Here is a 70,369-nt window from a genome sequence, read left to right as displayed (position 1 = left end):
TAATAGACGGAATATTGGAAATGCTGCTATTCCTGATGGGGAACGAACCACAGCATCCACCATCTTCAATATACTTTTTAAAATAAATATTTTTTTATTGATTTTAGAGAGACAGGAAGGGAGGGAGAGAGAGAAAAAACATCCATGAGAAAGAAACATTGATCGGCTGCCTCCTGCACGGCCCCTATTGGGGATCAACCTGGAAACCTGGGCATGTGCTCTGACCAGGAATCGGGGCTTGATATACTCTTGAGCTGGCCTTACCCTTTGAGTTTAAATGTGTCAGGTGGGCGTTAAGTCCTTGAAGGAAGGATAGGGAAACTAACATTTCTAAGCAGCACCTGAGGGAACAAGACATTTACTTCTTTTTTTTTTTTTTTTTAAATATATTTTATTGATTTTTTACAGAGAGGAAGGGAGAGCGATAGAGAGTTAGAAACATCGATGAGAGAGAAACATCGATCAGCTGCTTCCTGCACATCTCCCACTGGGGATATGCCCACAACCCAGGTACATGCCCTTGACCGGAATCGAACCTGGGACCTTTCAGTCCGTAGGCCGACGCACTATCCACTGAGCCAAACCGGTTTCGGCGACATTTACTTCTGCTGCTGGTGCTGGGTGGGAAGTGGGAGGGAGTGGGGGAGGAGAACCCAAGAAGAGCTGGAGAGAACCTTAAGAGGTCTTAGTCATTTACCCAACTCGCCATATTTTTAAGTAACATCACCAGTAAGTGATCCAAAAGACTCAAGAACTAGTCCTTCAAGACTAAAGGTTCTCACACTCTACCAACCAGGCTGTTTATTTTAAAGCCTATTTGCAATTTGATTTCATAAGAACCTCTTTTTCTTTCTTTTTTAAAATTATTATTGATTTCAGAGAGTAAGGGAGAGGAAGAGAGAGAGAGAGAAACATCAATGATGAGGAGAATCATTGATCGACTGCCTCCTGCACGCCCCCTACTGGGGGTTGAGCCTGAAACCCAAGCATGTGCCCTTGACCAGAATCAAACCTAGGACCCTTCAGTCCGCAGGCCGATGCTCTATCCACTGAGCCAAACCAGCTAGGACAAGTTCTATACTCTTATTGGAAGCTGAAGCACATTTCCCCAGTATATGCACAGAATGAATAATTGGTTACCATCTTGTAATAGGAATCTCAACATATAACACTATATACATAACTAGAGGCCCAGAGCATGAAATTCGCGGGGGGGGAGGGGGGGGTCCTCTCAGCCCAACCTGCACCCTCTCCAATCTGGGACCCCTTAGGGTATGTCCAACTGCCGGTTTAGGCCCAATCCTTGGCAGTTGGACATCCCTCTCACAATCCTGGACTGCTGGTTCCTAATAGTTCACCTGCCTGCCTGACTGGTCGCCCCTAACTGCCCCCCGTTCCTGGCCTGATCGCCCCTATTGCCTCCTGCTGCTGGCCAGGTTGCCCCCAACTGCCCCCTCCCTGTCTGCCTGATCGCCCCTAACTGCCCTCCCCACCGGCCTGGTCACCTCTTACTGCCCCCTCTGCCGGCCTGGTCGCCCCACGCAGCCTGCTTGTTCAGTCGTTTGGTCGTCCCTCACTAACCCCCTGTGCCAGCCTGGTTGTAGGCAGCCATCTTGTGAGGGCATGAGGGTTAATTTGCATACTACCTCTTTATTATATAGGATGCTTCTCTAAGCCTTCTTTCTCTTAGCACCCCTCTGGGCTAGGGACAGAATTCCAATAGACGACTGTACCCTTACAATCCTTAGGATTCTGAGAGAGCTGAATGTTCTTGATTTGAAAAGACTACTGACCAAGAAGAGGAGTTCTAGGTAGAATGATTCAGATTCTGCTCATGAGTACCTAGTTTATGCCAGGAGCTTAGAACCAACTCCATATGGCTTTAGGCAAGTCAGGCTCCCTCTGAGCCTCAGCTACTCAACTAAACTAGGTTCCTTTTGGCTCTGAGTTCTATGACAGGTGTGGATGTCACTCTGGAGGGGGGATTTTACATAGTCTGCTGGAAAGCCTTTGGAGTCAACAGCAGGGGCTGCATTACCTGCATAGTCTGGCCTTGAAGGTGCAGGCGATCTTTGCAGGCCACCTCATAGAAGTCATAATACTCCAGGAAGGACTTCTCCATCACTCCTCTGGAAAACAAGCAGAGAAATTTAAGTTAGGAACAAGGGGGCAAAGGGTCACCCTTCACTATCGAAGCTTAAGGCCAAATTAAACAGCTAGAGTTCCTAAGCCCATGGTTGATTTCTCTAAATCGTAAGGATTATAAAATGAGTAACTGTTAATACCAATCATTGGAATCCCAACTTCAACTCCTGTCTTGCTCAATCTCATTTGTTTTCCATAGGCCATCCTTAATTCCAATCCTTACTTAACATTCTCCAAGGAAGTTTGTTTCATTACTTTTGACTTTATTCTTCTTGTTTTAACACTTAGAAATAAAGTTGGGCATTAAGAAATACGTTTATTATGAAGTGCTCTACACCTCATTCGGCTGTAGAACAGTTATGTCTTTAATATGTCCAGATTCTTAAAATTGGGGGCTCCCTGAGGATATGGACTGTATCTTTCCTATCAGGCCTGATATTCTCCAAGAACAGACAATCTCTCTCTCTAAACTTCCCCTTGGGGAACCCTCATGAACCACGTTTTTAAACCACTTGCTTCTTCTCTGTCTCCCTCTGGTGCCCAACACTGGATTTTGCCTCAAAAGTTCTCAAAGGTATGAACCAGCTAAATCTCCAAAAGGAATACAAGTTCCACGTGGGATCTCGAGACACATACCGTAAGGGTTCAGGGCAGGGACACTTTCCTTCCATCATGTCACAGACCGCCACTCTGATGGTCTCATGCCGAATACACTCATTATAATTTTTGCTGTCTCCTGGATGTCTCTCCTATAACGTGACAGACACCATAGAATCCAAGTACACAGAGAAAAGCCAATGGGAAGACTTCAGAATTAGTATGGAGCATGTGACCCAAGCAATTGAACAAGGGAATATCTTTTCACTGTATGGCAAACCCATTAAAGAGCAACTAGGCCTTCCTTTTTGAGACTGTTTACCTCCTCCTCCCAATGCATACTAATACCCATCCTCTGTTACGAGTCATCTGATTTATAACCACCAAACTAGATCCATCAAATTTCCCAAAGCCTGAAATGAAAGGCCTCTTAGGGAAGGATTGGTGAGAAAGAACCAATTATGCATAAATGACGTTAGGAGTCTCAGCTAGAAAGTCTGTAAGATATTAGGATGCTTCCTGGTCAACTCCTTTGCACATCTGTACGGTTCTACCATTATTTTATTTTATTTTTTTTAAAATATATTTTATTGAGTTTCTACAGAGAGGAAAGGAGAGAGATAGAGAGTTAGAAACATCGATGAGAGAGAAACATTGACCAGCTGCCTCCTGCACACTCCCCACTGGGGATGTGCCCGCAACCCAGGTACATGCCCCTGACCGGAATCAAACCCGGGACCTTTCAGTCCGCAGGCCGACGCTCTATCCACTGAGCCAAACCGGTTTCGGCGGTTCTACCATTATTGATTATATGTGAATTTTCCCCCAGTAAACATAGTTAGCCCTTCTCATCTGCAGGTTCACATCCATGTATTCAACCAACAGCTGATCAAAAACAGTATCGTCACATCCCCAACCACGAATCAAAAATACCGTTTTCAATCCACAGTCGGTTGAATAGATGGATGCAAAGGGCCCATCATAGTCAAAGTTATATGAGAATTTTCTTCCTTTTTTTTTTAAAAAAAAAATATTTTCATTGATTTGAGAGAGGAAGGGAGAGGGAGAGATAGAAACATCAATGATGAGAGAATATCATTAATCGGCTGCCTCCTGCACGCTCCCATAACCCTTGACCAGAACCGAACCTGGGACCCTTCAGTCTGCAGGCCAACATGCTATCCACTGAGCCAAACCAGCTAGGGCTGTACATGAATTTTCAACTGTGGATTGTTCAAGGGTCAACTCTCATTTCATAACTCCCAAAGAATGTCTGGCTTGGCAGCAGTCATTAGAGAACACCTCAAGGGGACACTGGAGAATGGAGGCATGCAGAAGAACACACTGGATAGCACAGCCCCCAAAGCAGGCTCAGAATTAATTTCCAAATGATTCCACTGACCTCCACATGGTGGACTAATCCAAGTCAAATGGAAATAACTTGAGTGTTATTGTAACTTACAAGGGAAAAAATTCACTAATGAGGAGCACACATTCCAGCTTTTTTTTTTTCTTCTAAAGTGACAAGTTTAATACATAGGCTAAGCCAGGTTAAAAACAACAATCCCAAAACCCTTAAACAGACCTCTCAGATCTCTTTAAACCCAACATTCCACACCCCAGAGCTGGACCCACCTGGCCTTACCTGCTCAAAGCCAGGCTCATTGTGATAGGGGTTCTCAGTCATCAGGGATTGGATGGAGATAAGCACAGAAGAGATGCTCTGGGCTGGGCTCCAGGCAGGGCCAGTCCATGTGCTGCAAAATACATCAGAGGGAACGGAAGAGGGATGAGGCACAGAGAGAGGGGGAAAGACCAGTACACAAGTACCCTGGGGCCTAGCAGCAAAACCTTTCTCTTTCACTATTAATACTCTGGGATTTCCCAACCTCTGTCTCACCCTCATTCACAAGAAATCAGTCAACTGCCTAATCCTCTTATCAAGTGGGACAAAAGAAAAGAGGGTAAAGCAAGCAAGATAACTGTGAAGGGATTTTCTTTGGGTTAGGAAAGAAACAGTAGCTAGGGAAGGTTCTGTTAATCAGAATGAAAGAAATAAGGTGAGAAAAAGCTCCAAAGGGAGTCAAAATGTTAACTTCTGTGGATCTCAAAGAGCTTACGTATTTACTTATGGGTGTGATGGATCAGGAGAGAGAAGTTGAGCACAGAGGGACAGAGGGGACAAAGCCATCTGGTTAGAGGCCACATGGTGGGATTGATGATGGGGATCCAGTTTTCTATCAAGCCCCCAAGGAGTGTCAAATTCTTGGAGGATTACAGAACTCTGCCAAAGGACATGAAGATAGAAAAAGGGGCACTTCTAGATTGTGGAGGGTCTGAAAATATATGAAAAACAACTTGAATAGGAGAAAAACCACTCCTCTCTTTCATAAATCTGACCAAATATTCAGAGGAAGAGGGTGGGCTGGACATTAAAAATACTTATTTTTAGTAACTGATGAGAGGGCACCTGAGTCACAACTGCTTCTTCAAGTTAGCCGGTCAATTCTCTTTCCCCTTGGACTTGAGGAAAGCCCAAGTAAGCGATGTGAAACAGTAACTACATCAGAGCGTGCTCTTCAGTACCTCTCAGTCTGTTCTTCTCAGCTTTGCTCCCCCCAAAACTGTAAACTTTGTGCTAAGGTGTCACATATTCAGGGATTCAAGTCAACATGGTACTTTCATTAAATTTCCTTTGTCAGTAAGTCAGCCCAGCATTTTTTTCTAGGTGGGGAGGAAAGAAATGAGGCTAATAAAAGTGAATATAATCACCCAAGAACTCACGGGAAATTTCTACTTCAATTCTTTGTGGCAAACATTCAATTTCAGGGTAGCTTCTTCTTTTCCACCCAACATACTTCTGCCACTTTTACCCACCACCATCTTGCTTCCCCTGTTTCTACGGTGAGCCAGTGTTTGCTCAAAATAGTTTTATATTGGCCTAATGAAGGAGAATTTAATACAAAACACTTTCATGAACAAACTTCAAACAGAGGCAATAACTAAATTTCTTTACCACTGTGCGTTACACAGACCACTATCCTACCTGCAGACAATTATATACCATAGTGAGATGAAGGACTTTCTTTAAGGACAACCTCCTTTACAGGACTTCCTTACTGTCACAATTATAGAATATACCCCTAGGTCTGAGAGATTAGAAAATATATATATGTCTCCAGTTTGTGTCAGCTACCTTGTCCACACACAACCCTGGAAATTATTGGACAGAAAGAAAGAAAACAGTATCACCAGCACGGGTAACTTTCTCAACTGCAACCTGCACTTGCTCTCTGCCCCAGGGAAATTCACACCACACTAAAAGGACCAAATTCAGAATATACTAGAAGACATTTCCATTCTGAATTTTCAACCCCTTAACGCAATTAAAAGGAATGGATGAGAACTACATGAAGCAAAATCTCAGTTGCACCCAGAAATGAAATGTACTTAAAACTTCTGTGTTTTGTATGTGATGTGATTTTCAATCTCAGGCATTTTTCATTCAGTTGTTAAAATATCATAATTATCACCACCATCATCACCGCCTCCAAAGTCACTCAATGAGAGACTCAGAAATAAGACACCCACAGTTTTGAATGGCACAGATCTGCAGCCTTTCTCAACCTGTTTGGGAGAGAATTAAGCCCTGATGCCCTACGGGAGTGGTTCTCAAACAGGAGTGTGCACCAGAATCACCTGGAGGACTTACAAGACACAGACTGTTGGGCCCCAGTCCTAGAGTTTCTGATATAGTAAGTCTGGGGGGTGGGGGGAGGGGGGGCCCAGAATCTGTTAGGCTACAAGTTCCCAGATGCTGGTGCTGCTCAGGGAGAACCACTTCACTGAGGCATCCACTGTATGTAATGAATTAGCTTCTCTCTTTTGCATCTGGAACGATACTAGTTATGGACCATCCTGGGGAGAATCGAGGAAACAGTCACTCCAATTATTTTCTGTGTTCTGTAGTTCAGACGAGAAACTCCGGTTGATAAAGGCTGGCCTAGAGTAATTATTTGCTAACAACCAACTTGGCCACTTAGAAGTCTCCTCTTACCCTAGAATACTCAAGCAGACTTTCCCATTGCGGTAGAAGTTGGGGTTAAACCTCACTGTGTTATTGCCCGTTGTCATCAGTTTGACCCGAGGAGGGTGGATGGGATAGTCGGGCGGACACCGAAACACGAACAGGAAGAAACCCCCTTCATAAGGAGTGTCAAATGGGCCTGTGATCAATGCATGAATCTGCAAAATAAAACCCCATCTCAAAATTGTGAGGTGATGTCCCGTCCCAACCCCTCCTGGCTTCCACTTGCTACCCGTGCTGGAAGCAGGACCTTCATCTGGTATCCACAGTCCATATCCTCTCCATGCAGAATGAACAGCCTGTACTCACTCATATTAATAAACATGTTTGGCCCAGTGGAGTGGCATCTTACTCAGGGGTTACATTCTAAAGGTAGAGCCTAAAGTGAAAAGTCAATCTTATCAAAATCATCCTTGAGTATCCTTAAAACTCCCTTAAAGCCTATTTTTTTTGCTCGAACTTCTCTGAACAGTGTTATGTATAGCAAATGGATAGAACACCAATGTGCAAAATATAATATGCATCTGTAAAGTATTATCCTAACCTGTTTAATTTTAAGAAATATGTATTTTTTCCTGAATAGAGGTATGTTTGGGTTTGTCCAAGTTTAACATGCATATGATGCAACTCCACCCTCCATTTATGTGGCACAAAGGGGAAGTAAGATGAATGGAAAAGAGGAAAGGGATTGGAAGCCACAGCACCGGTGCCAGTAACAGTACAGAGCTGGGGGTTGTGATGGAGGCCCAGGGTGTCTACTTCCTCTACAGAGGATCAGACCTGCTGTAGAGGATGTGTCTCAGGGAGCGTCCAGCTGTGTCAAAGGTACTAAGAAAAATCGGGAAAACTTCATGGTCTACTCAGAGCCATCAGACCATCCTCAAAACTTTCCCCAGCACTGTAGGTTAATTTTCTTAAAAATTAAAAAAGAAAAAATGCAGTAGCACTTAAAACAGAACACTAAATTCTCTTCCTCCAGCCATGATGATTGAACAAGATTTCCCTCATCTGAACTGTTATATTTCTTCTTCTACAAGGTTCCTAGGCATGTAAGTCTACTCAGAATTCGAACAGCAAGAAGGACCTACAATCCAATGCTTCAGAGTGTAGCCCCTGCCTTGCTCTGGGGCACCCTAGATTTTCTTTCAGCCTCAGTCACTGGAATAGCAAGCTCAACTGGCATCAACGTGGCATCGATTCTGGGAATCGAGGGACTCGCATATTAATACTGATACTTGACCGGGGACAAGATGTCCCAGGAAAAACATTTCTAACCACAAAAAAATTTTTGATTGAAAGAGAAACCTATTCATAACAGATACCAACAATACAAAATCTGAATCTACTGTTAAGAAATTTGAAACTATGAGTTTTCATTAAACACAAGATTTAGGAAATCTGATTTCTTCCCAACATCAGCTTAAGTGCAAATTCACTTCTGAGGGTAGAACACTCGATGACAGAGAAGCCAGTGTATCTATGCCAGAGAAATTTGACATTACATACTAAGCTTTCTCTGTGTTTTGTGTGTGAAGGACAAGAGAAGAAAGGTATTTGGGTGGAAGGGATACTCAAAAGCAACCAGTAGGGATAGGAGCCTAAACAATGCCTTTTAACTACAAACACTGTTCACTTGAGCTTGCCCTATCCCCAACCCTCTCTGCACCTGATTTACAGCAGCACCCTTAAAGGTCGCGAGTGGTGGGATGGGAGAAGAGTTGGGTAGTACAATGGTAGGGTGACCACATAATTTATTATCCAAACTGAAGCACTTCTGAAATGAGAGTGCCCTATTAATAGCTAAGCTGGAACAATAGGTGTAAACTGGGATTTTCCAAGCCAAGCAGGACCTATTGGCACCCTACTAAGATACCTGTTCCAGGCTTTGTTCCACCTCACTGTGTAATCTTGGGCAAGCCATTTACTCTCTTGGGGGCTTGATTCCTTCTGTATGCAATCAGAGATGTGAGCTGGATAACCTTTTAGACTCTTCCAACTTTATGGGCCCACTTTCCCAATATATCCCGACTCCCAGCAAGTTACATACCTTAGTCATGTCAACAGTATCAGGTACAACGAACATTCCCGGAGGAGGCTCCTTATAAATGGACATGATATCCCTGTATAACACCAAGAGGAGGTGGGGGAGGGAGTGAGGGAGAGGAGAAAAAAGGGGAATCCCTTGAACAGGACAGTTGTTATCACCTCAATGAGGCCAGGGTTCGAGAAAGTGGTGCTTGGTACCACAAATGTTTGCACTGTCTTGTTGGCTGAGAAATCTCAGCTGAGTACTTGTCAGGCAGACAGAGAGCAAATTATTATCAAAGGGGCATTGTTTCCTCAGGGGAAGGATAAGGAGAGGGGGAAAAAAATCAGAGATCCCCATGGCATCAGATGTCACCCTGGAAAAGCCACATCCCATTCACTCTCACTTCCTCCCACATGGCAGTTCATTCACTCCCACCCCCGAGATTTCTCAGGTACTACAGCTGCATCCTAATTGAAAACTTTTTTTAGTTAACTGGGAAGGCACCATCAACCCCACTAAGCAATGAATTCCATAAACCATTGTGGACCTTTGTTGGCAAGTGAACTAGCGGGGAGCAAGGATCTTCTTGCCCAGGAGACTAATGGGGCTGAAATCGCTTCAGGCTGGGGAGGGGACCCTCCGAAATTGCTGAGAATCTCACATCTGGAAGATGACAAGTAGTGACTACTATAGAATTGAGAGGATTTCTAGGTCCTACCTCACAAACTAGAATGCATCAGTTGCAAGCAAGGGTCTCATGGGGAACATTTTGGAAAAGGGCTAGGGACTTACCAGGGGACATAGGGACATAAAAAAGTGCAAGTAGAGCAGAGAAAAAATAAGTATTGGCAGAATTCAAGGTATGTCAGGATTGGAAAACTGTCCTGTGTCACACACTGTGCCAGGTACTTTATTATACACAATGTACTCTTTAATTTCCACTAAAATCTTGAAAGGTAGGTAGAGATACACGTGAAGGGACTTGGAAAGCGGGGGATAAGGGGAGCATGGGGAGAGAAAGAGTCTGGTCATCAGGACCCAAGGTTCAGGACTAACAGCAGCTGAAAAGCAGTGCCCTTCTCCTATGCAATAGGTACTATGCTAAGCATGTTTGCAAAATATTACCAACTACATGATATGATCAAGATCAGTCACCCAAGAAGCAAGCACAGAAGGGACTTGGGACCTTGTGCCTATATTTGAATTGGGTACATCTACTTCAGAAAAGTAAACCATAATCCATAGGAAATCCACAATAATCATCCATAGATAATCCATAGGAAAAAATACTACAGGGGAGAAATACCTTGACCGGGATATTACAAGCCAGAGTGAGATGGGGGGGTGGGGGTGGGGGTGGGGGTGGGGGAGCCCGAGTTCCTGGAACAGGTGTGAGAGTGGAGGGGTCCAGGGAAGGCTGTGGGCATGTGTGGGACGCGATCTAGCCTTGGGAAGGGACGCTAGGGAGGGGGTTTGAGGAAACGGAATAAAAACAAAGGCTGGTCTCAGGTCTGAGGCCAAGAAAGCAAGCGATGCGTGTGTGTGTGTGTTACAAACGGGGCTCGGGAAGAGCCGACCGAGGGACCCCGAGGGGTGGGAGCTCCAAGGAGTCCTAGCAAGGCTGGGGTGCGGAAGGGGGAGAGGGGCGGGGCGGTGGGCGGGAGGGGGTGGCACTGGAGCGCGGAGGGGTCGGGTTTCGGGCCGGAGGTCCGGGGGAGGGCCCGGCAGGGGGATGGAGGGCTCGCCGGGGGCTGCCGAGGGGCGGGGTCGGACCTGGGCACTCGAGGAGGGGCTTGGTGCGTGCGGGGCGGGGAAGAGGGGGCTCGGCCCCGGCGCCCCGGACCGGCCGCCGAGGGAGGCGCGCCGGCGGCAGGGAGCTGTGGCGGGAGGGGTGGGGGCAGGGAAGGTCGAGCCTGGAGCTCGGGGCTGGGGGAGGAAGACCCCGGCTCACCGCTTGATCCGGAGGAGACACTGCGGCGCGGTTCGCTCGCTGTCCCAGTCGGAGCTGAGCGTGGGGTCCCAGTGGCTCAGCAGCGCGGCCCCGTGGGCAGCGGCCGAGGACGGGAGCCCGGGCAGCGGAGCCAGGCCGCTCCCCGGTCCCCCGGCCCCGCCCGCCGCCGCCGCTGCCGCCCACACATCCGGCAGGAAAGGCGGCCCGAACCCGCCGCCGCTGCCGCTAACGCCGACAACACCAGCGACGCCGCTCGCCCCGGGGCCTGCCGCCCCGGCGCCCGCCGTCGCCGTCGCCGTCGCCGCCTCTTCAGTCGGACTCTCCGCCATCGCTGCTTCGCTTCCGGGACTGCCCGGCAGCACGTCCGCCGACCAGAGCGGCCGCTGCTCCCACCCGCGCCCGCACCACCGAGAGCCGGGCCAGAGTGTCCCCACCCTCGGCAGCCACAGCCCCGCGGCGCTGGCTCCGCCCACCCGCCTCTACCAGCGAGAGGCGCCCTGCCAGAGCGTCCACCGCGGTCCTCCAGGGCGGGGGGGCGGGGCTGGCGGGAGGTCCGGGCTTCTGGGCGGTGTGGGCGCCGCGCCGTGAGCGACGAGGTTCCGCGGCGTGTCCCCGGGCGCCCGGGCGCAGCTGACAGCCCAGTGCTAACACTTCTCTCAAATGTTGGAAGGGGAGGGAAGGAGGGAGGGCCGTAGCCCTCTTAAGGACAGCGACCCTCAGACGGGTCCGTGGGGTAGGATCGGGGGTGCAGCCTCCTGCAGGGGGACGCTGAATGGACTGGGGCAACTCGCTTCGGTCCCTTGCTGTCCGAGAGGCTCTGTGACTTATCCCTCCTCTCTGCACCCTCGCTGCTGCCATTGCCCCTGCCTGCAACCGGACCAAGAGGAAGGAAGAAATCAGAACCTGCGAGTAAAAAACGATCTCGTTTTAGTGTTTATTCAACATATGTTTATGAAGAGACTATGAAATGCCAGGCACTGTTGCTAGGCGTTGCCATAGGGATCGTGAAACAGGCCCAGAGCGGCTTGGTGAAGGGGAAATGCAGGCCTCCTGACTCCAAGCTCGCTGTGTTTTCTTCACACAAATCCTTGAATATACAGGAATCAAGCAAGGGGCAGTGAGTTTAAACCCTGGAAGGATTCCTCAGGACTTTCCTGAGATATGTAAGGTGAAAAATAATACTATGCACTAAGAAAAACAGCTTGCTTTCTAAAAAAAGCTTTCCCTTTTCTCCCTAGCAAGAATACAAGCTCATAATCTCATCCCCAAAGCCTTGGGGCCAGATGTGTTTCGGAATTTAGAGTAATACTTAGCAGCAGGGCCTGGGCAGGACCGAGTTACCAAACATTGATACTTCTACTGTAAAGTGTATGGATAATCATACTAATTTGGGTGCCCTCATGCATATTCATACTTAATTAAGACCACGGAATAGCCTCACTTTGGATTATATTTTGCCTCCAAATTTTTATTTTTAAAATATATTTTAAATATATTTCAGAGAGGAAGGGAGATAGAAACATCAATGATGAGAATCATTGATCCTCAGCTGCCTCCTGCACGCCCCCTACTGGGGATGGAGACCGAAACCCTTGACTGGACTGAACAAGAGATCATTAGTCCGCAGGCCGACGCTCTATCCACTGAGCCAAAACGGCTAGGGCCAAATTTGTTCATTTTTAAAAATGCAATTTTGGTCCTTGCTGGGTAGCTCATCTGGCTAGAATGTCGTTTGGATGTGCTAAGGTTGCGGGTTCAATCCCTGATAAGGGCACATACAAGAATCAACTAATGGCTCTAGCTGGTGTGGCTCAGTTGGTTGCTGGTTTAATTCCTGGTTAGGGCACATGCCTGGGTTGCGGGCTCCATCCCCTGAAGGCAGCGTGCATGAGGCAGCCTATCGGTGTTTCTCTCTCTCCCTCCCCTGCCCTAAAAAAAAAAAAATCAGTTAAGAACATTTTTAAAAAAGAATCAACCAGTGAATGAATACATAAATGGAATAACAAATTGATGATTCTCTCTCTCTCAAATCAATAGGTAAAAATTACAAAAAAAAAAAGCCCAGTTTTTACAGCTTTGTGATTTCCAGTAAGGAACTGTGATCTTTTTTTTTTTTTTTTTTAAATATATTTTATTGATTTTTTGCAGAGAGGAAGGGAGAGAGATAGAGAGTTAGAAACATCGATGAGAGAGAAACATCGATCAGCTGCCTCCTGCACATCCCCCACTGGGGAAGTGCCTGCAACCCAGGTACATGCCCTTGACCGGAATCGAACCTGGGACCTTTCAGTCCGCAGGCCGACGCTCTATCCGCTGAGCCAAACCGGCTTTGGCAGGAACTGTGATCTTGAATGAAAATGACCAACATTTATTGACAGCTGAAAATTTGTGGGTTTTTTTTTTTTTTTTTAGCTGATAGTTATTGAGACTTAATATGTGCCAAGCTCCTTGTATACTTTGTCTGATTCCTTTGAAAGATCCTATGAAGTAAGTACTATTATTAGTCTGTTTTGACAGATGGAAAAACAGGCTTACAAAGGTTCAGTCACTTACAGGGGTCACACTGAGAGCAAGCTGCAGAATTAGGGCTGGACGCCAAATCTGCCTGACTCCAGAGAAAAAGTTCTAACCACTATGTCATACTGTCACAGCTATGAACTCTGCCTGCATTTTATTTACTGCATTTTACCTTATACCAATTGTCCTTTGGTAACTGTTGCTCCCAACTCCCTATCCCCCAACACGCACACACATACACACACCACACTCTTGGGGCTCCAGACCATGTATTTGTGAATCCAGCACAGGACCTGGCACAGCTTAGGTACTTAACATGAAGCAAAATGAATCAATACAATAGTTTATACAAATTTCATGGCTCGTTGACATAGTGTTTTACCATTCTATAATAAAGGTGCTAGGATATCTCGGAAAGAGTACACAAGAAACGCAACAGTGGGCGAACCAGTTTGGCTCAGTGGATAGAGCGTCGGCCTGCGGACTCAAGGGTCTCGGGTTCGATTCCGGTCAAGGGCATGTACCCTGGTTGCGGGCACATCCCCAGTGGGGGGCGTGCAGGAGGCAGCTGATCGATCTCTCTCATCGATGTTTCTAACTCTCTATCCCTCTCCCTTCTTCTCTATAAAAAAAAATCAATAAAATATATTTTAAAAAAACACACAAAACGCAACAGTGGTTGCCTCTGGGTAATTTTGTTGCTGACAAGGTGTGCCAAAGGAATGGAGATACCTACCTATCCCTTTATACCTTTTAAATGTTATACTGTGCATCTATTGACTATTCAAACTCTGTATTTTATTTATTTTTAATGGATTTCTGAATTTTGCTTGGGTATTGATTTAGTAAGATGGTCCAAAAGTCAATTCACTGGGTAACCTCACACAATGAAAAACACTACTCCATGAACTCCGTCATGGCTACGCACTGCAGAGGCCCAACTGTGGACTCCGGGGTGAGAGGGTTCCTCCGTTTTTCCCCTCCTTACTGCTGGACCATTGTTTTTAAGCGCAAGGTCTGTTAGCGATGAGGCAATGGACAGAGAACACTTACCTTAGATCTGGAAGGAAGGTTCAAGCTTTTGATTGGTACCATTTGGCAAATATCCAATTTGAGCCAAATTCTTCGTCCACAGAATGGTGATATTTCCTACCTCTCAGGGTCTGAGGATTAACGGTGACATTTCCAGAAATATTGTGTCAAGTGGCAAGCGCTGTCCAGATAACTGGCACCTCTCCTGCCCATGCGCCTGCTTTCCCCCTGTGCTCCTATGGTCTCTCCCTGCAACAGCCTCTCCCTATACCAGGGGGAACTGTAGTTATTGAACTTGTCGAGCCTCTTTTCCTCATCAGTAATATTGGGAAAATAATAGTAGCTATAAAAAAGTAATAATGTGATAATGAATGTGTACAATACCTGGCCAGAGTAAATGTTCAATAATTAACTCTCATTACTTTTACAGCACTCACCTTCAAAGCTGGCTGGAATATTACTTTCTTGGCCAAGCCTAACACCTCCAGGCATATTATTATTAGTCATTTTTAATTACGCCATCCTCTGGAGTCATTCATGCCTTTTTTATGGCACATACTGCTTTTTATTTTAGTGGTTTGGTTACTCATCTGTCCAGCTGCTGCAGGTGATGTCCTTTAGGGCACAATGCCTGGAGCACCGATCTTGTATGGCTAGGACCGGACATCAGTGAGGACTGCAGAAATGGTGAACAGATGGGAAGTGAGGGCATGGTAGTTAGTTCCCCTTCCCCTGGCCATGGATCTTTAGGTTTTCACCTCTTCCTGTTCAGGTATTCTTATTTTCTTTCCAAAGGGCTGACCTGAGCTTGGCACAAAAAATCTGCAAACCAAGGCCTTAAGGGCCGCAGGAGATGGCAGCTGCTTAAAGGGAACTCCAGGAGCCTCTAAGCTGGGCAAGAGGAAGGACCAGGGAGAGGCTCAAAGAATTTTTTAAATTGGCATTGGTTACTTTATCTGGTGCTCACTGATTTTTTTCAAGGCAGCACCTGACTGCTTTTCACTGTCAGGTTGGCCAGAGGGCAAGCGTATGCCTTCTGGAGCCACTCTCATGCCCTCTGGGGGTGCATGACACAACCCAGTGGTCTTCCTACAGTAACTTGGATCCAAGCCTCTTGCTTCCCGCCCCAGGAGTAGACTGCTCTGCATTGAACTTTTTATTTATTTTATTTTATAGAATTATTTTGTTAATCCTCACCCAAAGGTATTTTTCCATGGAATCTTAGGGAGAGTGGAAGACAGAAGGAAAGACAGAGAAACATCAATGTGAGAGAAACACATCGATTGGTTGCCTCCTCACGAGCTCCGACCAGGGCCTGGACTGGGGAGGAGCCTGCAACGGAGGTACATGCCCTTGACCAGAATCAATTGTGGGACCCTTTGGTCCGCAGGCAACGCTCTGTCCACTGAGCCAAACCGGCTAGGGCTGTATTGAGCTTTTTATGCAACAAAGTTGGTAGTGCCTTGCTCATGGCAACTTGGCAAGTGTCCTTCCTCAAGGACAGGTCACTAGTCGTCTAGTCCAGGTCACTGCTGTGTCTCAACCCTCTCTAAAAAGATACATTGTTAAGATCCTTCTTCTCCTCTTCCCCAAAATTCTGTCTCCCACTGCTCTCTGGAGAAGTCCTTCCCCTCCAGGGCCCAGCCTTTAGTCCTGGGCTCAGTGCCAGGGAAAGATGAAGCATTCCCATCCAGGTCATAAATTCAGTACTAAAAGGAAAAATTAGAACTTGGACTGGGTGTTTTGAGACTTCTGACTATAAGGAGTAATAGCTATATTTAAAATTGTAATAATACTTACATATATATTACATGCATCATTTGCATATATTTACCTGTATTATCTCACTTAGTTGTCACAACTGCCACGAACTGTTCTCATTCCCATTTTACAGATGAGGAAATCAAGGCTCAAGGAAGATAATTAACTTCCCAGTTAGGAAGTGGCAGGGCTGGGATTGGCACACTCCTTTGACTTCGAAGTCCATACTCTTTGCTAGCATGCCGAACTCCTAATGTAGAGATGACTGTTTTTTGGTCATTACCCCTGAGAATATAGTGAAAACAACGGATTCTCTTCCAAGAACAACACACATCCCTATCCACTCACAAATAATTCCCACTGAGCAAAATGATTCCATCCATGGACCACAGATCCTAGATCAGCCGTGGGCAAACTATGGCCCGCGGGCCGGATACCGCCCGTTTGAAATGAATAAAACTATTGAAAAAAAAGACCGTACCCTTTTATGTAATGATGTTTACTTTGAATTTATATTAGTTCACACAAACACTCCATCCATGCTTTTGTTCCGGCCGTCCGGTCCAGTTTAAGAACCCACTGTGGCCCTCGAGTCAAAAAGTTTGCCCACCCCTGCCCTAGATAAAAGCCTCAGTGGTAACTGACTGACTAGCCTGGTTGAGGGAGGGGAGCATTCTCCCCCGACCCTGTAGGGCTCCATGGGCTACTAACCACATTTCCAATCTTGCTGACTTGGATTTCTATGCAATTCCAAGGCTGTTTGGAGCCCACGAGGAGGGAAATTACTACCCTCCTGGTAAAAATGTTTCCTGGAGCTTCGCAGGAAGAAAAAGGCAACCACCTCTCTGGGGGCTGCTCCTTGATTACAACCAGAGGGTAGTGACCTGGCAAGGATGCCAGCCTGACATCCCAAAGGGTTACTGTATCCTGTTTGCGTAACAGTATTAACAGTTAATCCACGGCTCCCTTGGGGATACCTCGGCTGCCAGTTTAACCTCAGCCCCATTCCTCCTCTTCGGCCCTGGGATTCCTGGGCTCTGCTTTGGTTCTCTCGCTGGCTTGCTGTGACCCTTGAGTTACTTAAGGTGAAGAGGCTGGGGATAGGCAGCAGATTATGGTAGACCAGTAGTTCTCAACTGGAAGTGATTTGTCAAGAGACATCTGTCAATTATCTATTTGGCGATTGGTTGTCATGACTGGGGAAGAGGAGGTTGTTGCTGTCATCCAGTGGATAAGAGGCCAAGGATGCTGCTAGCAGTCATACAATGCACAGACAACCCCACAGCAATGAATTACCTGGCCCCAAATGGGCCAAGTTGAGAAGACTTGTGCTTAAGATCATGATTGTGGAATGAATGTTAGATGGACTTGGATTAGAATCCTTGGTCTGCTGTATGATCTTGAGCATGTCACTAAACTTGTACAAACCTTAGAGGAGTCAGCAGTGGTAAGAACACAGGTCCTGGAGTTTGAATCCCAGCTTTACCAACTGCTCTGTGCCTCAGCTTTCTGGGCCTCCCTTTTTCCTTACCTGTAAGATGACTTCAGAGGGAAGCTGGAAGTTATTCATGGAAAGTGCTTAGCAATGAGCCAACATACAAGTGCTCAGCTGTCAGCTGATAGTATTGCAACTATCACTGGTCTCCGCTTTTCCTCTTCTACGGCACGTAGCTTCTGTACCCACATATTCCATAACGCACGGCATTTTCACTATTTTTTTTTTTTAAAGCAGCACAATAATATTGGTGTTTAATGTTTATTTCACTACGCCGATATTTACATGCTGCTAGGCATTTTTTAAAAAAATATTTTTATTGATTTCAGAGAGGAAGGGGAAGGGAGAGAGAGAAACATCAATGATGAGAGAATCATTGATTGATCTGCCTCCTGCACATCCCCCACTGGGGATTGAGCCCACAACCCGGGCATGTGCCCTTGCCTGGAATCGAACCTTCAGTCCACAGGCCAACACTCTGTCCACTGAGCTAAGCCAGGCAGGGCTGCTAGGCATTTTTACTATTACATCCACTCTGCTGATACCCATACTCCTTCAGAGCAAGGACCTTAGATTTCTTTGCCTTCCCCTAGACTCCTAGGAGGATGCTTACCACCTAAGTACTCACATGACTATCTTCCAATTGCATATAAATTACGAATCAATTTTATTGATTCACATGTTTGGGGTTAACACTAATTGGGAATATTCTTGGTTTCACTATTTCACAGATATTTTGCAATAGAGGTAAAGGTTTTCACAAAATGGGTCCCACTTATAAGTTATTGCTCCTTTTGAAACCACCCAATTTGAGATAACCATGTCTACCAGCACCTGTGTTCAGGCTGCCCCTGGTTTGCTCCTGCTAGAGCTTAGAGAAGCAGCAGGTGTGAGTCTATCAGCTTAGCTTTCTCTTACCTAGATTATCAGTCCCACTTTGGCCAATGGAGAGCCTGCTGAGCACAGACTTTGAGACGATGCTTCGAGACGCTCTCAAGCAATTTGTTAGTTTGCTCCTCCTCCCCTCCCCCCAAAACACCGTTTATCCTAGCAAAGCTATGATTGTACATTCTCCAAGAACAGACTGTGTGCCTCATCTGCTCTGTTCAAGGACACCTAGGCACTCAAAAAGGCGAACTGATAATGACATTTACACGTGGGGCCGAATGTAGGTGGGTGGAGGCCTATCTCCATCTCTAACTTCTTCGGGACTAAGTTTCCCTCAATTGTGTGGCCAAGAGTAGAACAGATGGGACAGCATAGTTGACGGTTTAGGCTGGCCTGAGGGGAATCCCTAATTCTGCCGCTCACCAGCTCTGTGATGGTAGACAAGTTATTTTGCTTCCCTAAGCCTCAGTTCCCCCATTTGTAAAACTAATCACTGTACTTATCATTCATAGGGTTGCTGAGATAAAAACATAAAACACTCGGGACAGAGCTTGGCGCAAATGAACCCCTCAAAAATGTTACATATTGCCCTGGCTGGTTTGGCTCAGTGGAGAGAGAGTCGGCCTGCGGACTGAAAGGTCCCGGGTTCGATTCCGGTCAAGGGCATGTACCTTGGTTGCAGGCACATCCCCAGTAGGGGGTGTGCAGGAGGCAGCTGATCGATGTTTCTCTCCCATCGATGTTTCTAACTCTCTATCCCTCTCCCTTCCTCTCTGTAAAAAAATCAATAAAATATATTTAAAAAAATGTTACATATTATTATACTAAATTTGAAGGGAAAAAGCACCAATTATTACTTAGACAAGCTCATGCTCTCCCGGGGAGACAATGAGAACCTCTGCGTTCTTACAGTCACAGCAATGATAGTTCTCAGCCCTGAGGAGTTCCTAATCACCAGCAGCTGACCCAATCCCACTTCCCTTGTCCCATCTTTCCACCAAAACCCTCCCCAAGGGCAAAGGACAGAGGCACAGGCATATGGGTTTAGAGAAATCTGGTGTTTAATGGGCACATTCCAGCACCGGGCCTGGAATCGAAGCAGCAGGGACGGGTAGGTGACCCCACGGAGCCTCACATGGCGAAGAGGATGAGGAAGGCGACCATCAAACAGAAGAGCCCCATGGCCTCAGACAGGGCAAAGCCCAGAATGGCATAGGAGAAGAGCTGCTGCTTGAGAGACGGGTTCCTGCCAGGGACAAAGACCGATGGAAAGGAAGGGGTGAGGGCATGGGTGGTGGTGGAGGACTCAGGGAGGTTAGGTGCACGGGGATTGCTGACACTGGGAGAGGGCCTCGCCTGCACATGTCCTCGGGATTTGGCCCGATAAGCGGAGCGCTGCCATGGTAAGTTTAAGGGAGCCAGGGTGGAAGCATGTTTAAATTCTGACTCAGAGAGTTCAGGGAGGTTTCTCCTCTCCTCCTGGAGAAAACAGGAGGTGCACCGAATAAGCCAGAAACTATAGGGATGTCCTCTTGCCCAGGCTTCCCCCAAACAGGGTGGAATTTATGATGAGGGATAGTCTAGACCACCTCCAAACTCACCTGGCATAGCCAATGATCAAACTGCCGAACACTGTTCCAATTCCGGCCCCTGAACCAGCCACACCCACTGTGGCAGCCCCAGCACCAATAAACTTGGCCGCTGTGTCAATGTCCCGGGAGACAACACTGGTTTGGAACTCCCGTCTGGCCACCTGGAGTGGGGAGCTGCTGTAGGAAGGCTAGAAGGACCGAGAGAGAGAGAGAGAGAGAGAGAGAGAGAGAGAGAGAGAGAGAGAGAGAGAGAGAGGCGATAAAGGAGATAGTGAGGCACAAGGACAGGTGGCTGACTCCACCCCCTTCACCCCACCCACCTGAGCTCTGAAACTGCTGGCAAACTGCCTGGCAAGTACAAAATGCTCAGACTGCAGAGCATGCTGGGAGTTACTCTCAGGGTCCGTTCTCAGAGAGGGCCAGGGAAATGTCATGGGTTAGGGAAGCCTCCCTTTTGCAAGTTTCTCACCTACAATGCTCCCCTTGGGGGTACTTAGCACTATCTAAAGCACCTCAGATTCTCTAACTCTCCTTCCACTTTGGCCTAAAGGCGACTCAACTAACTTGAAGGACCTCTGTCTGGAGAAATTCCTAAGAGGGCCCATGCTCCTTTACCTGTTCAGATGGGATCTCTGGCCTACTCAGGAAGGAGGCAGACACAGGCCTGAGTAGACCCCTGGTGCAGCAGCGGATCTGTAAAATCAGAAAGACATGCCCCCCCAAATCAGGCAAGGAAAACCCCCCACAAACCCAAGGGCTGAGCTTCTATCAAGGAGGACTACAAATATTAGAAACAGAGAAAGTCCATTGTATTTCAAGGTCATATAGAGTATTCCTGTTTCTACCACGAGGCCTGCACCAGACAACCATCCTGAGACGCTGGTGTTGTCAGCAGTGGCAACCTTCCCATTTAAAACTGGGTACCAAAGTTCACTTCCATGGGCACGGCCCTCATCAGGATCTCAGAATGAACAAAACCCCACGCTGGTATCAAACCCGGCACAGGAAGGGTCTGTACCGAGATCAGCAAAGGAAGTGGAAGGGGGAAATCTTATTTTGCTAGAACGGTACTCACTGTTACATACCCTGAAGGGAGTGGACCAGTGAGCCTGCAGAGGCCCCTGAAACAGCCACCTAAGCTGAGCCCTTTAGAACCTGGTTTCCTTGACATATTTTTTTTTAGCGCAGTGGTTCTCAAACTTGGCTGAACACTGGAATCACCTGGGGAGTTCTAAAAACCACAGATGCACGGATTCCATCCTCCTTCCCGGAGTCAGTACAGCCTGGGGATCAGTACTTTTTAAGGCTCCCCGGTTGATTTTTAATGAGCAGCCAGGGTAGAAAATCACTGTATCCGTGGGCCAGGCTGGGGGTAAAGGTCAGATCCAGCCTCTCTGACCACGTTCCCAAGCCAAGACGGTTTGGTTTAGAGATCCAAATAAACAGGGGTTAACTGCACCCCATCCCACAGCCTCCCCAAAGAGCCACCATCATCTCGATCTCAGTCCATTCATTACACACATCGATGGCTCCCACACCTGGCGCGACAGAGCGCCCGGGAGCCGCAGCTTACCAGAGCCGGAGGGATGAGCAGTGCCCCGGTGGTCTGCATGTTTCCCGTCTGCAGGGGGAAACAGAAAAGTCCATGCACAGCCTGGTTATTTCCGGAGAGTGGCGACCTTCGGTCGTCCCCTGCACTCCCGCCCGTCGTCCCCGGACCCACGCTCTTCCTAGCACCGTGCCCAGCACTAGAGGTCAGAGGGACAGCGCGAGCTCCCGGGTCCCCCGCTTTCCGCGTGGCGGGTCTGCAGAGGAAGGTCACGCAGATCGGGAGGAGCGGAAGGAAGCCCGAGCCCCGGGAGGGAAATGTTGCGAAAGAGGCCGGTCTCCCGGGAAGACTGGAGGCCGGCCCGGGGCAGGCGCCGTGCAGGGTCCCCCTGGTTCATTTTACACAGCTCGCGGCTCCGCCCGCCTAAGTCGGGCAGTTAATCGCTCGTTACCGTTGGTCATTGACATGAACTGTTAAGGCTACAGATGCCCACCGTCTCCCCCGGCCCTGGGGGCAAATGCCCCTCCGCACAGCCCAGCCCACACCCCTGCCAATCGCTGGCTCCAGGCCCCAAGTCACCTGCACTCCCACAGCCCTGCTGCCCTTGCTCAGACCACGGCGCTCGCCCGGCTCAAGGTGACTGACTCACCTCCCCGCTTTAGCTCTAGGTTTCAGAGCTCAGCTCCCCCACCCACGTGTCTCGGGGTCCCCCCACTCTCATTGGCCGCAACCCCCCCGCGCTCCCATTGGTTAACGTCCTCAATTCCTCTTTTCTAATTGGTTTTCCGCGGCTCCTTCCTCTCTCTTCACAGGAGCTTCGTGGCATTTCCCGCCTCCCTGCGGGCAAAGGCGGGGTTTTCTCCCGAGATCTGGCTTCCGATTGGTTGATCTCTGAAATGCTCGACCATAGAGTCGGCGGGACTCAGAGGTTCCATAACCTCCCTCACAAAATGGCGACTAAGATGGAAGCGGCGGTAAGAGGCGTGAGAGAGATGACCGGACGCCTGACGCAGACAGACACCTGACCTTGGACCCGAGACTTCATTCGAGCGCTCGGGCCTTGAGGCGCGCTGCATGTTGGGACTTGTAGTCGGGTCGTAGGCCCAAGGACAGCTGAGATCCCGCGAGACGCTCTTTCCGGGGCTGGGGGAGCCAACGCCTTTGCAGCAAGTCCCGGGTTGGTGATTCGTGGAAACCTTGCTTCCGCCGTGGGGAATAAAGGCTGCCCGCTGGCCTCGAAAGTTCGCGGGTGGGCTTCTGCTGGTGTTCAGCAGTCATGCACTAGCAACCAGATTTTTTTTTTTTAAGTATTATTTTGTATTGTAAAAACATTCTAAGGATAAACAGTACCCTGATAGAAAAACAAGCAGAGGATAGGAATAAGCAATTCACTAAGGAATTATAAATTGAAGGGAAAAAACATTCAACTCCACTAATCAAAGAAATAGAAGTTTAAACGCAACATTTCGCAATTATCAAAAGAGCAAAGTTCCTTTTATTAATGTGAGCCAGGCAATCTCCTATACTGCTGCCGGAGTATGAAATAGAAGACCTTCCTTGAAAGCAATTTGGCAACATTCATTGGAAGGCTTTGAATGGTCCAGTCTCCTTGATCCAGAAATTCTTGAGGAATTGAGAGCCTTTTTAAACTCTTACGATCCTTTTTGACACAAGAATATAACTTCTGGGAATTTATCCTGAAGAAATAATCAGAAGTGCAAAAATTCTATTTAAAATATGTGCACTGCAGAGTTTATCGAAATTGGAAACAAGTAAATGGTTCAGTAAATTATGCTATCTTTCACTTGATGATATAAGCAGATATTTAAAATCATGTTTCTGAAGAGTATTTTTTAATATATTTTTTAAAATTGATTTCAGAGAGGGAGAGAGAGATAGAAACATCAAAGATGAGAGAGAATCACTGATCGGCTGCCTCCTGCACGCCCCCCTACTGGAGATCAATCCCACAACCTGGGCATGTGCCTCTGACTGGAATCGAACCTGGGACCCTTCAGTCCGCAGGCCGACCCTCTATCCACTGAGCCAAACCAGCTAGGGCCTGAAGAGTACTTTAGATTGAGAAAATTTTTGTGATGTAAGACGTGAAAAATGCAAAACTGTATGTACAGCATTGTGAAAAACTATGGAAAAAAGATTGGAAGAAAATAAGGCTATATTAATAGTTAATCCTGGGAGGTGTAATAAGCTTGATTTATGAATATGCATTAAATCTATGATAGAAAAATATCAAAAATTATACTAATCCGGAGAGTCTGAACTCTTAGAAAAACATTTTATGATTAAGGAGACTTAAGATAACCTGCCAGCATAATAGAGTGGAAAGAGTGTGGAGTTTTGAAGTCCCACAGACTTAATTCCTATCATGGCTTTTCCAGGCATAAGTGGATATGTACCTCTGACTAGACTACCAAATTTCTCTTATTTGCAGTGTTACAAACTACCATTTATTGAGACCTCACCATATGGCAAGCATTATGTTAAGTGCTTTCACCTCTTATAAAATTTAATTCTCAAATGCAAACAAAAGAAGAAATAAACAAATGGGGTTACATCAAACTAAAAACTTTTTGCACAGCAAAGGAAACCATCAAAAAAACTAAGAGACAACCTACTAAATGAGAGAATATATTTGCCAATGATACATCTGATATGGGGTTAATATACAAAATTTGTAAAGAACTCATGCTACTCAACACCAAAAAAATACAAACAATCCAACATTAAAAAATAGACAGAGGATATGAGTAGACACTTCTCCAAAAGGGGCATACAGAAGGCCAACAGACACATGAAACGATGCTCAACGTCAATAATTGTGAGAGAAATGCAAATTAAAACCACAATGAGATATCACCTTACACCTGTCAGAATGGCTATCATTAATAAATTTACAAATGACAAAATGGCCGGGATGTGGAGAAAAGGGAACCCTAGTGCACTGTTGGTGGGAATGCAGATTGGTGCAGCCACTATGGAAAACAGTATGGAGTTTCCTCAAAAGATTACAAATGGACCTGCCTTATGACCCAGTGATTCTACTTCTGGGGATTTATCCAAAGAAATCCAAAACACTAACTCAAAAGAATATACACACCCTATGTTCATTGCAGTGTTATTTATGGCCAGCTAATGTTCCATTGTACATACTAGTATGTACCACTAACTCAAGTGCCCATAGACAAGTGGATAAAAAAAACCTGTGGTACATATAGACAATGGAACATTAGCTGGCCATAAAAAAGGATAAAATTTTACCATTTGTGACACCATGGAAGGACCTGGAGGTATTACGTTCAGTGAAATAAGTCAGGCAGAGAAATACAAATACCACATGATTTCACTTATACAGTATGTGGATTCTAAAGAACAACATAAATGAACAAACAAAATTGAAACAGGTTCTGCCCGACTGGTGTGGCTCAGTGGTTGAACATGGACCTATGAACCAGGAGGTCACGGTTTGATTCCCAGACAGGGCACATGCCCAGTTGCAGGCTCAATCCCCAGTGTAGGTCATGAAGGCAATCAATGATTCTCTCTCATCATTGATGTTTCTCTTTCCCTCCTTCTCCCTTCCTCTCTGAAATAAATAAAAAAATATGTAAAAACCATATATTAAAAATACACACATATATAAAAGATCAAGTTATTACTATAATTGTACTGTTAGTAACACTGAAACTCTCAGCATGGCAAGAATATGATGTTTTTATGTTATTATTTTTGCTTATCTACAGTTTTTAATTTTCTACAATGCTTGTGTATTTCTTCTGAAATAACAGATTATTTATTTATTATTTTTAATTTTTATTTAATTTATTGTGGTGGCATTGGTTAATAAAATTATAAATGTTTCAAGTATACAATTCTGTAATATATCTTCATTATGTGTTCACCATCCAAGGCTAAGTTCCCCTTTATCACCATTTCACCATTTATCTCCCGTTTCCCTGCTTCTACCTGCTCCACCCCACCTTTCCCTCTGGTAATCACCATACTGTTGTTGTCTATGTTTATGAGTTTTTTGGTTTTGTTTATTCTCTTCACCTTTTTCACTCAGCCCCCCAAGCCCTCTCCCTTCTGACAGCTGTCAGTCTGTTCTCTGTAACCATGAGTCTGTTTCTATAAAACAGGTTATTTTAAATCATAGTGTAAAATAGTGAATAAAAAACTAAGAATGAGAAAAGAGAATGGGAGAAGAGGACAAAATATCATTCTTTTGAGGAATTTTGCTGTAAAGGGGAACAAAGAAACGAAGCTGTAGCTGGAGGAGGAAGTGGGGTCAAGTGAATTTTTCTTTATGATAAAAAAAATAGCTGCATGGTTTTATCAGATTGGAATAAACCAACAGAAATGGAAAAAACTGGTGAGAAAGGAGGGGGAAAAGGGAGGATTTCTGAAGCAATGCCCTTAAGTAGGCCAGAGTAACAGGCCTTATAACTGTATTAACATCAGGCACAATATCCTTTAAAGCAAAAACACTATACAGAAAAGAGGCTCATATATACATTAATAAAGGGTTCAATTCATGAAGAGACTATAATTCTAAACTGTATACATCTAATAACATGCATATAAAGTGAAAGTTGGCAAAATTATAAGGAGAAATTCAGAAATTCACCCTCATGGTGGGAGATTTAACACAACTGTTGGTAATTGACAGATCTAACAGACCAATATTTAACTAGGATAGAAAGGATTTGACCAACACAATTAACTACCTTTATTTATTGAACTTGTATAGAACTTTTCCCTCAGCAATTAGCGTGGACACACTTTTCAAGCACAGATGGACACTTAAAAATTGACCACTTACTAAGCCACAAGACAAGATTCAATAAATACCAAAGAATCAATATCTTACAGACCACATTCTCACGATACAATTAGATAAGAAATCAAAACATTAAAACCTGACTGTGTTTAGTGGTTGAGCATTGACCTATGAACCAGGAGGTCATGGTTGGATTCCTGGTCAGGGCACATGTCTGGGTTTCAGGCTCAGTCCCCAGTGTGGGGGTGTGCAGGAGGCAGCCAATCAATGACTTTCTCTCATCATTGATGCTTCTATCTCTCTCTCTCTCTCTCTGAAATCAGTAAAGATATAGTAAAAAAAAAAAAAGAACAACAACCATGCATTTAAACAAAACAAAACTCAAACAACCTTTCCAATGTGACTGTTGGAGTCCATACCAAGAATTGAGGGGCAGTATCTAGAAAAGGGGAAGTGAGACTCATAGCCAGGCAGATATCCCAAAAGATCTCCACTACATTCTAGGCCACTTTGTCCAGCACATGTGTATATCACACACGTGTGCACATAGATACTTACAGACACACAAACATACCTTTCTCCTAACATGGCCTAAGATGACCTCCACCAAGCATGACCCAACCACCTCAAGAACAACCATAACTCATCTTCCCAAAGTTAAATCCTCCGTGTTCAGTTAGTATCCAGAGGCCACATCGTGAGGCAGCTATTCCCCAAGGACTATAATCTAAAGAAGTCTAGTCTTCTAGTTCAAGCTCAGCCTTACCTTGGAGTGGCTCCATATCATCCTGTCATTTATGGATCAAACAATAGATATGACTGCCATCTGCCCCACCACGTGCTCATTTGGAGCTTCCTTCCATTCAGCAAGGTCTCATGTGGTACAAGGTCAGGACAGATTCATGGACACTTGGTTCACCAAGACCTTTTTGAGTACCTAGGTTCATTGAATTTCATTTTGTCCATAACTTAGATATTTAGTCTATGGATCTCAGTCATTATCTTTGCACAAAGTTCTTCTAAGTTCCAGCTCAATTCCTCCCTCTCTCTCTTATGATTTAAAACGTGTCAAATGGTATAATATATATATTTAAATCAATTTTGTATCTCCCCGTGTTTTACTTACTAAGCATGTTCACTTAATTTTCTAGAATTTCTCCAACCCCAAAATATTTCTAAACATCCGTGTTCAATGATAAGGTAAATTTCCTTATATATTAACTGGCCATAACAAAGTCCCAGTGTTAGTTCTTATTAAAATCTCAGTTTTAGTTCTGATTAGCAGTACCTACTAGTAATCAGTACTCATTTACAATAGTGGGAAAGGAAAAAAAAAAAGATAATCACAATAGCTACTCTAAGCACTCTTGGACAAGTCTCTACTAGAATCAGCAGATCTCATAGGCACACTACGAACTCGCTTCCTGGGCAGTGGAATGATCTCCTTGGTCCTTATGATCTCTATCTGCTTGGAGGGCTTCCCTTGTCCAACCAGCATCCTTCAGGACTGCTCCAAAGAAGACCAATGGGTAGGGCCTCCTATAGGGAGCTGTGTAGGTTGAGCCATCTGCTTCCCATTACTGCTGGTATTCGTTTTTTTTAGCGGGGTTTGGGACTGAGTCTTCCTGCAGCATTGGATTAAGAAAGTTCCAGGCCTCTGTTTTCCAACATTCTATATTTTTGTCTGGTACTACAATTCCCATAAAACCTGGGCAGCCTGAGCATTTCATTTGAGAGGTCTCTGCTAAAGAGCCCAAACTAGGAATCTTGTGTTCAGTAATGTTCCAGGCCTGGTAAAGACTCAGAGCTGGGCAAGACTAGGGGCTATACCAATTTCTTTCTAACGAAGAACCTTAACCTCAGGGTATGGATGGTGACTAATGGGAGTGGGGGGTCTGATGGGAGCCTTTCTCCTCTAATCTGCCTCGGAAGGTTAATTCTGCAACCTTTCATTCCACACTACCAGGAAGTTTTTTAAATGGGAGGCAATTTTACATTTGTCCGACAGAGGGCGCTCAATGGAAGATTTGGAGAGACCTGTGTCTTGGTCTCTCTCTCTCTCTTCCCCCAGCCCCCCAACCATTCTGGATCTGACTTCAAATTCTGTCTAGGATCTGACCACTTTTCCTCACCTGCTGTGCCACAGCTCTAGCTCGAGTCCCCTTTATTTGCTCAGCTGGGTTACTGCGCAGACCTAACCCTTGCTTGCCTTGCTTTTACTTGTTTCCGTACCATCTAATCTCACCTACCCAGAAGCCAGAGAGATCCTTTCAAGATGCAGCAAGTCCTGGAATAATGTCCTTTCCTTAGAGTGTAGATGAGTTGCATAGGAACTTAACTCTTGCTTATATCAAGTAGCCTGCAGTAAAACTGACTTGGTTATATGTCATTCAGTCACAAACCTGTTCAGGGCGTTCAGTGAGGAGTTGCTTTACGAGTACACCAACTCACCCCGCTGCTCAGGATTCTGCCACGGCTTCCCACTGCTCTCAGAGAAAAGCCGAGTTCCTACAACTCCACCTCCTTGGTCCTCGGTTGCTCGTCCGACCTGTCCTACAACTCTCTGCTCACCTTCCCATATTCCTGCTCTTCCCCTTTAAGTCCACTCCCTAGTTTCTTTCCTATATTGGCTCAAATCTCGCCTTTCCAATGAGGTCTGCTCTGACCTCCCTATTTAAGATTGCAACCAAATGCTTCAAATTTAAGATTGTTCCCTACTCTCCCCAAACTTCTTCCTGGGCTCTATGATTTCCTCCATAGTACTTAGCATCTTCTAACCACTTTTCCATTTTGACTATAACAAACAAATGCTTACTATTTGTCCTCCTTCTCCTTCCTACATTTAAGCTCCTCAAGGCAGGGAGCAGAGATCTTTGCCTATTTTTTTTTCACTGTGTGTAGAACAGTATCTGGCCCAGAGAAGGAGTTCAATCAGTATCTGTTGAATGGATGAATCAATATTCTCATTCCAACAGCTAAGACCTTTCAGTTTACTAATCACTGCTCTAAACTTCATTCTCAGGTGTGGAGGCGGTATCGAGAATCAGAGAATCTGACGGGAGAGTTCTGCAGGGTTCATGGCTAATTCTTGATCTCGAAGGTGAAAATCTCAGTGAGGTCGCCCATCTTTGGTTAACTGGGCCATTGATGGGCAACAGCTGATCGCTGGCTGCAGCGTCCTTACTATCCAGGTGATCTTGGACCAGTTGATTAACTTCTCTGTGTTTCCATTTCCTTATACAAGATTATTTAGCAGATTAAACGAATTAATATTTATAAAGTATGTAGAACACTGCTTGGCACATAGTAAGGGTCACAGAAGCATTTGTCCTTCTTTAACTAAATATGTTAAGCTGTGGCTTAACTTGCATAAAATCCCAAACGTTGCGCCTTATACAGTGGGTAGCCTAGATGTAACAGGATTGCTTCTTCTTCTTCTTTTTTTTTTTTAAAATTCCTAACTGATTTTTTTTCCTCCCCCAAGAGCATTACTTGCTAGAGAAGCTCTGTGGATTCGATGGCTTTACCAATAATCATGTTTTCCTCTTCTTCCCTCTTAATCATCGCCTGTTTTGAGCCCGGAGTTCCTTCTCCACAGTGTAATGTGTGTCAGCAGACGGGAACTCCAGCCCAACCCTGGGGCAGAACCTGAATGAATCACGGTGATTTTGTTTCCCTTGCCGCTGACTGGTTCAGCAGTGGTCAGGTGCCCTCCACTGGGTTCCCTAGAGCACAGCCTGAGGCAGGGATGCTTGTGCAAGTGACTGATGGACAGGCTGTCCTCAGGAAATGTGGGGAAGCAGGGAAAAGAGAAGCAAGATATGGTCTCACTTGGAGATCAGCTTCAATCTGAGCCTATGGGGAGCTCTGGAGGGTGTCTTTGCTTTGGCATTAAAGGCCCACATCCCAGCACACCCCCGAGTCCCAGGCCAACTGAGATGGTTGGTCCCTCTACATAGAACCCGAGTTTGGTGAATGATATATGCAGGGAATTCTGCCAGGGGGTTTCCAAGAAAGAGACACAACAGGGATAAAGAATTAGTTTTCTCTCTCTGGATGTTGTGTGGATTATGCTCGGAACTGCTGCTCTTGCTGGGTGGCCATGACAGGAGAGAGCCTTCAGGCAGAGCTGACACGGGGGCCGGGAGGGGAGGGAACAGGGGGTGCGGGGGTGTGTGACTAGCAGCTACTCCCCCTGGAAATCTAGGCGGAGGGTGAACTGGCTGTCTCAGCAGAAATCCCCGGTGAAATGATGGGCCTGTCTTCCCTTCACGAAACACACACTAGGCAACAATGAATGAAGGAGCTCAAAAGAGTAATAGCGTGTGTAGAAAAGGGACAGCAATTTTATTTTACATGTTCCACTGTGCCATACAAGGGAGGGGATTCCGTCCTAGGCCTCAGAAAGGAGGTGTTTGATGTGGACTCTCCCTCTCACCCAGCTCTGCTTGTCCCTGTTATGGGTTGGCTCAACGAGATAGACCACCGACTCAGAATTTAAATTTAAGAGCCTTTCTTAAGCTGGCCAGCTGACCACAGCGCCTATCTCCCCCTCTGGGAGATTTGGAGCATGTGGCGGAGACCAAGGGTGCAGTATGATCCTTCATAGCAAATCAGTGTTGGAAAAAATACAAAGCATTCCATTCGCTGTTCCTTAGAAGTTCACAGAAAGTTCATAAGCACAAAGGGGGGGTAAACAGAGTCACACCTGGCTGGAGCATATCATAACACATTGTTTTTCTAAGACAATCTAGTAATTTTTCTTTTATGGTTCCTAACCCTGACACAATCCTCCATACGTCAGTCCCCCCTCCCAGCACATTCAATTTCTCATGTCCCATTTCCTCCCCTTAGCACATTCTGTAACATTCTGTAAGCCTTCCATGGCTCAGTCCCACACCCTGTAACAGTCCCCTCAACCCTCCCCACTTTCCCCTCTAAGAGGCTCTCAGTACCGGGCATCCCAGCCTCTTTTTTGAGAAACTTCACCCCTTGCTTAAAGAAAAGGAGACTCAGTTCCTGTTAGTCCTGTGGCAGACAACGTCAGTGCCCCTCCCTCATCCCTTCCACATGCACTGCTCCCTTCTATACCTTCCCTTACACACAGGCGGTCTGTACGTCAAGCACCTGCAGCTGCCCACCTGAGGCTGCTGGGCTGCTGAAGCATGCCTGGCCAGGAACGGGGCAATGTTGGGGGGTAACAGCTCTGGGGAAAGCCCTCAGCCGACGGCGGGCAGGATTCGGTGGGTGACTACCCCAGCTTTCCCACTCCTGGTGAGGGCAGCTCTGAGGCGGGTTCTACACAGGATGGAACCCCAGCTGCCTACAGCAGTCATCTGCTCCTCAGCACTTCCTGTGTTGGCTTCCTTCCCTCACTTCCTCGCTTACTTGTTTTGAATACTTTGCTGTTAAGGTCATTTCTTTCTCATGAAGCGGTCGGAGGTGAGCAGCCCAGGGCGTTCAGCGTGGCTCTGCCATCCTCAGCGTGTGGCTTCCATCTCTGTGTCTAGGCCACCCCTCAATCAGCAGGAAGCGGGGCTGTGAAGAGAACAAGCTCCTTTTTCTTTTCTAAAGATGCAATCCAGAAGTTGCGGACCTCACTCTTGCTCACCTCCCATTGGCCAGAACGTAGGCACGTGGCCACACCGAGCTGCAAGGAGGGTCGTAAAATCTGGTGTCTGGCTGGACGACCGCTTATCCTACTAACGCTTACGGGCGGGGTTTCCATGACTCACAGGAAGAAAGGGAGCGTGGGTAGGACTGGTACTGCAGGGGGTAATTAGAACTCTCTGTCCCCGTGTCTGCATGAATCACAATAAAGGACATTTATTGAGTGGTTATTATGTGGACACTCTGTTCCACACACTTGTCATGTGCGAGGCGTTTACTCTGCACAGTTACGTCTGAGGTAGGTTCTATGCCATTGTTTTAGAAAAGAACCTTTTCAAAGGGGCGGAGAGCAGTCCGTTAATGTTGCCCAGAATCTCATAGGCAGTAAGTGATGGAGCCGGACCATCTGACCCTAGAACCAAATACGCTTAGTCACTGCTTTATTCTGCTTCTGAGCCACACGTAGGTATTTTGAGATGTTTGTTTGCTCTCTCGGACCAGAGCTTTACTTCCCTTAACACAGACATCAGCTGTTCAGCCTTCAGACATATCACGCTCATGCGCTTTCCTAGGAATGTGTCATGCTTGCCAGTCAAGGACTGCCTTCCCCACGGCGGCACTGTGGCCTGGTGGACCAGCCACCTTCCCGCCCCTGCGTGGCCTTCCCCGTTGGCCTCTTAATACCCCCCATTGTATCAGTGACTTCAGTGTGGCTCAGGTCCTTGCTACTTGAAAGAGCCCCAAACTCACCCCCGTGTATGTGAGGCGGGAGTTCACTTTTGTCTCGTGCATGTTGATGGAGAGGTTTAAGCAGGGGGAAGTAAGAACAGATTCACTCACGATTTAGAAGCATCCTTAGGTAGCAACGGGCAGGGCAAGTAGGAGGTGGGAGGGAGGAGAAGTACGGAGGTCAATGCAAGATCTTAGCCTGGCCCCGGCAGTGGGGACGGAGGGAGGTTCCTGCCTCTTGTTTGGCGCCGGAGCCTGGCCAGGGGGCCACGTTCTTGTTTTTCCAATGCTAGTTTCCTCTCCCTCTGGCCCCACCTGCCTCTCTAGGTGGGTCTTGAACTGTTCCAGACCATGCACGCTCCAGCGACACCACAGCTCTCGCAGGCCCCCCAACAAGCCTGCACTTCTACAGTGCATTGCCTTTGCTCATGCGGTTCCCTGTGCCTGGAATGTCCTTCCTCTCCAGCGCTGCCTGGCAAACTCTTACTCATCCTTCAAGGCCCAAGCTCAATATCACTTCCCCTGGGATGCCTTCTCTTACTGTCCCAGACTTATTCCCATCCCCCCCATAGAACTTCGTACACACATCTATTACCGTAGTCACTGCACGGCATCGTGAGCATGGGTTGATGTGTTTGCAGTGGCCATGGCAAAATGGTGACTTCCCAGAGGCAGGAATGAACTTTATTCTCTTCCTATTACCCCTTGTTCCCAGAGCTCGGACATGGTGCCTGGTATAAGCAGACACTCAGTAAATGTCAGTGAGTGGTGGGGTTGATCTCAGCTTGATAGAAGAGGGGGCTCCTCACCTGCACCTTCTTGGAGCAACCTCTAGAGGGCAGTCTCGCATCACGCCCGCTTCTTCTCTAAGTCTGCCCAGTTGCTTTTCTCCCCTAGACAGCTAGCTAGCTAGCTAGCTAGCTAGATAGATAGGGATAATATATATGATATATAGATAAATTTATAGAGATATAGATAAGCAGGTAGAAATAGATATATATAGGGCATGGCCCAGATGGGCTCTAGGACCTGGGAATCTAACCTACTAGAGGCACTGCTGGCCCATCCCTTAGACTTCGGCTCAGGGTATAGGAAGTATGGTTGAAACTACTAGCTTCAAAATGAAAACAGGAAATTGCAAAATGGAAATTTACAAATATTTAAATAAATGGCTATAAAACAAAACGTCAGCCAATCAACTGCAACTCCACTTGCACACAGTTTACACATAATTTCATTTCAGGTGGGATGCGAATGCATCTTACTATTTTTGATACGATGTGGGCAGTCCTAAAGGGCCCTTATGCCCTGGGAAAGGCCTTGGGAGGGGGTAAGGAATGGAGTGTTACGTCAACCCCAGACTGTCCGCCAGAGGGCTCAGGGTGCTGCCCACTGAGCCACAGGCTGCTGAGGTCAAGTTTCCCTTCTTCCTGCTGAGGGCTCCAGAGCGAAGCCCATGAAGATAATGGTCAGTAACAAGGATTGCCCTCAACCACCACCTCTCTTCATCTCTAGGTAACTGCGAGAGGAGTAGTATTGCATTTACTTAAGTTCTTACACTGGAGAGAGGCTGATAAGAAGAGGCTCTGCCCCTGGACTTCCGGCTCATGGGGTGGAATGGACAAGAGAAAGAACAGAACTGAGTGACTCCGAATTCAAGACAGAACCAGTCAGGGGCTCTGGGTGGGGGCCCGGGAAGGCTCCTGGGAAGGGGCAGCATTTTGGGCCTTGACAGGTGAGTCAGCTGTTGCACAGGCAGTAGGTGGAGCATCTTAAAAGGGCAGGAGAGAGGGAAAGGGAAATTAGATGGCATGTGCTTCGGGCCTCACAGAATTCCTGGGGTGTTATTGTCTCCAGTTAAACATGAAGGGACTGAAGAGAGTTCATTGTAGTCACAGCACGGGCCACTACTGAGCGCTTGCTCCCAGCCAGACCCTGTGCTGAGCCCCTTCCACATATTGTCTCATTGAATCCTCTCAATGACCCTACTGGGAGGTAGATGATATTAAGTTCATTTTACAGATAGACCTCTAATTTTTTTTTTTTACATTTTTTTATTGATTTCAGAGAGGAAAAGAGAGGGAGAGGGAGATAAGAAACATCAATGATGAGAGAGAACCACCGATCAGCTGCCTCCCGCATGCCCCGCACTGGGGATCGAGCCCGCAACCCAGGCATGTGCCCTTGACCAGAATCGAACCTGAGACCCTTCGGCCTGCAGGCCGACGCTCTATCCACTGAGCCAAACCAGCTAGGGCGAGGCCTTTTATTTTAAAAGGAGATATTAAAGAGCAGATAGGGAGCAACAACAAAAACAGCCCTATTGTTCAGCCTGTATTTAGCTTTCCAGAGGCTGGAATTGGCTACAGGAAGAATTTCCTAACAACAAAGGGCGTGAAGCCGGAGCACATAGTAAAGGCGCCTCCTCAAGTTTCCCCCCAGGAGCATTTTCATCTCGGGGGTGGTCATTTCGGAAGGTCTCGCCGGGAGGAGAGGCCCTGGTGACGGGTGACGGGCAGGTGGGTCTGTTTGGCTTCCTGAAGCCATGACAGTTGATAAACAGATGCCGTTTGGCATTACCTGCGGTTCGCCAGCAGGGGATGGAGCACCTGCCTTGCCAAGGTGCCCATTTATAACTAACTATTTCCTGGACCGGAGTCGATTTCTGTTTAAGCGCCTGCCTAAACCGCTCTCCTGCTTAACATGAACAGTTGCTTCTCTTTGGCTGAGAGGCAGTTGAGCTGCAAAAACTCTTGGAAGGAAGAAAGGAAGAAGGGAGGGGTGAGGTGGCAGGGCTGGGCCCCCCTTCTCCCCCATGGAGGATTGGCCAGGATCTGGGCCTGAATGTCACGAGGCCTCTTTAGAAGGATTTATCCTGACTTGAAGGTTAGCTGGAAAGCCTGGCTACTAACAAATAGTTACTGAGCCTGGCCAGTGTGGCTCAGTGGTTGAGCATCGACCTATGAACCAGGAGGTCATGGTTCGATTCTCCGTCAGGGCACATACCCATGTTGTGGGCTCTATCCCCGGTGAGGGGCATGCAGGAGGCAGCGAATTGATGATTCTCTCTCATCATTGATATTTCTCTCTAACCTCTCCCTTCCTCTCTGAAATACATATATATATTATATATTATTATATATTATATATTATTATATATTATATATTATATATTATATATTATATATTATATATTATATATTATATATTATATATTATATATTATATATTATATATTATATATTATATATTATATATTATATATTATATATTATATATTATATATTATATATTATATATTATATATTATTATATATCTATTTCTTTATATATATATAAAGAGTTACTGAGCATCAGCTGAAGGGATGGCAAATAGTGAGGGAGCTCCCCACCACCCCCAACAGCTCTTATCTTCAGGGAAAGTTTCAGAGTCGTTGTCATTTTCAGAGAATTTCCTGGACTATGAACTTTATTGCAGAGAGGACAGAATGGCTGGGAGAGAGGAAGCGAGGCTCCACACCCACCCCTCCCATTCCGCACGGCAGGGTTTGCTGTTTCCCCAACAGGAGTGTTAGAAACCTAAACCCAGGTGCAGCCTGGCCTCCTGTGGCCGAGAACCTTCCTCAAGTCCTCATCCTTCCTCAGCCTTGGCTCCCTCCTCTAGAAAAGGGGGTGGCAAGAGCGTTTAGAGAAAACGCTCAGTGCAGGTTGGGTTTAAATAATATAATGCATGATGACTCCTGGAGTCAGACGTTTGCAATGAGGTCAAGGAACAGAGAACAGAGTCTGTCCCTGTTCCCGGGAGCTGATCAGAGGGACAAGACAGGCCTACATCACAAGGAAAAGAAATGCAATTGGAAAATGCTTTTCCCATCCAATGGCGGGGCGCAAAAGCACAAAGATCGGAAACAATGTCTAGCTCCTCCTTGCAGTCTGTTTGGTCACATGTTTGCATTGGCTTTCCCTTCCCCATCTATTTTGAGATGCTGTTCAAATGAAGGTGTGTCCCCAGGGCTCCCACAGGCTGACAACAGGAAGCAACTGCCAGGAAGCACAGGGTGGCAAGCCGGATATTTGGTCAGACGTGTTCTGGGCCCACTGGCGGATACCAGGGAATTGACCACTTAGTTACAAAAGCACAGAGGACTTTGTAATAGGGACTAGATTGTGCTGCTTGAAGATCAGGCAGGAATAATCGAATTCAGCACAAGGCACCCAAGTCCCTCTCCACAGTGCTTCTACAACCTAGAACCACAGGGACCATTCTAGAATACAAATCTGATTTCTCCACTCCCCTGTTAAGAAATCTCGAAAGCTCGTTATTACCTACAGTCGGGCCAAGTCCAGATCATTCCTCAGAACAGTATACAAGGCTCTTCCCAGACTGGCTTTCCCGCCTCCTCTCTCATTGTGCTTTCATCGCGTGGATGGGGGCAATTCCCTCATCTCGACAAGCTCTTTGGAAGCACCTGTTCTTTCTTAATTAAATTTTCAATTTTGAGATAATTGTAGATTCATATGCAGTTTTAAGTAGTACAGAGATTCCATGTACCCTTTATTGCGTTCCCCCCAATATCTTGTAAAACTTTATTACAATATCACAACTAGGATATTGACATAGGTGCAACCTACCAGACTTCCCATTTCACTGGTTCTCATCCGTGTGTACTACGGAGTTTATCGTGTACAGGTTTGTGTATCCACCAGCATATTGGAGATATAGTTATATTAGAAGGACCCCTTGGGTAGCCCTTTATACCATACCTCCCTCCCTTCTCCCTCTCCTTGCCTTGACTTAACCCCTAGCAACCACTAGCCTATTCTCCATTTCTATAACTGTGGAACTCTAAGAGTGTTAAGCACAATATTTAGTATGTAATTTAAAGTGCTTTCTTTAACAAATAGATTTTTATTGATTTCAGAGAGGAAGGGAGGGAGAGAGAGATAGAAGCATCAATGATGGGAGAGAGTCATTGATCAGATGCCTCCTGCATGCTCCACACTAGGGATCAAGCCTACAACCCGGGCATGTGCCCTGACTGGGAATTGAACTGTGACTTCCTGGTTTATAGGTCGATGTTCAACCACTGAGCCACACTGGCCGGGCTCATCTGTCATTTCTATCCCTCAACCTCTTCCAAAGCACACTCTTATACGACATCATTAACTTGGGCTTTGATTACAACTTAATTAACCAGTAGGTCTCATAGCTCTATGTCCTCAGTTTGCAAGAAGACTTCCCTTATCTTTGTGTCCTTAAATTGCTTTGTGGGTGGCTATCTCTTTTCTCCATATTAGGAGACCCCCTGAAAAGTGAGACTGTATACCCCAGCAGTTTGAGTTCCCCTTAGGGGAGAGAGAATGTCTTCCATTAATCTTGTAGATCCTTCAAAGGAAGAACTTGTCTTCTATTTTTGTAATCCTGACCCTATACTAGTTCTGCACACTGTGGGTGCTCAGTAAATGTTGATTGACTGAGTAAACAATAGACTTGGTCCCCTGGAGTGTCATATTCTTTCTTTCCACAGCGAGAAAGTAATAACATTAGGCAGAGCAGGCTGGATCCCTTAATATGATTACCTGGGATTTGTGGGCTGGTGGCTCTTTCCCCCAAGTTTATTGGATACATTCATCTTCACAGAATAGATATTCCTAGAGACCACTAATGCTGCTGGCCACTAATTGCCCTGACCCTGTTAATCACAACTGCAGCTGCCGTCTCCAGCCCGAGACAGCGAGACCCCAACACTGCTGCGGCAGTGAGTTGAACTGAGATAAGTGTACTCTAACCAAGTTCAACTGTTGGGTTTGCTCTGTGCAGTATGTTATTTAAGACATCCTACCATGAGCCAATGTATGACCTTAGCAAGTGTTTTTTTAAACCTTTTAAATAATACAACAACTTGAGATATAGTTCACATAGCATACAATTCTCCCATTTGAAATATAAATTCAGTGGTTTTCAGTACATTCACAGAGTTGTGTAACCATATCCACAATACATTTTAGAACATTTCCTTTATCTCCCAAAGAAACTCCATACCCATTAGCAGTCATTCTCCATTTCCCCCAACCCCCAGCCCTAGGAAAACACTTATCTATTTTGTTTCTATAGAATGTTTGCCTATTCTGGGCATTTCATAAATGTGGAATCATACAGTATGTATGTTTTCATGGATGACTTCTTTCACTTAGCATGTTTTCAAGGCTCATCCATTTCTGACATATATCCATACTTCATTCTTTTTTATAGCCAAATAATATCCCATTGTATGGATATACCATTTTTATTTACCCATTCATCAACTGATGAACATGTAGGTTGTTTCCACTTTTAGCAGTCATTTGTTTCAACTTATTCATCTATAAAATATGAAATACATTCTAAACTATAAAACACTATATGCATGTAAAGAAATTATTTTCATATTTATACTAGTGACCCAGTGCACAAATTCATGCACATTGAAAGGAAATTAATTAGAAGGTGCCCAGTGTAGTGGGACTGGGCAAGACGGGGGCCAGACATGCCCTGGAGCCAACCTCCTGAGGTCCCTCCTGAGCTGGCCGCCCCTAGGGTCAATGGCATCTGCGGAGTGAGCGGGGTCCCTCCGGCAGGTGGGGTCCCTCAGCCTGGCCTGCAGGGATCAAGCTGAAACCTGCTCTCAGACATCCCCGAGGAGTCCCAGAGTGTGAGAGGGCACTCTGCAAAGTTGCTGTCATACAGGGTGTGGAATGCAAACATAAGTGCAGTAAACCAGATTCGGGCCGACAGTGCCCCAGCAACATGACCCACAGCCAAAGGTGGAATCGTGTGGCCCCACAAGGAATCAGGCTCCCTCCTCTCTGGTGTCACCTGAGCACCACCGCTGCTAAGTCACTGCAGCTTGGCAACTCCTGCATTGAGCGTCTGCCCCCTGGTGGTCAGTGTGCGTCATAGCGACCGGTCAGACGGGTGGAGGGATACTTAGCATATTAGCCTTTTAATATATATATATATATATATATATATATATACACACACACACACACACACACACACACACGCACATATATATATGGGGAGCACTATATATATATACACATACATATATATATATAAATAAGGGGAGCACTGGGGCCAGTGTGACTTCTCTGAGCATGTGGTCTATTATTGGGTAACTTAGAGGAATTAGATATCTCTTTGGGTTTGATTTCTATGTTAAGTCTATTTTGCTTTTTTCCTAGGTAATGGACTGTATCACTTAGCCCTAGCCTATCAGCTCATTAATATTTGTTGCTAGGAGACCAGTTTAGAGTATGCTTAGCTTAGTGTAATCCTTGCCACTATAGAAAATCACTCGACTCAGGAGACTATTTAAACATTAAGGCAGTTTCATTTCATGCCAATTTTTTAGCAAGAACAGGGACAAGGGCTGAAGCTACAGGAGTTCTTAGGGGCCTACGTTTACCAAATATCTTGCCAACTCTCCCTTTTCTGATTTTAGGTTAGCTTTCCTTCAACACTCACACGCACATGTGCCAGGGCAGCGGTTCTCAACCTGTGGGTCGCGACCCCTTTGGTGGTCAAATGACACTTTCACAGGGGTTGCCTAAGACCATCCTGCATATCAGATATTTACATTGCGATTCATAACAGTAGCAACGTTACAATTATGAAGTAGCAACGAAAATAATTTTCTGGTTGGGTCACAACATGAGGAACTGTATTTAAAGGGCCAGAAGGTTGAGAACCACTGTGCCAAGGTGACTTCTTCCCACTGCCCATCAAGTAAGTGTGTTAAGGTAATTTAAAAATATTTTAATATTAGACCAAGAGAAAATAAATTAGGAAGGACAACTTGTTGCTCTAGAAGAAATTGTCTTCTATGTAAGTACAAAGATTATAAAATCTAATCCTATATAATAAAAGGGTAATATGCAAATTGACCCTAAAGCAGAAAGACTGATTGCTATGTTGCACACTGACCACCAGGGTGCAGATGCTCAACACAGGAGCTGCCCCCTGGTGGTCAGTGCACTTCCACAGGGGGAGCACTGCTCAGCCAGAAGCCGGCTCATGGCTGGCCAGTGCAGCGGTGGGCCTAAGCCGTTAGTTGGACATCCCCCGAGGGCTCCCAGGCTGCCAGAAGGATGTCTGGCTGCCAGCTTAGGCCTGATCCCCAGGGGAGTGGCCTAAGCCATCCGTTGGACATCCTCCTCAGGGTCCCAGACTGCAAGAGGGTGCAGGCTGGGCTGAGGGGACCCTCCCCTCCCAAGTGCATGAATTTTCATGCACTGGGCCTCTAGTTTATATATAAATACTATTTTGCTCCCATAACGTATTTTTTTTTGGGGGGGGGCAGGTACTTTACAGCTATAAAATGTGTGGGTACCAGATAGTGTAGAGGGGAAAGGCTGGGGTGAGGAGTGGATTATGGAAGATTGTTTCCGTTGACACTAGTAGCTGCCTGGAGTATAATTCCCTTTCAAAGCGTTGGTAAGAGCAGCTGGGGATAATGAACAGTGGTTAAGATGTTTTGTTTTACATCCAGCAAAAAGGACCATTAACACCTCAACTGGCTCTTTATGGAAGCCTTTTGAAGGGCTCCTGCTGCTGTTGACAATCACAGTAACCCCCAGGGTGGTGGCAGGGGCAAAGTGGTGGGTAATTCGCCAGAAAATGGTATTCAGTGATTTGGATTCTGTGCACGACTGCTCCTCTCCACTCACGTGCTTCATTAAGAGCTGGCAAGTACAAAATAAATGGAACTGCAGTTCTTCACTGGAGCTGTCAGGAAGGAAGGGTCTCTGCTAGAGAAATGGCATCATTTCCCCATTATGTCTATCCTAGAGTTAGTCTTTTTAAAATGTATTTTTAATTGATTTTTTAGAGAGAGGAAGAGGGAGAAACATCGATGCCAGAGCATAACATCGGTTGGCTGCCTCCTGCATACCCTCTGCTGGGGATCGAGCCCAAACCTGGGCATGTGCCCTGATCAGGAATTGAACTGGCAACCTTTCAGTGCACGGACAATGTTCAACCAACTGAGCCACACCGGCCAGAGCTCTAGGATTAATCTTAATGTCACATCTGATTCTAGGAAGGGAGAAGGAGAGATAGAGACATCAATGATGAGAGAGAATTATTGATTGGCTGCCTCCTGCACGCCCCCCATGGGGGATTGACCCACAACCCAGGCATGTGCCCTGACCGGGAATTGAACTGTGACCTCCTGGTTCATAGGTCGATGGTCAACTGCTGAGCCACATCTGATTCTTAAAGGGCAAAAGGCTTATGAGTCCAAGAGACATTTTACTGAAACGATGATCCAGAAGAAGTGGTAGTATAGTTCCATCTTCATTTTATCAACGGAGAAATAAAGGCAAAGAGCCATGACTGGGGCAATATAGTTCGTCTAAGGCAGGGGTGGGCAAACTTTTTGACTCGAGGGCCACATGGGTTCTTAAACTGGACCGGAGGGCCGGCACAAAAGCATGGATGGTGTTTGTGTGAACTAATATAAATTCAAAGTAAACATCATTACATAAAAGGGTACGGTCTTTTTTTTTTTAGTTTTATTCATTTCAAACGGGCCGGATCCGGCCCGCGGGCCGTAGTTTGCCCACGGCTGGTCTAAGGCATAACTCCAATCAGGATAAAAACAGAAGGAATGCAGCTATAGTTAGTTCAACCTTATCCAGGAAATCATGTTTCACATTATTCAAAACTTTTTGCAAAAGTCTGTATAGTGACCTGCTGGTTGACTACCTGGGAGTCATTTTTAGTTGTTCAGTGCCTAGAGGGAGAGAAAATGGAACTTTTTTTTTTTTTTTTAGTATTTTTACTGATTTCAAAGAGGGAGTGAGAGACAGAAACACCAATGATGAGAATCATGGATCAGCTGCCTCCTGCATGCCCCCTACTGGGGATCCATCCCACAACCTGGGCATGTGCTGTGACAGGGGATCGAACCCAGGACCCTTACGTCCGTAGGTTGACGCTCTATCCACTGAGCCAAACTGGCCAGGGCATGGAACTACTTTCTTATAGTTCAATTAGTCTGGATGGAGGGAAGTGAACTTAGTTCACACAAGTACCAAATTCCATACTGCCCCCTTTCAAAGAAATGCATGAAAAGTTAGAGCAAGAAACCAGGGTTCTAGATTTGCCAAACTCAGGTAATGTTTCATCACGCCCTCTCCGCCTCAAGATAAATGCCAGGAAACTCTTCTGTTGACTAGTAAGACAGGTGAAGAGAAATTATTGGTGAGGTCCATAATTCCCACAATTCTTTTGATTACGCTTTTCCCATAAGATTAAAAATAAGACGATAAACTCAAGGTTTAAAATGCCAAAGTCCCTGAAAAAGAGGGCTAGTTTATTTTTAGTATTAAAGAGGTTAACATTAGTTCTCATTATTCTGACTCATCCATAATGAAAGTCACCAGCTTAGAAAGTTGCAAACCCATACAGTTTCTAACAACTCCCACTACTGTTAATGACTCACAACAGTAAATGTTATGTGCGTAGGAAAGATCAAAGAGTAGAAAATGCCAATCAGAGGTATCCAGAGAGAAAGTTTTCTGTGACTGAAATAGTATTTCATGCCCACGGTTCTGGAATAAGGCGCTTCTATTAGGAGCTGAGAAATCAAGATGAGAATCCTTTGGTATCCCAGCTGGATGCCTGAGTTCTCTGCCAGGCCATTTTTGGCCAGCCTAATGCAATTGGTTGGAGAAAAGGCCTGAAGAAGAGCAGGAAGAAGTGCTCAACTTCTCATCAATCTCCAGCCCCAAGGATAGGACTGAAGACTGAGTACAAATATACTCAAGGCTTGACCTTGAATGGCTGTGGACAACCTCGAAAACGAACCACTTTATATTTGAGTCAAACCTGTTCTGAATAGCCAGGTTGCTTCTATTCCAGGGCCCTTGTACTGGAGATCCTGGGAAAAATGGGCATCATAGGTGAGAGGCTGACATAGCTAGCGTTCTGTGATTTAAAAGGTCATAACCCACACAGATGGAAGTAACAGCCCTTAACACTATCCTGTAGATTATCGACATGATTCTACCTTTAGGGCAGCAGGACTGAGTAAATCCTTAATGATTTCAGGTTAGGCAGGATCTTGTGTCATAACTCATAGCAGAAGCTATAGGTTCTACTCTATAAAATCTATGTACAGTATAGATCCAGGAGGCGGGGCCACTTAGAGAGTGTGGCAGAACACATGGTCTTCAAAGATTTGCTTTTCGTTTGCCGAGAAGCTCTTGTCACAAATCGGACAATCCAAAGACAGGGTCTCCATGGGATGCTGCTGCGAGATGTGATCGAAAACGTCATCAGCAAGGTTTGATTTGCAGGTGGGACATTTCTTGATGGTGCGCTGGGAGGAAGAACAAAGAGGTCAGTGAAAATGTAGGCTGCATGTGGCGGAGGCCGTGTCTACCTTATTTCCCACTCTATCCTCAGCATCTGCCATAAGGCTTGGCACTTGGTGGGTGCTCAAGGTCACGTCTGGAGAGGCTCCCTGGGGCCTTCTCAACCCCAGGGCTGAAAGGTCCTAACGTTGCCGAAGCAGTCAAACAGCTTCCAGCCGGAAGGGGCCCGGGACATATGCTGTTTGGCTAGCTGCCTACTTCACACCTCCTTCCTCATCTTGTACTAAACCCAGCTCACAATAGAGACCTTGAGCCGGATGTTGGTGGATAAACTGTGCCTCCTTCTCCCACCAAAACAGGCTGCAGCTGACTTCAGGAGTTATCAACATGACCCAGTTTCCCTGTGGTTCTCCCATGAACTGGAGCAGAAAGGGGCATTTTCTCAAGGATTGGATGTGGTCAATCTCATGATTCAAAATACTTACCAGGCTGGGGGCAGAGCTTTCTTGGATGCCTGAGGGTCATAAAAAAGACTTCATTCAATGAGAAAATATCACCCCCAGATCCCTACCCCAGTACTTGTGTTCTAGCAGCTGTTCTTTGTAGCCCCCATATTTCCCTTTCTCCCACTGCCTCTGTCTATCTCCTTTATAAACCATTTACTTCTTATAGAGGTCAATAGGGGGAACGAAAAAATCATGAAGAGGCCCTGCATGTTACATAATCAGAAAAAACCCCATCCAGTTTCAGTGGGTGGAAAATGAGATTTTTATAAAAACAGTAACAATTTAACAAGGAAACAGTCTGAGAATAGATTTGAAGACTGAATTTTAAGCCCTGGCTGGTTTGGCTCAGTGGATGGAGCGTTGGCCTGCGGACTGAAGGGTCCCAGGTTCAATTCCGGTCAAGGGCATATGCCTTGGTTGCGGGCACATCCTTGGTGGGAAGTGTGCAGGAGGCAGCTGATCAATGTTTCTAACTCCCTATCCCTCTCCCTTTCTCTCTGTAAAAAATCAATAAAATATATATTTAAAAAAAAAGACTGAATCCATGTAGATATTTTTCAAATAAAGTACTTACAAATATTTAAAAGGAAAAATAAACGCGTACCCCTGCCTGTTGCAAAGATCTGATTGTGACTCTTGAGAACCTGACCACTTTAAACTGCCCAGAAAATGAGGTCTCAGGTCACTTTTGAAGACAAGAGAGGGACGTTCCCTGTTTGCTAAGAACACCTGAGCCCTGGTCCATGTGAGACAAGCGAGGCTGTCACCCCACTTCCTGTCATCCACACCCCCAGGGGTCTCTGTGGAGCACACGCCTGCTGCCCTTGGTCAGGCCATCGGGTGGCTGACGTAATGCTCGTTTCTGGGTGGCACTGCCCGCCTCTTGTGCTTCCATTTCCAAATCTTAATTAGGCTCCTCAGCTCTGTATGTGTATATCTGCTACACAGAGACAGGTCCCCGATTTATGTATTGGGAATATAGCCACGGGACTCAATTTGTGTCTGCTGCTTCTAGGCGAGTGATCTGATTTGTGTCTTCTAGATTCAGATTTATTTCTCAATTAACACCTCTCGCCTGGCAATCTTTCTACTGGGTCCTCAGCTTCTGCCCAGCAAGTCTTAACAATGAGACTGGACTTCATTAGCATCTCAGACACACAAACTGAGTGGGGGAAAGGGATGGAGGCAGGGATCTTTCAGCTCCCATGGCAAAGTTGTCTTACCAAAATATGGGTTTCCAAAGACAAGTCCTGGGTTTTGTCCTGCACCTCCTTGATCTGAAGTAGGCACTTGAAATGGCAGAGAGTCAAAATCCAGACCCATGTAACTCATCAATCTGAAGTTATCCCTCTTCAAAAGCTAAGGATAGAAGATTTAGAGCAACATGTTGAAAGACAACAACAAAGAATGGCCTCAACGAACTGGCAAAAGGGTGCCCATTACAGGTAGTTCTTAATAGACAATGTGGTACTGAAGAGCCGTGGAAATGATCAACCAGATTCTTGAGAAGGGGAAGCAGCAGCCTCCGGGGCTCTGAAGATCTGAGTTCTTAAGATCTGAATCTAAAAGCATACCAAATTGTGTTTAGATTAACATAAAAAAGAATTTAAAATCTCTAAACACATACATACTGAAGGAGGCACAAAGGTTGTATGGATATATGAGGCTGGCAGGAGCTATGTTAAGACTGAAATTGTTGTACATTGAGAGCAAAATGCTTCTTTTTAGTCTCCTTTCTAGAACAATTTTCTTACACAATGTAAATATTAATCTGATATATTTTTCCCTTCTTTGTTTTATCCCATCCAATGGATACCCCAACAGAGAGAGTGAGAGGGAGGAAGGTAAGAGGGAGGGAAGGGATGAGAGAGAAAGAAAGAGAATAAGGTACAAGGGGGACAGAGAGCATTGGAAGTTCTTTAAAAAGAAAATTAGTAAACTGCTCCATAACATCTCAAGAGGACTTTACTATAGCTCTTAACAAAGCTTCCAAATATCAGACCTTTTCCTTCTTGTGCTAAATTGTGTGCACACTCCCTCCCTACCCCCGCCTGGTCCCATTGGACTATTCCAGGAAAACAAGGATTTCAAAGTCACAGTGTATTTGTCTAAATGAAGAGGCTGAGAATGACAGGGCCATAAATAGACCCCAAAGGGCTTTTACAATATGGAAACACCCTGGAATAAATAGTAAAAAGTAGAAATAATTGCTTGGAGGCATAGCCCAGAAGGGTCACAGAGAGGGTAGAGGTTGGGAACTGCTGGAGGTGTAGACCTAGAGGGAGTGGCCAGAATGCATGGACACCCACTCCTCGATGCTAGTCAAGGCATGAGAATGGCTTCAAGTGCAACCACTTCATTTGCTGTGATCATCCTCAATCAATCAACCAATCAATCACTCAATCAATAATAACTTGTGTTTAACACACAGCAGAAAATACTGGTTGGATGAATGAATGAACGGATGAAGGGATGAATGAATGCACAGTGTTTATTAGGAGCCTACCATGGGTGCAGAACTGGTACAGACCACCACTTCTGCTCCTGGTTTGGCAGCAGAGAGAAAAAAAAAGTTGTGCTGAAGGAAAGGGGTTCCTCACTAGCATAAAAGTGACACAGGGTATTACTCTCCAAAGACGACACTTACAATCACGCTGAAGATAAAACCAAAAATACTAAGTCAGATCATCGTCAAAGCTGTTTCTTTCAGGTTGACTGCTGCCATGCCAAACAAGTTTGTTATAGAACAGAGAGTGGACTTTGTGGTAGATCAGGAAACCAGATTAAATTTACTTTGTTTAGGAGCATGTGCCTCCCCCACTGTTCCAGAATGGGCTCTTTTATTTAACTTATTTATTTATATTTATTTTTCATTTATATACTAGAGGCCTGGTGCACGAAAATTCGTGCACTGCTGGGGGGGGGGGCATCCCCTCAACCCAGCCTGCCCCCTCTCACAGTCTGGGAGCCCTCAGGGGATGTCCTACTGACAGCTTAGGCCCGCTCCCCGTAAGCTGCAATTTGGCCTCCCTCTGCAGAAGGTGACTGGCCAATCAGGGGAAGGCGACGCCCTCATCATGCCTCTGCTGCTGCCACTGCTGGCCGCTGCAGCTGCCCGAGCCTTGGCCCTAGCAGCCACCACAGCTTGCCTGAGCCTTGGGCCCCCACAGCGGCAGCCGTGCCATCTGCGGCTTGCCTGAGCCTCAGGCAGCTGCCGTGGCTTTGTTCGGAAGATGTCTGCTCTAAATAGCATATTACCCTTTTATTAGTATAGATATATATTATTATTTATATATATTTATATTTATTTTTTAATCTTCACCTGAGGATATATTGATTTTTTAGAGAGTGGAAGGGGTAGGGGAAAGAGAGAGAGAGAAAGAGAGAGAGAGAGAAAGAGAGAGAGGGAGGGATCAAATTAAGAGACACATCTATTGGTTGCTTCCTGCCCGAGCCTGGGATTGACTGGGAATCGAACCCACAACCCTCAGGTCCCCAGGCTGATGGGCAACCAACAGGGCTATTTAACTTTTTATTTTATTACCATACCTTTGGTTCACCCTGCTCCTTCCCCTTAAAATCTTGGAGTTTTCTACCCTCATTTACATACTCACATCATTTTCTCCTTCCAATCTCTCTTTCTCTCTCTGCAGAACAATACATATCATCTTGTTCTCACTCAGCCTTTTTGAAAGGTCAAAGTTCTCGTCCTATCAATAATTAAAAAAACAAAATTAGGATTAGGATCATATATGATAATCTGGATCCACGGTGGGGTAAAACAAGATCACAGAGGTTCTAGCTTTACAAAGTGTTGGGACCAAGGTGGGGGAGGGTGGAGTAGGGAGGAGTGGTACTATAGAGCAGATCTAACTAATAGAAAAGTAACTTAAAATGCCCGAAGGCCGGGGCGAGCGTCCAGGTAGGTGCCAGTTTCTTCTGGTTTATAAGTGACCAAAGAGAGAAACAGTTTGGGGAAAACCTCAATACTGACTTATCAGAGTTAGGGATAAATGGAGCCTTGTTTAACCCCACCCAACGATGGAAGCAATCATCTTTGTCTTGAATAAACATCTCGGTCAATGCAGCCCGAAGCTTTTAGGGCTAGGTTGGCATGACTCCCTCCCATGTGAAAACAGGCATCTGGACTCAAGTTACAGGGAGGAAGAGAGAATCTCAGCAGGATTTATTCAAGGCTACCAGGAACCCACACTGGGATGCTGGGCTTGATGTTGACTTGACTAGTTTCATGAATCCCAAACTCCTAGGCATGCTTCAGAGCTTTCCACCTCCTACCTACACACATCCACATTCCCAAACCTCACAAAAACACTTAAGCCAATCCTACTCATTGTGGAGTTTTTTCCTAAGATTTTTATTTGAATGCTGGTGCTCAAACGGCTGTGCGCTTCTAGCCAGCCCTGAGGTGGTAACACTAGAGGCTACCCAGTGACACTGCTGACTGCGGGCCCCTGGCCTCCCATCCCCATTGGCTCCTGCTGGCTCTTCCAGTCCTGCTTCACTTCCTCAAAGAGCAGACCTATGGAAGGGCTCTCTGAATCTGCTCAGAAATCTGCTCAATGGTTACAAAAACCCTCCCTGAGGCCTATGGTTGAGCTGGGGCCTGTATTTCCAGGGATTCCCAGGCTAGTGTCTGGCCACACACTCCATCCCTCCTCTCTTTAGCAGAAAGATAAATTTCTCTCCTTAACAAGGGTCTACAACCCTCTGGGCTTGTCTAAGAACCACAAACATTCGCATCCCTTGCTTCCTGGGCCCCTTGTCTCTGTCACCTACCAGTGCAGCAGCCCTGAGTTGCCTGATCTGTTTGTGGAGTCACTGACTCTCTTTGTACTTCTCTAAGAAACAGGCTTTCCCGGCCTCTACCTTTGCCCTTAGCAAGTCCATCTCTTGTACTAACTGCTCTTCCACTGTTGTTTTCTTGTTCCTAGGCCCCTGGAGTGTAAGAGACAGAGTCCTAATAGGTAGGGGCCTTTTGGATGCTTTAGGAATAAAGAATTGGTATCAGCTGGGGAGTCCCTGGATCTTGCAAAATATTCCATGAAAACTGAGAAAACCCATAGCTGCCACAAGAAGGTTCAAATCTTTGGATGGCTTTAGGTTATTTAAAACAGTAATTTCTTTGCTATATTAGAGGTCACAAACCCAAATATGTAATATAATTGAATGAAGGAGTTGAATGCAATGAAACAGTGAAGACAGCAGACAAATGGAGAACACATGATCTATCTACTAGTAAAGGGTGCAGCAGCTACTCAGCTCCAGATATGGACTCAATGTGTCCAGATCCTCTAATTTTTCAATGGAAGCTGAAATACAATTTTTAATGGGAAAGATTCCCATTTTTAAGTATTAGTAACTAACTCAATTAAAAAAAAAATACCATCTGGGCCAAATAAAACATTTCTGTTAGCTAAACTTAACCTATGAACTGGTGATTTACAAACTTTGTTCTACTCTTTATTAGGCTAAAATATACAGCATCTTATATAGTAGTAGGTACTCAATAACTGATTGGATAATGACTCACTGACTGACTGAATGATACATATATAATGAGTTATAATCCCAGTAGTTGGATAGGCTCCAGACATCAGGATTTCTCATGTTCTTACATCAATTCAGAAAATGGGGCTCCTAGGCACCTGTCATCATCATGAGGCCTCTTTTCCAATAATATATTATAGAAAATTATTAGTCAATTAGGCTAGCATTACCATTTTACTATAGCTCAGAATAATTTATAATGTCGACAACTGACAATATTATATCAATTGTGACGAAATTTTTGACTGCTGTAATATTTTCCAATCATAGAGCTCAACTTTATAATCATTTGTCTGCCTGCACAATAGCTCTTTAAGAAGGGAATTCCTGCCCGGCTAGCATGGCTCAGTGGTTGAGCGTTGACCTATGAACCAGGAGGTCACTTTTCAATTCCCAGTCAAGGCACAAGCCCAGGCTGACGGACTTGATCCCCAGTGTGGGGTGTGCAGGAGGCAGCCAATTCAATGATTCTTTCTCATCACTGATGTTTCTAACACTCTCTACCTCTCCCTTCCTCTCTGAAATCAATAAAAATATATTTTAAAAAAGAAAAGAAGGGAATTCCTAGCCCAAGGCTCTATTTACTACAACCTGTCATAAAGTTTACCTTCCAATATTCTTTTATCACTCATCACACATTAAAATACCTACCTCTCCTAAACATTTTGTACATAGCAAATTCTCTATCCTTCTGGGTAGAATGCAACATGTCCAGAGGTAAGTGCTATTCTCCTCTTTGCTTATTTATCCTGTCCATCACCTGAGCGTAGACCCTACCCCTTCCTTTTTGTAGGCTCCCTCCCATGTAGCCATCCAAAGATAGACATGCCGTTAACTCCTGCTCTTTCTTCGTTGCAATAGCTTCTTGTTGCTTCAGCTCCTCCACTGTCTTCTCTAGCTTCTGCTGGTGCTTCCTCTGCACAAAAACAGATTTCAGGACCACTGTTAGAAACACGCACTCACACACACACACACACACACACACACACGCACTGGGGAAGGGCCTGCCCAGCTAATGAGCAAGTAGGATGCAGAGAAAGAAGCAAGCCTTCTCTTATTAGTTTCTGAGAACAGCCATGAGATACCTCTTTCAGATGGCTTCCTCTGAGACCTCCCCCAGAGCCAGTGATATCCAGGTATATGATTAAGAAAGAACGATGTATATATTTTCTCCTCAATGACAAAAAATTATATATTTTCCCATTACTCTACCTGTTCCTTTAAACTGAGAAAGAGCTGGCCATTTTCCTTTTTCAGATATTCCAACTGCTCTGTCTTATCTTGAGCTTCCTGAACAAGCTTCTCCATTTCTTTCTCGTGAGTTGACAGCTGTGCCTAAAGCAAAAGTAGTAAATACAACAGATATAAAGAAGGAAAGCTAACCAGGAACAATGCTTTTTAATGTGCAAAACATAAAGAAATGTGTGTTCCTCCCGGCCGGTGTGGCTCAGTGGCTGAGCACTGACCTATGAACCAGGAGGTCACTTTTCAATTCCCAGTCAGGGCACAAGCCCAGGTTGACAGACTTGATCCCCAGTGCGGGGTGTGCAGGAGGCAACCATTCAATGATTCTTTCTCATCACTGATGTTTCTAACACTCTCTACCTCTCCCTTCCTCTCTGAAATCAATAAAAATATATTTTAAAAAAGAAGGAAATTCCTAGCTCAAGGCTCTATTTACTACAACCTGTCATAAAGTTTACCTTCCACTATTCTTTTATCATTCATCACTCATCACATTAAAATACCTACATCTCCTAAACACTTTTTTAAATATATTTTATTGATTTTTCACAGAGAGGAAGAGAGAGGAATAGAGAGTTAGAAACATCGATCAGCTGCCTCCTGCACACCCCCTACTGGGGATGTGCCCGCAACCAAGGTACATGCCCTTGACCGGAATCGAACCTGGGACCTTTGAGTCTGCAGGCCGACGCTCCATCCACTGAGCCAAACCAGTCAGGGCCTCCTAAACATTTTGTACATAGCAAATTCTCTATCCTTCTGGGTAGAATGCAACATGTCCAGAGGTAAGTGCTATTCTCCTCTTTGCTTATTTATCCTGTCCATCACCTGAGGTAGACCCTATCCCTTCCTTTTTGTGGGCTCCCTCCCATGTAGCCATCCAAAGATAGACATGCCGTTAACTCCTGCTCTTTCTTTGTTGCAATAGCTTCTTGTTGCTTCAGCTCCTCCACTGTCTTCTCTAGCTTCTGCTGGTGCTTCCTCTGCACAAAAACAGATTTCAGGACCGCTGTTAGAAACACGCACGCACACACACACACACACACACACACACACACACACACGCACGCACGCACTGGGGAAGGGCCTGCCCAGCTAATGAGCAAGCAGGATGCAGAGAAAGAAGCAAGTCTTCTCTTATTAGTTTCTGAGAACAGCCATGAGATACCTCTTTCAGATGGCTTCCTCTGAGACCTCCCCCAGAGCCAGTGATATCCAGGTGTATGATTAAGAAAGAACAATGTATATATTTTCTCCTCAATGACAAAAAATTATATATTTTCCCATGACTCTACCTGTTCCTTTAAACTGAGAAAGAGCTGGCCATTTTCCTTTTTCAGACATTCCAACTGCTCTGTCTTATCTTGAGCTTCCTGAACAAGCTTCTCCATTTCTTTCTCTTGAGTTGACAGCTGTGCCTAAAGCAAAAGTAGTAAATACAACAAAGATATAAAGAAGGAAAGCTAACCAGAAACAATGCTTTTTAATGTGCAAAACATAAAGAAATGTGTGTTCCTCCTGGCTGGTGTGGCTCAGTGGCTGAGCGCTGGGCAAAGGTTTGCCGTGGTGCCGGGAGCCGGTCCATCCTTGCTGTTTCAAAGGACCTGGCATATATGGCATACTGTTCTTAAAATGTTTGCTCACCTTCTTGGCACTATGTGTTTTAACCAAGGTCTCTGAGAAAGGTGGTTTCCCCAGGTAGGGATTTTCCCCTGAAGTTAGGGAGGGAATAAAACCTCTTAACTAGTGCCAGGTGGGTAATTAATCACTTTAACTACAAACAATCATGCTTAAGCTACATAATCTTTACTCCCTGGAATGGAGATAAGAAACGCCCTAACCTTTGTAATAGAGATTGATAGGATTGAATCAACTGGTATAAATACAGATGTAATAAGACAGAAAGACTCAGAACTTAGAATGCGGAACCAGGAGAGACGGAACCTAGGCACAGAACCTACACAGAACATTCTCTACAGACAGAAGAACTTCGCTGGAGAGCACATGGCAAAAGATCCTGGACTGAACCTGACTACAGAAATTGGCAAGAGAACCTGACTAGAACCTGGTGACTGAACCTGGCTGGAGAACCTAGCAAGAGAACATGGACACAGAACCTGGCTGGAGATCCTAACCAGAACTTCGCTGGAGATCCAGACCAGAACTTGCCTGGAGATCCTGGCTAGAGATCCTGGCTAGGCTGCTGATCAACTGAACGTTGTCTCCATGTCATCTCTTCTTCGCCGACTCCATCCACACCTTTGGGGACCCCTGGACCCGCTGGGGTTGGACCCCGGCACCGTGGCCTACCTGAAGCTGATCCACTCTGACTCCCATCTTCTCGTTTTCTGAGGACAGCTTCTGGTTTTGTTCTTTCAGTCTGCGGAGGTAGAGATGACTATGTGAAATATATGCTGATGCCTACTGGCTCCCCTAGGCCTTAAATGATTTAAGGCTGCCTTGGCCCTAAGCCTCCAGATTTATTTTAAAATCCATTAGTCTCTTCTTCAGTCCTGTTTTGGCTTCCTGACCTCAAAGTGCAGGTATTTGATACTTCACGTTAATACGTGAATTTAGGTCATTTCTCCTTACCATTCTGACACAAAGTTCTCTAACCTAGAACCAAAGAGATCATGACTCAAAGGGGAGAACCACACCCTCAATGCCATAATAGGAAGACTGTAGTCTAACAAATTCTAGAAATCTAATCTGACTCTCCTAAGGGTGCCTATCAGACGGCAGTTCCTCACATGCAAGGGTCACACTCACTGTAGCAGCTCTGTCTCCCAAATGTCCTTCTGCTCTTCCACTTTCTGTTCCAGCTTCTTGTTGATGCTCTTTAAGGTTTCTAGCTCCTCCTATAGAGTGAAATGTCAAAGGCACAAACCATTTCTAAGACAGTTTTAATATCTCAGGCAGCCAACGAGTATCTATTGAGCACATATTACATGTCAGACATAGCATGGCATAACAGTGAATAAAATATCCAAGTAAAGGGGTTTCTCATCTTCAAATATTCCTAATACGTTCTTTCCACATTAAAAATGTATCTACCTTAATTTCTCTTCCACTGGAGCATATATTTGCCCATTAATTCATTAAACAAATATTTAATAAGCGCCTACTGCACACCAGACACTGTCTGGCACTGCAGACACAGCAGTGGGTAAAATAATGTTGCTTTTCTCCTAGAAATGCACTGTTCAATAAATTCAAAAAGCCACATATGTAATTAAAAAGTGTTAGTAGCCACATTAAAAAGAGTAAAAAGAAACATGAAATTAATTTAACCACTAGTAAATTTAACACAATATATCTAAAATATTGTTTTAATATGTAAACAATAAAAGGAATTTTACACTTTTTTCAGACAACGTCTTCAAAATCCGGAATATATTTTAGGCTTACAGCATATCACAACCTGCCACATTTCACATGGGGCTAGTGGCCACCATATTCACCCTAAACATTTTTTTTTTCCCCAGTGCCTTCCGAACTGAATCAATTCTTGTGTATAAATAACAACTATTTGTTTTTAGCTCTAAGGTGGGAAATATTTTTAGTTTACAGCAGTGGTTCTCAACTTGTGGGTCGTGACCCCTTTGGCGGTCAAATGACCCTTTCACAGGGGTCGCCTAAGACCATTCTGCATATCAGATACTTACATTACGATTAATAACAGTAGCAACATTACAGTTATGAAGTAGCAACAAAAATAATTTTATGGTTGGGTCACAACATGAGGAACTGTATTTAAAGAGCCAGAGGTTGAGAACCATTGGTTTATAGACGTCTAAAAAGTCATTTTTTTTCTGTTTAACAAATTGTAGTTAAGCCCTAGCCGGTTTGGCTCAGTGGATAGAGCGTTGGCCTGCAAACTGAAGGGTCCTGGGGTCCTATTCTGGTCAAGGGCACATGTCCAGGTTGTGGGCTTGATCCCCAGGAGGCAGCCAATCAACAATTCTCTCTCATTATTGATGTTTCTCTCTCTCTCTACCTCTCCCTTCCTCTCTGATATCAATAAAAATATATTTTAAAAAATTGTAGTAAAATATACATAGCATAAAATTTACTATCTTAACCATTTCGAGCACACAGTCCAGTGACATTAAGAACATCCACACTGTTGTGCAACCATCACGCCATCCACCCACAGGACTCTTTTCATCTTGCAGGACTGAAGCTCTGAACCCATTAAACACTAACTCCCCATTTCCCGCTCCCCCAGCTCCTGGCAACCACCATTCTACTCTCTGTCTCTATGATGCCGACTACTCTAGGTACCTCATATAAGTGGAATCATATGGTATCCATCTCTCTGTGTCTGACCCACTTTTCCCAGCAGAATGTCCTCACGTTGCAGTATGTACCAGAGTTTCCTTTCCTTTTAAAGCTGGACAACATTCCATTGTATGTACATGCCACGACACGTCTGGTCTAGCCATCTAGCTGTCACCGGATACCTGGGCTGCTTTTACCCTTTGGCCATTGCAAAAAATGCCGTTATGGACATGGGTACTAGTATCTCTGTGAAAAAACAGGGAGGGAAACTGAGGCTCATCAGAGATGTTAAGAAATTTCTTCTGGCTCATCAAACAATAAATGGGAGAACCAGCTTGTTGACTCCAAAGACAAGGTTCCTAACCATTGTATGATCCTGTCTCCAAAAACATAGAAAAAATCTGAGTGCAAATCCCAGCTCGTTCCAAAGCCACAAAATATGACATTGACATTGAGCAAGTCACTTACCTCTCAGAGCTGTGAGGCTGTTTTAAGAATTAAGTGATGTGCTTAATTATAGTGCCAGGCACAGAGCAGGTACTCATGAATAAATATTGGCTTTTGCTATCTTTATAATAACCAGTAGCAAGTATGCAGGAGAGGGAATCCAAGAACCCAGACCCTCTGATTCCTTGGCTAGAATCTGGTAGATAGGCTGTAAGGCTCCTGGCCAGATGCTGTTCTTGACAGCTGAGTTGTGAGTTATACCTATGTCACCTTTAATGGATATATCTTTTTTATTTTTATTTTTTAAATATATTTTTTATTGATTTTAGAGAGGAAGGGAGAGGGAGATAGAAACATCAATGATGAGAATCATAAATCAGCTGCCTCCTGCACGCCCTCTTCTGGGGATCGAGCCCACATCTTGGGTATGTGCCCTGACTGGGAATCAAATTGTGACCTTCTGGTTCATAGATCAACACTCGACCATTGAGCCACACTGACCAGGCTAGTTTACAGCTTTTAGAGAAAACTTCTACTTCAGCTTCTAGCATTATCAACTCTCATTCACCATCCGCTGATTTGAAAAGAAGTTACAAAGAGTTTAGATAACCCACAACCTTACTTTATTACTGCTTCTCTCTTGATATCCACGTTCTAGCTCATCAAAGCAAATTATTTCTAACTAGAGGCCCGATGCAAGAAATTTGTGCAAGGGTAGGCCCTCGCAGCCCCAGCTGCCTTGGCCCTCGTAGCTGCCTTAGCCCTTGCAGCCCTGGCTTCCTCTGGAAGGTCGTGCGGACGGTAATTCCGCTGTTTGGCCATTCAGTTAATTTGCATATTACACTTTTATTATTATAGATTATAAACAGGCACTGAAAAGAAGTAGTCATGGGTTTGAATCCTGGCTCCATCACTTATTAGCTGTATAAGAGATTACTTAATTCCCCTAAGCCTTAGGTAACTCATCTATAAAGTTGGGGTAATAATAGTACATATTCCAAAAGTTTGCCATGAAGTTTAAATAAAATGATCCACATAAAATGTTTAACACTATGCCTATTCAAAGATATTAGTGTAAGGGAGTGAGATCCCAAGCAAAACAGAAAATGGTGCTGGCCTGGCTAAGAGGCACCATCCAATTCCATACTCCAGAGTCACCGTTAGCCAACAGCCGTACCTGCTTTTTTTGGAGCTCAGCCTGCATGTCTGAGTTCTGCTTCTGCAGGCTGACACAGCTGTCCTTCAGCTCCTGGTTTTCTTTGCGAAGCTCATTGTTGCTTTGCTCAATCTCTTCCACCTCACCCTATGAAAGAGCATTCTATAAACTATTTGACCCTTTGTAGTTCAATGGATATTCAAATCCTTGTAGCAGAAAATTCCCATAGCCTGGGACAGAGAAAGTATGAATGACTCCCACTCACTACAGTGACATTTCTGTACCACAAATGGGAGCAGCCCCTCAATATGTAAGGAAGACAGTAATAGATGTGTGTCTGTATAAATTGCAGTACTGAGCCTGCCATTACCAAGAAGAAAGAGAAACAAAATTAAGGCCATATAAAGTGAAAAGGGGGAATGACAGAAGAATGTAGACTCTTCTCGCAAACACTTAGTATTGCTTGTCTCTCTTATGGACTTAGCTCTTTGAGGCCGCCGACAGCGTTTTGATTCTACATTGCATCCCTAGTGCTACCATTGTACTAGATGGACAGGAGATGTCCTGTTAAGTAAGTGAATCTAATACTCATACATGACAGGCTCTGTGTAGAACTGAGAAATCCAAGAAGAAGAGTTAGTGCATCTCTCCTCAAAGGAGCTTATCAATTTACTGTGGTGATATGGTGTGCGGTGGGAAAAATTAAGGAAATAACTGAATGCCAACTGAGCTACACTAGTTTTAGAGAAAGGAGAAATCCCTTGTTATGAGTCTTGCTAACGTTCCTAAGTCATTCTGAAGTGGGTCTGAGTGAGTATTGTACAAATTCTTCTCAATAGTATCTGTTAGACAGTCATTAAAGGCTTTTTGACTCAAATCCCTCCCTATCCTAGAATTACTACTCTTACTGGCGGGAAGGGATAGAGGTGAGTTATTTATAGACCTGAGTGGTAACAACCAGGATGTCCTCCTCGTTTTCTGGGCGGAACTGGAAAGGGATACTTGCTCCCCGGACCAAACCGTCCTGATCCACATAGCAGAACTGGTAATACTCATCATCCTTGGGCAGGTAATAAGCTGAGAACACAATATTATTTGTAATCCAAAGTCAGGTCTACTCAGAAAACTAAAAATCGGGAAGTCTTTTATCTGCTCCAGAAAGCCAAGATCAATGAAATAAATTAGTCTTGGCTACTGTTTTCACCACCTTTTACCCCCTATTTTTCTCACCTTTGAATTGGACTTCCTGTTGTTTGGTCGATACGTTGTTTGGGTCAACGGGCAAAGTAACCCACATGAAGGTGTAATACTCACGGGTTGTCTTCCATCCCACCTGCAATGACAAGAGGCTCCATTCAGCATCTGAAAGTGCTCAGGGGGAAATCCTTATTTGGGCTATGTCTTCTCAAAGTGTGCTTACCTTTTATTTATGTTGAAAAGACAACAGAATGAGTGGACAAAATCCACTTACCATGAATCAAATCTTGTTTTTTGACCTACGACAACCATATATGGTAAAATGTCTGCTACAGCTAAAAATTGGCACACACACAGAGTCCAAAATACCTGTCTTAGAAGGAAACAAAAACTGATAACTCAACATCCAGGACAAGAGTTCCAAAAACTGTATCTCCAAGTCAGACACAGAACTGGGAGTGATGGGAAGAAGTTCTGCGATTGTGAACCTGGATCTTGCCATTGTCTTACAAAGGTTCTGGGAACTTCATCAGAAAGCACTTCTGATCTGCCCTCTCCCTTAGTTTGCCCTTTCCTGTGTCCAGATCAGTCTTATCACTTATACCAACATGGTTATACTACTGCATTTTTAAAAAATATATATTTTTTGAATAATTTGCATGTTGGGGATGGAGGAGGAGGAGGTTTCTTAGATTACAAGGCACCACATAGCCGATTCCAGGCTATAGAGTTTGCATTTCTTTGGTGTTTTTCTTTTTATTTATTTATTTATTTAAAATATATATTTTATTGATTTTTTACAGAGAGGAAGGGAGAGGGATAGAGATTTAGAAACATCAATAAGAGAGAAACATCGATCAGCTGCCTCCTGCACACTCCCCACTGGGATGTGCCCGCAACCAAGGTACATGCCCTTGACCGGAATCGAACCTGGGACCCTTGAGTCCGCAGGCCGACGCTCTATCCACTGAGCTAAACCAGTTAGGGCTGGTGTTTTTCTTAAGGCATGTTTAATGAAGCCTTTTTGGTGCTGAAAAGAATAACAATCTGATATTATAAAGGCCTCTTCTAGGTATTGAATGCAGTAAGTCGTAAGATAGAAGGATTCTGTAATATATGCCTCAGAGCAGACAGCTGGCTACGTGGAAAATATTCTCACTAAATGTGAAGAGGAGTACAAGATGGCTCAAATTTTATCTCGAAGATAAGAGGACACCAGGGAATAGAAAGGGAGCCATTGTGTCTCCAAGGGGAGAACGCTCGGCAAATGAGAAGCAAAATTACATTTATTGCCATATTTTGACCCTGCCTGAGCCCAGTGGGAAGAAAAAGAACGGAGAATAAATTCCATTTTTCTATATTAAGGAATCGGAGCAGGGTTGAAAAGGCCACACTGAAAGCTCATCAGAACATACTAGGCATGTTTTAGTGTCTCATTAATACACACCCCATCGCTGTAAGCATCTCACAGCCACTGCAGTATGCAGTGGAGCAGGAAGCAGGAATTTTATGGAGTCTTCATTCACTTCCTGTAGTTTCTTAATGTACTGTGACCAAAATATCATCAGGAAAAGCCCAAGAATTACTGCCGCCTTGGGACAAGAAAACAGCTTTTAGCTACCTTCGATTTCTGACCCTGGCTCCTCCACCTGGGCAGTCCTGGTCCCAGCCTGCTTCTCGTGGCGTGATATTTCCCCTCTGAAACCTTGGGGGCATTTACATGCTCAGGTAAAGGAGAGTATGGAGCTCAGGACTAGACACTAAGGTAGGGAAGCTGACTCCCACTCAATTTAAGCTCAATCACTGGTGGTAGCTTTTGCTATGTTGAGAAGACGTAGCATACTGCACATTCAAAAACATTTCATGAATGCCTACTTGGTGCCAGGAAGCACTTGGTGATGTGGACTTGAGGGAAATGATTAAGAACAGAGTGAAAAGCCTGGCCGGTGTGCCTCAGTGGTTGAGAGTTGACCTTGAACCAGGAGGTCACGGTTCGATTCCCAGTCCGGGCATATGCCCGGGTTGCAGGCTCGATCCCCAGGGTGGGGTGTGCAGGAGACAGCCGATCAATGATTCTTTCTCATTATTGATGTTTCTATCTCTCTCTCCCTCTCCCTTTCTCTCTGAAGTCCATAAAAATATATTTTAAAAAACACACTGAAAGAACACTGGGAGAGCTTTAGAAGTGAGACAAAAAGGACAAAAGTTTAGAGTTGACGTTTAATTCTCTAATTTACCATTTGTTGTTCAAAGGAAGAGAGGAGGAGCAGCAGAGGTTTGGATGTCAAACAAATTTTCTTTACCCCTTACTCATTGGGGGATCTTGGGAAAGTATTATCTGTGCACAAGAGATAATATGACTTATCTCGGGGGCTACTGTGCTGTGAGGATTAAGTTAGAACACACACACACAACCTCATCAAAGGCCTAGCACACTGTGTATTCTCAAAAAGTTTGCATTCTTTATCAGTCTTAAAACTTTCAGGCTTCAGGGTAGGTGTTCAAATAAATAGGTTTATGGACATGAACATCAGAGGCCTTTCTTTGGATTGACCATTTCCTTATGGAGGCATGGCAATACCTCTGGAATGCATGAAGCATTCCAAATGCAGATGCATTTCAAAAAATGTCTTTAAACATGTCTTTTTAAAAAGCTTGACATTCATTTGGTTTATGGGCAAGTCTTCACTAGAAGTTGCTAAGTGCTTGGGGAATACAACCAGTCTAAGCTGAACAGAAACATAACAAAAAAGTTACAGATTACACTATGAACTCTAATAAGTACTTTTTGAATCCTCCTCTTTTTTATTATCTACTAGAGGCCTGGTGCACAACTTGGGGGGCGGTCCCCTCAGCCCAGCCTGTGCCCTTTAGCAGTCCGGGAGCCCTTGGGGGATGTCCAACTGATGGCTTAGGCCTGCTCCCTGAGCCACAGCCAGCCATCCTTAGCACTGCCGCAGAGGATCCCGCCACCACTACTGCGCTCGCCAGCCATCAGCCCGGCTTGTGGCTGAGTGGTGCTCCCCCTGTGGGAGCGCACTGACCACCAGGGGGCAGCTCCTGCGTTGAGTGTCTGCCCCCTGATGGTCAGTGTGCGTCACAGTGACTGGTTGCCATTTGGTCGATTTGCATATTACCCTTTTATTATATAGGATACCTGCACTGTCCAATATGATAGCCAGTAGCCACACAAGGCTATTTAATTTTGAGTTAGTTAAATAACATTTAATATCCAGTTACTCGGCCACACTAGCCACATTTTATTTATTTATTTTCTTGCTGTTTCTTTTGTCTCTCTTTTTAAAAATTTTTATTGATTTCAGAGAGGAAGGAAAAGGGAGAGATAGATAGAAACATCAATGATGAGAGAGAATCATTGATCAGCTGCCTCCTGCATGCCCCCTACTGGGGATTGAGCCTGCAACCCGAGCATGTGCCCTTGACTGGAATTGAACCCGGGACCCTTCAGTCTGCAGGCCGACACTCTATCCACTGAGCCAAACCAGCTAGGGCCACATTAGCCACATTTTAAATGCTCAATAGCCACATGTGGCTAGAGACTACTGGACTGGACAACGAAGGTATAGCTCCATTGTAGTAAGTTCTACCTCACCTGTGGGAAGGATAAAACAACTATCATCTTCTTTACAAAATAGGGAACACTCTGGTGTGTCAGGTTTCTGTGTTAGGACATCTTTTAGTCTAATGTTTCAGCCTCCTGCAGTCTGCGGAGCTGTCACGTGTCCCTCTAGTTGTCTGTCGCTGCCTTGAAACACCAGCTGCCCTGGCTCCAGCAAATAGCTTGGAATTTCAAACAATTAAGGAAAAGTTAGTTAGTGGGGGATGTAAATAAGCACCAGCTCCTTCACAGTGTGGTCAAGAATGATGTCTGAGTTCAGGATGAACGACATTGGCAAACAAGCACATGACATACTGAGGTGTCAAAACAAAGGTCACAGACGTTGGAACTCAGCAGTGTAAATTACTTAAATGTGACCTTTACTTCCCGTCTCTGGAAATAGGAAGGTTTGTCATTATGATGTGTGTGTGTGTGACAGATAAAGACACAGATGAGGGGAGAAGCCGAGATAGAGAGCAAGTTGGCTCTAATAAAGAAGTCCCATTTCTGTACTTGAACTGACAGGGTGATCAGGCATTAGAAGAGGCCACTGAGGGAGCTCATAAACCTTCTGCCCTGGGAAATCTTCACAAAGAAGAAAGACACACTTACGCAGGAACAAACTTAGATGCAGGATGCCAAACCAGGCAACTTCTCAGCATCCTTTCCAGATTTGCAATACTCATATTAAAACAAATTAGACACTCTACTAAGTAAGAAAAGAAAGCTTAAAGTCACAGAAATGATGTAAGGGAACAATCATCCCTGTCAAGTCACAGATGAACATTCCAAAACAGGATAATTTTAAAAAATGTACGTTTGGTCTTTGAAAGCACAATATAACCTTATTTTGGCTTGGGTCCCAAGGCAGATGTTGGTGTGTTAAGGGGGAACTGCTGGGGGGCTTAGTTCAGAACTTTAACATTGGCCAGATAACATGCAGACTGCTTGTAACACACAGTAAAGAAGATTCACCTCTAGTTCCCAGGCACTTGGTACTAAAGTAACTACTTACTCTAAAGATTCCAATCCAATCCTTTCGACGGGGAGTGAAATGCTCGGTGAGGGTGTAATAGCATGTGACATCCCCTCCAGGCACATAGAACTTCTCCACACTGTTAAAGATGACCTGAGAGAAGTGACAGTGGTCCAGCAAGACAGCTGATGTGGGCGGGTCTCCTACTGTCTCCTCCATGGCGGGGTCCTGTTATGAGATATGGGATAGAATACGGCTCAGAGGGAGTTGTCTGAAATGGTGGCGATTTCTGGGCTCTCGTCCAGGGAACATTCTGTTAGAGACAAGTCGGAAAAGCAAAAAGCAGCCTGACTAGTACTGAAACCATATGACCTGCTTTTGGTTTCATTTTGAGCCACTTTGCATTCATAACTTCCTTTCCTATAAGACAGTGGTTCTCAACCTTCCTAATGCTGCGACCCTTTAATACAGTTCCTCATGTTGTGGTGACCCCCAATTTCATTGTTACAAATTGAACATAATTAAAGCATCGTGATTAATCACAAAAACAATATGTAATTATATATGTGTTTTCCGATGGTCTTAGGCAACCCCTGTGAAAGGGTCGTTCGACCCCCAAAGGGGACGCGACCCACAGGTTGAGAACCGCTGCGTAAGAATTTTCTGAGATCTTTGACCTCTTCACCACAGGCACCACCATGCTCACATGCCCTTGTTCTCTGCTCAGAGCTAGTTTGTTCACCTTCTTCTAAATGCCTTAAATAAGTGAGGCAGCCCGGAGGAAAGCAGCTTGAGCTGGGGATTGGAAGATACCGATTCTAGATTTTTCATCTCAGTAAGCTCTGTGACTTTCGGAATACCAATTTCTCTAGATTTCAACTTCTCCATTCAATTCCATTTACTATCCTATGATCACCAGGCCCTTCCATATATGAAGGCACTCCTCTAGGAACTGGGGATGGGTGCAGGGAGGAAGATAGGGATGAGAGAAGGAGACCGTTTGACATGTGATGGTGACAAGCATGGGTTCTGTGCTCAGAATGGTGGAGTTCAAATTCCAGCTTCACCACCAATGATATGCGTGACCTTGGGCAATTTACTTAATCACTGGGCTCTATGCCTGTTTCCTTAATCTGTAAAATGGGGCTAATCACATCTATCTCATTCGGTTTTTCGTAGCATGAACTGAAATAATGTAGTGTCCAGTCCCTAAATCAGTACTTGCCATAGAGTAGGCACTTCACACAAAGTAGACATGTTGAATGACAGAATAAAGTACTTAGCATAGAGTTTGTATAAGAAAAGGGTTTAGCAGATGTTAGTGAATGACTACTGTTGCGGGCGTTTTTCCCCTCTTCTGACACAGTGTTTGCCCTCACAATGAGCCTCAACCCAATATGGCAGTTAGACAAGTGAACAAGTGACAGCCAATGGGTGAGTTAAGTGCAAAATCTCTTAAATTCAAAAGGAGAAGCGATGCGACTGGTTAGGAAGACGAAGGGAAGTTTCAGGGAGTGAGCAGAATCCTAGGTAAAACCCTCAAGGAAGATCAGGATTTTGATAAATGGCTTTGAGGTGAGGACATACCAGGCATGAAACAGCATGCAAAAAAGCAAAGAAACAGAAAAATTCGGCCCAAGTTTGGAGGACAGCAAGCGAGGTTGGATCCCTATCTATAAAATGGAGATAATAAAGTTTATTAAATAAACTTTCTAGGTCACAGTACAGATAAAATGTGATCAAGGATGGGAAACAATTTGGGAGGTAAAAGCAGCACATAAAAGAAACACACACAGTCTTTTGAACTGCTGAGACTTGATATTTCTTAACCCTTAAAAGCTACATGTCCTGACTTCTAAATGCCTCCCTGGACTAACATGTAGTGAATCCATGATTTGCAACCCAGAATTTTACCGGGAAATGAAAACAATATTGCATCTCTACACAGCCGATGAAGAAAGAGCTGTGCATTGCAAATATTATATGATACCTCACAAGTTCAGCTGTTGGAACATGTTGGAAGATTGTATACACGCATACACACAATTTAAAATAAGTAAGTACAATAATAAAAAAAAAGACAGTCGTTCTTCTAGCCCGTCCCCACTTTACTTCTCCTGGTTTTTTATTCTGAACTCTAAGCAACCAGGCCAGTTTTTTCACAGAAAAGCCACTGAACTATCTATTCTTGGGATTGAGTTTAATTAAAAAAAAAAAAAAAGTATTGGCTTTCTGGTTTGTGACACAGTTTAACCACATCCTCAAACCTCAAACCTCAGATCAGTTTTTCTAAGGAAGAGAGAGATCGTGTTGCAGTCTAGGTCAGGACTTGTTCCTCGTGATAAGCTAGTTGCCCCCATGAGCTCTTAGATGAGGGAGGGCGGGAAGTTTTCTCAGCCTTCAGGCCCTTCTCTTCCCTAGTGGTCTCCAGTCAGACGGGCCAGAATATCCCCTGTCATGTAAAATGACTTAATCTGTCTTTTGACTATGGATCTGAACAGTCAGGTAAGAGGGACTTCAGGACCTCAATGTACCCAAGTACCATACTCCCTGTTCTTTTTCTTCACAACATAAAGCCTAGCTTGTAGTGATTGCTAATTGAGTACTCATTGTATAAATAAATGAATAAGATATATGCATGTAATATAAGCATAACCAATGGACACAAGACACTGGGGGGGTGGGGAGGGCATGTGCCGGCGGGTAGGGGAGGCCGGGGGAAGGTCAATGGGGAAAAAAAGGAGACATATGTACTACTATTTGTAATACTTTAAACAATTAAAAAAAAAAGATATATGCATGTAATTCATCAAATAATGAAAGGTGGTGAATGGTGGTGGGACTAACTTTTTTTTTAAGTCCTGCTCTTACTTTGTTGGATACCCTTGGAGGGGCTGCTGTTTCCCAGCTTTCTCTTGTCTAAAATAGGGGAAGGAGATGATAATCTCCAAGTGCTTCATCAATTCTTGGTACGGCTGGTTCAGCTGGTAGAGCTGGTTCAAGTGGCATGGTGCCAAAAACACAGAAGGCACAGATTTGATTTCCTGAAGGACCCATAAAATTTACACTCCATTACCCACCTTCCACACATTCAAATTCTCGCAAGCTGCTTTGCAAATGGATGCTACTGTGAAAGACAAGACCAGCTAATGGTATGGGGGCTGGGTACAGCCTCTCTTTCCTTACTAGAAAAACAATCTATACAGTAGCTCATGAACAGAAGGTCACTGATGAAAGGTCAGCATATATGTTCAAAACGACATGGAAGAGCTCATGTCAAAACTTGAGAGCAGCCCAGCTGCTGTGGCTCAGTGGTTGAGGGTTGGCCTATGAACCAGGAGGTCATGGTTCAATTCCCGGTCAGGGCAGATGCCCGTGTTTCGGGCTTGATCCACGGTAGGGGGCATGCAGGAGGCAGCCGACCAATGATTCTCTCTCATCATTGATGTTTCTCTCTCTCTTACCCTCCCTCTCCCTTCCTCTCTGAAATAATTTTTTTTTTTAAAAAAAAGCTTGAGTGCATAGCCAATGGATACTTTCTTATCTTTCATCTGAAAATCTAATCATCTATCTGGAAAAGTCAACAGTCTTGGTTCCTTGCTCATAAAAATGTAAGATTCCATAAAGTTACCCATTTCAGTGATCCCACCTTCCCAAAAGGACCCAGCAGGCACCCAAGGGCACTCGGTTTTTGGAACGCAATCATTCTTTTTTTTTTTTTTTTTAGTGGTTTTTAAAAAATATATTTTATTGATTTTTTACAGAGAGGAAGGGAGAGGAATAGAGAGTTAGAAACATCGATCAGCTGCCTCCTGCACACTCCCCACTGGGGATGTGCCCACAACCAAGGTACATGCCCTTGACCAGAACCAAACCTGGGACCCTTTAGTCCGCAGGCCAATGCTCTATCCACTGAGCCAAACCGGTCAGGGCAGAACGCAATCATTCTTAAAATAAAAACTATCCTCTGCCAAGACTGTGCAAGGGGTGGAGGAGGCAGGGAGGGCAGAAAACAGTAGTGGCTTCCCTTGTCTGCCTCTTACCAAAGCCGAGGATGGAAAAGGCCATGGGCAAGCCGAGAGCATGACCCTGCCAATCTAAGCTGGGCCAGTGACGATACCTCATTTGAGTTTTCCTGGAAGGAAGATATCAACTGATGTTTAAGGTCAGAGACCCTAATAGCCTTTCCTCCCTCCCAGTGATAAAATTCCCCGGGGAAAGCAAACCCACATTAATTTAATTTCTTCATCCTTCTGCTTACTTAACTTTCCAAATGATTAGCAACTAGAAAATGGATGAACTAATTGGAGTCCCACTCGTGGCCCAGGAAGAGATGCTTTCACAGAAATACCCTTAGAGAACACACTGGATTTGTAGATGGCACGAGACAGTGAGCAAAAACAAAGACACAGTCACTGGTCCTCAAATTATTAAGCCACTTACTGTAATTCAAACTTTCCAAGTTCATTATAGTTCCTCACCTAGAGTCTTTCAGGGTGCCTTAGAAAGGCTTTAAATGGTGCTCATTAACAACTGACTGGATTGGCTGCCCAGCTCCTTCTCAGCGGGCCGCATCCCGCATCCCATACCACCAGTGCCAGCAGTACGAGGGAAGAACAGAAAAATAGTTCTTGGACAGAAGATGCAGGCAACCATGAGAAACTGTGAAAAGCTCAAAGCTGTCTACGAAATCTCCATTTTACTCTACTGAGATTTTACACTTTTCCCCTTAAAGGGGTGACCATGCTAACTCCTGAAGTGACAAGAGATAGTGTTTGGAGTGTAGTGGAAATGGGACCAGGCTAGGAGCCGGGGCTCCTGGGTTCCTGTCTTAGTTCTGCCACTAACGAGCTCTGAGATCCTGGCCAAGTCACACTACCTCCTTTGAGGCCTCATCAATAAAATGCACAGATCAGGCTAGAAGATTTCCAAGAAACCTTGCAGCTACAATGATGATCCTAATCAGTGGTCGGCAAACTCATCAATCAACAGAGCCAGGCATCACTAGACTTCCGCCCGCGGGAGGGGTGGGATGCTGTGACATCAGTACAACAATTGAAATTTCTTTTGAGAGCCAAATTTTTTAAACGTAAACTATATAGGTAGGTACACTGTTATTAACTTAATTAGGGTGCTCCTAAGGCTTAGGAAGAGCCACACTCAAGGCGCCAAAGAGCCGCATGTGGCTCGCGAGCCGCAGTTTGTCGACCACGGGTCTAGGAAAATAAGGAAGCATGGCATTATTTCAATAAGCACTGCCAAATTTCTTTAAAGAGCCCCAGATGTACGATCTGACTTGAAAGATAATACAGCCTGTTAGGGCTACGGAACTCTTACTGACCGCCTTTCTCGGGGTCCTTTCCACTCCACAGCTGTCATATCTGCTGAAGGGTAGAGTTTCAGGCAGAGGCCTTCTGAAAAGTCGCCCGGGTATTCTTTAACCATGTGCTCTACAACTGTCTACGAAGACCTGCTGCTTTAAACGGGTTTTGCAATAGTGGAGATAAGTTATAATATGCAGCAGCCCTCGAATAACGTGGTTTTGTTCAACACCACGGAGTCCTCCTGCTGATAAGACGCTGTAGGAACTTCACTCTCGTTTATATCAATTGGCCTCTGGTAAAACTGGCTTGCCTGTAGGACGTCTGGCTTAAAGTCGCAGAACGCTAGGACAAGGCTAAGTGAGGATTTACCGTGCAGCCTCTGTGTTATTCTACTCCGCTCCGCCACTTGTTGGCCTGCATCAGGAGCAAGGATCCAAGTGATAAAAAAAAAGTTCGCATGCAAGGTTGAATTACGTGAGTGGAAACGATTCGCCCCCAAGCTGAAGCGGCCTGGAGGGGGCAGCGGGAGGGGCGATGGGAGATGGACAGTAAAGAAGCGGGTCACTCCACTCCCACTCCTTCTCCTCCGGTTACAGAGGCCTCCCCTGAAGGAAAGGGGGTTCGGGGACCAAGCCTCGTCCGAGACGGGGAAAAGGAGGCCCAAAGAGAAAGCAGGGTGCGTAAGTGACTGCGCAGGGCCCCGCCTCCGCCTCCACCCAAACGACGGAGATGCCAAGGGCTAGGATTCAGGAATCACTAGACTTCCGCCCGCGGGAGGGGTGGGATGCTGTGACGTCAGGACCCGCAGTCCCGTCAGAGGGACCCCTTCTGCCCACGGAGCCTCCCAGCCGGCCGCCAGCACCGAGGCCCTGCCCTGCTCGGGAGAAAACTGCCCTCCGCCCCCCCCCCCGAGGCCGCGGAGAGCGCTCCAGGGGCCCCGTGACGCCGCTCGCACCGTCTCCCTGGGAAGGTGGAAGGAGGTGGAAACCGAAACCGGTGGCACCTTTACCACTCACGGCACTTCCTCGGGGCTGCAAGTCTGCTCGTAGGGGACGCGAGGGCCCAGCTGGCACCAGTTGCCCCCCTTCACTCCAGGGACTCACCAGGGGGAGCAGCCGGCGGCGACGCAACAGGACCGGGTAGGGGAGAGGGGCGGAGCCAAAAGCCCCAGGGAGCGCTGATCCCGTCCGACCCCGCCCACAAGTCACATGGGTCACAAGCCCCGCCCCCACTCTTCGCTTGCTGGGACTTGTAGTGTTCAGATGACTGGGCTCCAGGGGATCCTCAGGGATCTCATTCTATGGAGCTTATTTCTTCCTCTAAAACAGCGGTTCTCAACCTGTGGGTCGCGACCCCTTTTGGGGTCCAACGACCCTTTCACAGGGGTCGCCTAAGACCATCCTGCATCTCAGATATTTACATGACGATTCATAACAGTAGCAACATTAACAGTTATGAAGTAGCAACGAAAATAATTTTATGGTTGGGTCACCACATGAGGAGCTGTATTGAAAGGGCCAGAAGGTTGAGAACCACTGGTCTAAAACAAGTCATTTACTTAACTTAAAAAAAAATTTCAAACTTTATTTCTTTCGGTTTTGAATGAGAAAGCTCCATCTCTTTGGATGGCCATTGAGAGGTCATCTTCATTTTTCTCCTGCCTCCACATAGCACTTCACTGAGAGTCTTATAGATGAGACCCTCTTTGACATTTAATCATGCCTCCCACCTACCCCTAAAGGAGACCCAACAATCTGCCAGGTGCCCCAGAGTTTGTGTTTCATCATTTCCTTTTTTCCCTCCTTAATCCTCATCCACGGACATGCTTAGAGAGAGGAAGTGAGAGCCAGAGAGAGAAACATCCATCCGTTGCCTTCTGTACGTGGCTGGAGGTCAGACCAAAACC

The 70,369-nt window shown here is 45.3% G+C and overlaps 3 protein-coding genes and 1 long non-coding RNA gene across 18 annotated transcripts in view; all 4 read right to left on the bottom strand.

Annotated features, from left to right (window-relative positions):
- Positions 1-11,263, bottom strand: part of UBE2Z (ubiquitin conjugating enzyme E2 Z) — an 18,264-nt gene extending 7,001 nt beyond the window's left edge. The window contains exons 1-6 of one of the 2 annotated variants that reach the window (XM_036339253.1): positions 10,810-11,263; positions 8,877-8,949; positions 8,703-8,776; positions 4,388-4,499; positions 2,782-2,894; positions 2,039-2,129 (exon numbers count right to left, since the gene is read on the bottom strand). In XM_036339253.1, the coding sequence (XP_036195146.1) occupies positions 2,039-2,129; positions 2,782-2,894; positions 4,388-4,499; positions 8,703-8,776; positions 8,877-8,949; positions 10,810-11,138 (792 nt within the window). In that variant the 5' untranslated portion in view covers positions 11,139-11,263. Of the gene's footprint in view, positions 1-2,038; positions 2,130-2,781; positions 2,895-4,387; positions 4,500-6,799; positions 6,988-8,702; positions 8,777-8,876; positions 8,950-10,809 lie in introns of both variants that reach the window. The other variant, XM_036339252.1, reaches the window with a different exon arrangement.
- Positions 11,264-19,543: 8,280 nt separating this feature from the next.
- Positions 19,544-32,004, bottom strand: ATP5MC1 (ATP synthase membrane subunit c locus 1). Of its 3 annotated transcripts, none has more exons than XM_036341073.1 (5): positions 31,830-32,004; positions 21,668-21,715; positions 20,710-20,787; positions 20,104-20,282; positions 19,544-19,748 (listed from the first exon to the last, which is right to left on the bottom strand). In XM_036341073.1, exons 1-5 carry the CDS (start codon positions 31,857-31,859, stop codon positions 19,634-19,636), a joined length of 450 nt encoding a protein of 149 aa, XP_036196966.1. In that variant the 5' UTR covers positions 31,860-32,004; the 3' UTR covers positions 19,544-19,633. The 3 variants fall into 3 exon arrangements, with proteins under 3 accessions (XP_036196966.1, XP_036196967.1, XP_036196968.1); XM_036341074.1 differs by lacking the exon at positions 31,830-32,004 and adding an exon at positions 22,223-22,373; XM_036341075.1 differs by lacking the exon at positions 31,830-32,004 and adding an exon at positions 22,293-22,341.
- Positions 23,119-31,184, bottom strand: LOC118671932. The gene is made up of 2 exons (XR_004972928.1): positions 28,844-31,184; positions 23,119-23,340 (listed from the first exon to the last, which is right to left on the bottom strand). It is a non-coding gene; the product is annotated as an uncharacterized LOC118671932 (long non-coding RNA).
- An 11,101-nt stretch (positions 32,005-43,105) lies between the features above and the next one.
- Positions 43,106-69,653, bottom strand: CALCOCO2 (calcium binding and coiled-coil domain 2). 12 transcript variants are annotated; one of them, XM_036339242.1, is made up of 16 exons: positions 69,480-69,559; positions 68,833-68,877; positions 63,179-63,367; positions 58,578-58,680; positions 58,291-58,424; positions 57,369-57,494; positions 54,233-54,321; positions 53,774-53,843; positions 52,759-52,881; positions 52,360-52,446; positions 51,431-51,553; positions 51,048-51,134; positions 48,265-48,360; positions 45,874-46,009; positions 44,630-44,658; positions 43,106-44,149 (listed from the first exon to the last, which is right to left on the bottom strand). In XM_036339242.1, exons 3-16 carry the CDS (start codon positions 63,356-63,358, stop codon positions 43,973-43,975), a joined length of 1,560 nt encoding a protein of 519 aa, XP_036195135.1. In that variant the 5' UTR covers positions 63,359-63,367; positions 68,833-68,877; positions 69,480-69,559; the 3' UTR covers positions 43,106-43,972. The 12 variants fall into 12 exon arrangements, with proteins under 12 accessions (XP_036195135.1, XP_036195131.1, XP_036195133.1 ...); XM_036339238.1 differs by lacking the exons at positions 68,833-68,877; positions 69,480-69,559 and adding an exon at positions 69,567-69,653; XM_036339240.1 differs by lacking the exon at positions 68,833-68,877 and having other exon boundaries at positions 69,480-69,622.
- Positions 69,654-70,369: the final 716 nt, after the last annotated feature.

The sequence above is a fragment of the Myotis myotis genome, unplaced genomic scaffold, assembly GCF_014108235.1.
Source record: "Myotis myotis isolate mMyoMyo1 unplaced genomic scaffold, mMyoMyo1.p scaffold_m19_p_17, whole genome shotgun sequence".
NCBI classification, from domain to species: Eukaryota; Metazoa; Chordata; class Mammalia; order Chiroptera; family Vespertilionidae; genus Myotis; species Myotis myotis.
This window is presented reverse-complemented; position numbering and strand designations above follow the sequence as displayed.

Excerpts from the sequence above, each read along its gene's own strand:
- ATP5MC1 (XM_036341073.1), bottom strand. The coding sequence starts at position 31,859 with ATGACCTTAACAGCAAAGTATTCAAAACAA. Across the intron at positions 20,283-20,709 it reads CAGAGATCCCATCTGAACAG|CCTTCCTACAGCAGCTCCCC; the intron begins GTAAAGGAGCAT and ends CGGTCCTTCTAG. Across the intron at positions 19,749-20,103 it reads TTGATCATTGGCTATGCCAG|GAACCCGTCTCTCAAGCAGC; the intron begins GTGAGTTTGGAG and ends TGTCCCTGGCAG.
- CALCOCO2 (XM_036339238.1), bottom strand. The coding sequence starts at position 63,358 with ATGGAGGAGACAGTAGGAGACCCGCCCACATCAGCTGTCTTGCTGGAC. Across the intron at positions 57,495-58,290 it reads TCCTGGTTGTTACCACTCAG|GGTGAGGTGGAAGAGATTGA; the intron begins GTCTATAAATAA and ends GCTCTTTCATAG. Across the intron at positions 53,844-54,232 it reads TGGGAGACAGAGCTGCTACA|ACTGAAAGAACAAAACCAGA; the intron begins GTGAGTGTGACC and ends CTACCTCCGCAG.